Source organism: Spermophilus citellus (assembly GCF_964194105.1).
Source record: "Spermophilus citellus genome assembly, chromosome: 17".
In the NCBI taxonomy this organism is placed as follows: Eukaryota; Metazoa; Chordata; class Mammalia; order Rodentia; family Sciuridae; genus Spermophilus; species Spermophilus citellus.
The window spans coordinates 28488124-28560212 of record NC_138199.1 but is presented as its reverse complement, the minus strand read 5'-3'; the positions used below and the strand labels follow the sequence as shown (position 1 = coordinate 28560212).

At 37.7% G+C, this 72089-nt stretch overlaps 1 protein-coding gene across 2 annotated transcripts; it reads right to left on the bottom strand.

Moving 5' to 3' along the window:
• Positions 1-24840: 24840 nt before the first annotated feature.
• On the bottom strand, positions 24841-64430 carry YWHAE (tyrosine 3-monooxygenase/tryptophan 5-monooxygenase activation protein epsilon). 2 transcript variants are annotated; one of them, XM_081270275.1, is made up of 7 exons: positions 64237-64430; positions 39302-39501; positions 36282-36388; positions 35276-35482; positions 31022-31158; positions 27891-27937; positions 24841-25869 (listed from the first exon to the last, which is right to left on the bottom strand). In XM_081270275.1, exons 1-6 carry the CDS (start codon positions 64298-64300, stop codon positions 27930-27932), a joined length of 723 nt encoding a protein of 240 aa, XP_081126401.1. In that variant the 5' UTR covers positions 64301-64430; the 3' UTR covers positions 24841-25869; positions 27891-27929. The 2 variants fall into 2 exon arrangements, with proteins under 2 accessions (XP_081126401.1, XP_081126400.1); XM_081270274.1 differs by lacking the exon at positions 64237-64430 and adding an exon at positions 64004-64138.
• Positions 64431-72089: the final 7659 nt, after the last annotated feature.

The window sequence follows — 72089 nt, the reverse complement described above, 5'->3', positions numbered from 1 at the left end:
TACCAAAACCAAAAAATAAACATTGAAAATAAACAGGGAAATTACCTCAATAATTCACAGAATGAATAAATTCCCTTATGGTCCATCTAAAGGCTAGAAATTTATGCAGCAATTTTCATTTTTAATGATGAATAATGGCTGGTTATCTGGGAAAAGTGTGATGATGTGAAGGGAACAAAGGATTAAATTTGAGTGTAGAGTGCAATCTTTTTACTTTTTCAATGTATGTTATTGTGGTAAAATATACATTAAATTTACCATTTTAATCTCCCCCACTACCCTTACTAGGGATGGGTCCCAGGGGCACTTTACCACTGACCTACATCTCCTGGCAATTCTGCCAAATTTTTATTAAAGCAGGGTCTCCCTGAAGCTGGCCTTGAACTTGGGTTCAAGTTTGCTAAGTAACTGGGATTACAGAGAACCACTATACCTGACTCCTGTTGTTTTTATGCTAAAAATGTTCTTAATTTTGATGAAGACAAATGTTAGGTATCTATTTTTTTATTGCCTGTGCTTTGGATATCATATCCAAGAAGCCACTGTCAAATCAAATATCATAAAGGTCTTCCCATTTTCTTCTCAGAGGTTTGAGGGTTTTAGCACTTATGTTTTTGATCCATTTTGAGTTCAATTTTCTATATGGTATATGGTGAGGATCTAACTTCTTTCTTTACCAGGGGATATCCAGTTTTCCCAGTATTATTTGTTGAAAATTTTTCTTCCCCAATATTTGATGTTGGCACACTTTTCAAAAAATCAATTGACCATAGATGTAAGGATTTATTTTTGGGCTTTCTATTCTAGCCCAGTGGTCTATATGATAGTCCTTATATTAGTATGGCTATTTTGATTACTGCAGATTGCTTTTCTTTTTTTTTTTTTTTTTTGTACCAAGGATTGAACCCAGAGGTGCTTAACAGCTGAGCCATACTCCAGCCCTCTTTATTTTTTGAGACAGGATCTCACTAAGTTGCTTAGGGCCTCACTAAGTTGCTGAGGCTGGCTTTCAACTCTCAATCCTCCTGCCCCAGCCTCCCAAATCACTGGGATTACAGGCGTGCACCACTGAGCCTGGTTACTGCAGCTCTTTAGTAAGTTTCAAAGACACTTGAAAATTAGTTCTCAATTATTTTCTTCTTTTTCAGAATTGTTTGGATTATTTGAATTACCTTAAAATTCCCTATGAATTTTAGGATGGACTTTGCTATTTCTGGGGGGGGGGAACACCCTTGGGGGGCTGGGGATGTGGCTCAAGTGGTAGCGTGCTCACCTGGCAAGCATGAGGCCCTGGGTTCAATTCTCAGCACCACATAAAAATAAAGATATTGTGTCCACCTAAAACTAAAAAATAAAAATATTTCAAAAAAACACCCTTGGAATATTTAGATAGTACACTGAATCGGTAGATCACTTTGGGTGACAAAATTGTCTTCCAATCCATGAACACAACTTCCATTTATGTTTTTGTCAACTTCTTTCAGCAATGTCTTCAGGTTTTCAGTGTGCAAGTCTTTCACTTCCTTGGTTAAATTTATTCCTAAGGACTTTATTCTTTTTGAGCTATTATAAAGATAATTTTTTGTAATGTTTGTTGCTAGAGTATAGAAACGCAACCGACTTGTGCTGACTTTGTGTATTGTTGAACTGGTAACTCTTAGGGTTTTTCAACATAAATATGTCACCTATCAACAAAGATAATTTTACTTCTTGCTTTATAATTTGGATGCCTCTTCTTTTTTTCTTGAATCATTGCTCTGGGTAGATTTTTTAGTTTTATGTTGCATAGAAGTGATGAAAGTCATCTTTGTCTTGTTTCTGATATTAGAGAAATATTTTCAGTCTTTCACTATTGAATAGTGCTTTTCATATATGTGTGTTTGGAAGGTATATACAGAGAGATATATCCGTTAGTATCTTTTATTATGTCTTTTATTATATTTAGATAGTTCCTTTCTATTCCTAATTTATTGAATTTTTTTTAATTTTAGGGTATTGAATTTTTTCAACTATTTTGTCTGCACTAATTGAAGTGATCACGTGGTTTCCCCTTCATTCTGTTAATGAGGTATATGTGGCATCAGTCTTCATCTGGTGAACCATCCTTGTATCACAGGAATAAATCCCACTTGATTGTGATATATAATCCTGTGTGTGTGTGGGGGGGGGGGGTGCTGGGGATTGAACCCTGGGCCTCGGGCATGTGAGGCAAGCATTCTACCAACTGAGCTATATCCCCAAACCTATATAATCCTTTTTCTAAAATATTTTTTTCTATTTTTAGTTGTAGATGAATGAACACAGTACCTTTATTTTATTTTTATGTGGTGCTGAGGATCAAATCCAGTGTCTCACACATGCCAGGCAAGCGCTCTACCACTGAGCCACAACCCCAGCCCCTATAATCCTTTTAACATGCTTTTGAGTTGGGCTTTTTAGTATTTGATATTCATAAGGGATACCGGTTTGTAGTTTCCTTGTAGCATCTTAGGATTTTTGCTTTTTGTTTTTGCAGCAATGGGATCAAATCCAGGGCAAGCGCCCTACCACTGAGCTACACCCCCAGCCCTCCATAGTATCTTTGGCATCAGGGAAATGTTGGTGCAATAGATTGAATTAGGAATTATTGTCTCTTTTTTTAAAATTTTTTTTAGTTATAGATGGACACAATACCTTTATTTTTATGCAGTGCTGAGGATCGAACCCAGTGCTTCATGTGTCAGGCAAGTGCTATGCACTAAGCCCCAGCCCCAGCCAAAGTATTATCTCTTCTTCAATTTTCTGGAACAGGTCTGAGAAAAACTAGTGCCAATTCGTGTCAATTCTTCTTGACAGTTTTGAGAGAAGTCAGACACAGTGGCCTTAAATCTGAGGTATTCAGAAGGCTGAGACAAGAGGATGGCTAATTTGAGGCCAGCCTGGGCAATTTAGCAAGACCATATGTCAAAATAATAAGGGCTGGGTTTGTAGCTCAGTTAGCACATGTGAGGCACTGGGTTTGATCCTCAGCACCACATAAAAATAAAATAAAGATGTTTGTGTCCATCCACTATAAAAAATAGTGGTTTGTAGCTCTGTTGGTAGAGCACATGACTAGCACATGTAAGGCACTGGGTTTGATCCTCAGCACCACATAAAAATAAAATAAAGGTGTTTGTGTCCATCCACTATAAAAAATATTTTAAAAAATAAATAAATAAAATAAAACAATAAAAAGAAAAAAGAAAAAGGACTAGGGATGTGGTTCAGTAATAGAGTATCCCTGTACTAATTCCCAGTACTAAAAAACAAACAAACAAAAAAGCCATCAAATCTATATCAAACTATTAGAATTAATAAATAATTTTAACAAGGTCACAGAATATATAATAATCAATATTCCTAGAAGTAGCAGCATTTTGAAAATTGAAACTGTTTAAGAGAAATGAAAAGAATCAAATACTTAAAAATGAAATCCAGGGCCCATGCCACCACGGCCTGGCGTTCTGGAGGCAAAGCCACCCCATGCCCATGCTGAGAGCCACCATGCTGGGCACCAAAGTGTGGCTCCACAGTCCAACACGAGGAAACATACAGGCTTGAGCTGCCACTGCCACAAAACTGGGATATCACCGCTTCTATCAAGGGACAACAATAAAGACATGATAAGACCTCACCCAAGGTCCCTGTGGGCCTGGCTGCACCAAAGGTTTCTCTACTAGGGATGCTAACAGGTAACCTGTTGCTGAGGGAACAGGGAGTCTTGCATGGGGTTGCCTATCTCGTTTCTTCTACTAATAGCCAACGTCTTATGATGACCTTCTCACTTGTAATATAATCTAAAACCTCTATATTCTCACAACCTACCTAAGTTCCCCCTTCCACCATCAGAAACTGTAAACCATTATGTAACCCGTTGACTATAAGGTAGAAGGTAACGGAACTCATCATTTCTGTTTATAGTGACAAAACTGTAAATGTAAAAATAGAAGCTAACTGATCTATGGCTGCACATTGGGTACATTGAGTGCTGTAATACTGATCTCTCCCTTAAAAGTGAGGTATTGGTAACCTATAGGGATACTATAAGACAATAGGGCAGAAGCTTTAATACCTCAAATCTACATGCAAGAGAGGAAGACTCATAGACATCATGAGAAAACAAGGGAGGAAAGTGCCCCAGACACTACAACAATAGAATCCATAGATAGTGAAGTAGGTGAAATGTCAGAGAAGGAGTTCAGAATATACATAACTAAAATGATTTGAGAATTAAAGAACGACCTAAGTGAGGAGATACAGGCAAAAACAGATCACTCTAACAAAGAGATAAGAGAGCAAATTCAGGTTGCAAGAGATTACTTCAAGGGCTGGGGATGTGGCTCAAGCGGTAGCACGCTCGCCTGGCATGCGTGCGGCCCTCAGCACCACATACAAACAAAGATGTTGTGTCCCCGAAAACTAAAAAATAAATGTTAAAAAATTCTCATTCATCTCTCTCTCTCTCTCTCTCTCTAAAAAAAAAAAAAAAGATTACTTCAAGAAAGAGATAGAGGTACTGAAAAAGAACAGAACACAAATCTTTGAAATAAAAGAAACAATAAGCCAATTAAAAAATTCAATAGATATTATCACCAACAGACTAGACCACTTGGAAGACAGAACCTCAGACAATGAAAACAAAATATACAATCTTGAAAATAAAGTTGACCTCACAATGAAGATATAAGAAACCACGAACGGAACATCCAAGAATTATGGGATACCATCAAAAGACCAAATTTAAGATTTATTGGGATAGAGGATGGTTCAGAGATTCAAACCAAAGGAAGTACAATCTCTTCAATGAAATAATATCAGAAAATTTCCCAAGCATGAAGAATGAATTGGAAAATCAAATACAAGAGGCACATAGGACACAAAAATGTACAAAATTACAACAGATCTTCACCAAGACACATTATAATGAAAATGCCTATTATATAGAATAAGGATAGAATTTTAAAGGCTGCAAGAGAGAAAAATCAGATTACCTAAAAGGGAAGACCAATTCGGATCTCACCAGATTTTTCAACCCAGACTCTCAAAGCTAGGAGATCCTGGAACAACAAATACCAAACTCTTAAGAGATAATGGATGTCGGGCTGGGGATGTGGCTCAAGTGGTAGCACGCTCGCCTGGCATGCGTGCAGCCCGGGTTCGATCCTCAGCACCACATACCAACAAAGATGTTGTGTCCGCCGAGAACTAAAAAATAAAAAAATATTAAAAAAAAAAAAGAGAGAGATAATGGATGTCAACCAAGAATCTTATATCCAGCAAAATGAAGCTTCAAATTTGATGATGAAATAAAAAACCTTCCATGATAAACAAAAGCTAAAGAATTTATAGCAAGAAAGCCTGCACTACAGAACATTCTTGGCAAAATATTCCACGAGAGGGAAAAATAAAAAAACAACAATGAAAATCTGCAAAGGGAATAATTGCAATAATAGAAAAGCCAACCAAAGGAGAAACCAAGTAAAGCTAAATACCAAAAATGAACAAAACTGACCAGTAATACAAATCATATCTCAATAATAATCCTAAATGTTAATGGCTTAAACTCACCAATCAAAAGACATAGGCTGGTAGATTGGATTAAAAAAAGACCCAACTATATGCTGCCTTCAAGAGACTCATAGGAAAAAGACACCCACAGACTGAAGGTGAAAGGTTGGGATAAAATATAACATTCACATGGCTTATGTAAACAAGCAGGGGTTTCCATCCTCATATCAAATAAAATAAAGTTCCAGCCAAGGTCAATCAAAAGGGATAAAGATGGACATTTCACACTGCTTAATGGAATCATATATCAACAAGACATAACAGTTATAGATATATATGCCCCAAACAAGGGAGCATCTACATTCATCAATCAAAGTTTTCTCAAGTTCAAGAGTCAAATAGATCACAACACAATAATTTAGGGTGACTTTAACACACCTCTTTCATCAATAGATTGATCTACCAAACAAAAAGTAAATAAAGAAACTATAGAACTCAATAATACAATCAATAACTTAGACTTAACTGACATATATAGAGTATATTATCCATCAATGAGCAAATACACTTTCTTCTCAGCAGCACATGAATCCTTCTCTAAAACAGACCATATGTTATGCCACAAAGTAACTCTTAGTAAATACAGAAAAGTAGAGATACTACCCTGCATTCTCAGACCACAATGGAATGAAATTAGAAATCAGTGATAAAGTGAAAAATAAAAGCTATTCCAATAAAAATCAATATCATCCTGATTCCAAAACCAGACAAAGACACACCTGGACCCTAAATAATATGTTATTGAATGAACAATGGGTTGCAAAAGATATTGAGGAGATTAAAAAATTCTTAGAAGTAAATAAGAACACCAATACAACATATCAAAATCTCTGGGACTTTATGAAGGCAGTGCTAAGAGGAAAAAAGTCCATTACTGTTAAGAGCCACAACCGAAGGGGCCAGCTGGCAGCTGGAAGTTTGCTGGCAGCTGGAAGTTTGCTGGGGCCCCCAGAACCCAGCAACCCCATCAGGGTAGTGCCCAGGACACATTGTTCATCAGATCCCTCATCAGACAAACCAGAGGGAGCACAGGGTTGGACATCTGCACTTCTGCCAGAGCAGTACTAACTCCAGAGATGGGAGTTCAAATCATTCCCACAGGGGTAAAAGGACCTCTTCCCAAAGGAACAGTAGGCTTATTATTGGGACACAGCTCTTCTACTCTAAAAGGACATATGATAAGTCCTGGGGTAATTGATCCTGATTATGAAGGTGAAATAAAAATTATAGCCAGTTCTCCAAAGGGTATATCAGTAATTTCACCAGGAGATAGAATAAATAGCACAGTTACTAATAATACTCAGCCTACATGATAAATTTTTCAGTCGTACTATAGAAAGAGGTTCCAAGGGATTGGGCTCCACAGGTGTAGATTGGGCTATGCTTTCTTTAAATTTAGATTCTCGCCCCATGCTAAAACTAAATATTCAAGGACATGAATTTAATGGGCTACTGGATACAGGTGCAGACCTTAGCATCATCTCTCATCAAGAATAGCCAAAACATTGGCCATTACAACAAGCCACTCAAACGCTTCGAGGCCTAGGAGTGGCGACTAATCCCCATAGAAGTGCAATGGTATTAGATTGGAAGGATCCTGAAGGAGGTGAGGGAACTATACAGCCATATGTATTGGATCATCTTCCCGTAAATTTATGGGGATGAGATGTCCTAGATCAATTAGGTTTGACATTAACAAATAACATCAATCAAAATGCACCCACTATTATGTCTAGACAAGGTTTTAGGAAAGGAAAAAGATTAGAAAAACAAGAACAAGGTATAGCAGCACCAATACAAATAGATCAAGGAACAGACAGACATGGGTTGGATTTTCAGAAAGGGCCACTGAGACAATAAAAATTACTTGGAAATCAGAAAGACCAGTATGGGTTACTCAGTGGCCCCTGACTAAAGAAAAGATACAAGCAGCCCATGACCTGGTCAAACAACAATTAGTGGAAGGACATATAAAACCTTCTGTATTTCCCCATAATCCTCCCATTTTTGTCATTAAAAAGAAATCTGGTAAATGGAGATTACTGCAAGATTTAAGAGCCATTAATAATGAGATGGTGGGCTGGGGATGTGGCTCAAGTGGTAGCGCGCTCGCCTGGCATGCGTGCGGCCCGGGTTCGATCCTCAGCACCACATACCAACAAAGATGTTGTGTCCGGCGAGAAGTAAAAAATAAATATTAAAAATTCTCTCACTCTCTCTCCTCTCTCACTCTCTCTTTAAAAAAAATAAAAAATAATAATAATAAAGATGCTGTGTCCTCCGAAAACTAAACAATAAATACTAAAAAATTCTCTCTCTCTCTTTAAAAAAAAAAATGAGATGGTTATTATGGGACCTGCTCAATCGGGGATTCCTCAATTGTCTGCTTTGCAAAAAACCTGGTATGTTTTAGTTATAGATATTAAAGATTGTTTTTTTTTTTTTCAATTCCAATTCATCCTGAGGATAGTCCACGTTTTGCATTTACTATCCCTGCACTGAATCATGAAGGTCCTGATCAGAGATATGAATGGAAAGTACTCCCTCAAGGGATGGCTAACAGCCCAACTATGTGTCAAATTTATGTTAACAAAGTAATCCAGCCACTTAGAAATCAAAATCCTGAACTACAAATATTTCACTATATGGATGATGTATTATTAGCACACAAAGATAAAAAACACATTGCTAGAATGTTATGCCACACTTACAAACTTATTAAAAAATTATAATCTAGAGATAGCAATAGATAAAGTACAATTAAATTTTCCAATTAATTATTTAGGAGTTCTATTATCTTCAACCATGGTCCATCCACCAAAAATTCAAATACGAGTAGATCAACTCAAATCACTTAACGACTTTCAAAAGTTATTAGGAGACATAAATTGGATAAGGCCTTATCTAGGTATACCAACAGGAGAGTTGGGACCTTTATTTGATATCCTAAAAGGTCCATCAGATCTAAATTCACCCCGAATGTTAATGCCTGAAGCAAGAAAGGCATTAAAAATCATTGAAACATATATGGAAAATATGCATTTGGATAGAATTAATATAAGTTTGCCTTTATTATTTATTGTACTACCAACAAAAAATATTCCTACAGGAGTATTTTGGCAAGAAGGTCCATTATTATGGATACATTTATCTTATTCTCCTAACACTATTCTTACTAGGTATCCTGAGGCTATAGGACAATTAATACTCAAAGGAATAAAAGCAGCAAAGGGAGTGTTTGGAATTTCTCCCAATAAAATTATTACTCCATATACTATGAATCAAATTGATGAGTTAGCTAATGAGTTAAATACTTGGGCAATAATCATGTGCAAATCTAATGTTTCATTTGATAACCACTTACCATCTAATCCTTTATTGTCTTTTTGGTCATTGCATCCTGTAATTTTTCCAAAAATGACAAGAAAAACACCTATTATGAATATATTCACTGATGGGTCAAATAATGGTACAGCAGCAATAGTTACACCTGATCAAACTTTTACATTTTTAGTACCCAAACAATCAGCTCAAAAGGTAGAGCTTAATGCAGTATTACAAGCTTTTGTGATGTTTAAAGATTCTGTATTTAATTTATTTTCCGATAGTCAGTATATAGTTAATGCTATAGTATCCCTTGAAGATGCTGATAGGATTTCCCCTTCCTCTACTGTTTTCTCCTTGCTTTCCACTATACAAAGTCTAATCTGGGACACAAAAGATCCATTCTTTATAGGACATATCAGGGCACATACAGGATTGCCTGGAGCCCTTAGTTTGGGCAATGATTTAGCAGATAAAACTACACATGACATACATATTTTCTCTACACTAGAAGAAGCTACAAATTTTCATAAAAAGTTCCATGTCAATGCTAATACTTTACAAAAGCGTTTTAAAATAACTAAGGAACAAGCTAGACAAATAATAAAACAATGTCAAAATTGTGTGACCTTTTTACCATAAGTTAATCTTGGAGTCAATCCTAGAGGATTGATACCTAACCATATTTGGCAGATGGACGTCACACATTTGCCAGAATTTGGAAAATTAAAATATTTGCACGTTACAGTTGATACTTCTTCTGGATTTTTGATGGGCTCCCTTCATGCCGGAGAAAAAACTAAAGATGTTATAGCTCATTGCTTACAAAATTTTGCCACTGTGGGCGTTCCAAAACAGTTAAAAGCAGATAATGCCCCTGGTTATACTTCTTTTAAACAATTTTGCTCAACATTTGGCATTACTCATATAACAGGAATCCCATTCAATCCACAGGGACAAGGCATAGTTGAAAGAGCTCATCAAACTATTAAAATGTACTTATTAAAGCAAAAAGAAGGAATTGGGAAGGGGTATATATTCCCCAAAGATAAACTTAAAATAACCCTTTTTACTCTAAACTTTTTAAATTTCGATTCATCAGGGCTTAGTGCTGCAGAAAGGCATGTGTGTCCAAAAAATGCACATAAGCCCAAGGTACTTTGGAAGGATATTCTAACAGGACAATGGAAAGGTCCTGACCCAGTAATTGTCTGGAGTCGGGGGTCTGTTTGTGTGTTTCCACAGGGAGAACAGCAGCCGATTTGGATTCCAGAAAGATTAACTAAAGCGATTTTTACAGACCAAAAAGAAGATGATTTGGCTCAAATCCATAACAACTGATATCCAAAACTCCTGTTTGGCTATTCTTACATCTGGCTGAACCAGGATGCTTTTTTCAATATCTATTTTATTTTATTTATTTTTTTTTAAAGAGTGAGAGAGGAGAGAGAGAGAGAATTTTTTAATATTCATTTTTTAGTTCTCTCTTTTTTTTTTAAAGAAAGAGTGAGAGAGGGGAGAGAGAGAGAGAGAGAGAGAGAGAGAGAGAGAGAATTTTTAATATTTATTTTTTAGTTCTCGGCGGACACAACATCTTTGTTGGTATGTGGTGCTGAGGATCGAACCCGGGCCACACGCATGCCAGGCGAGCGCGCTACCGCTTGAGCCACATCCCCAGCCCTTCAATATCTATTTTATTATCGCCCTTTGCCATATCATGAAGTTCTATTTTGTTTTTTGACCTAGGTTAATGTTTTGCTGATCAGTTCTATTTTTTTGACTATAGAGTTTTTAAACATTGCAATGGAGATTTCACCTGTAAAAAGTTATAAGGCCTTTACTATTATGTTATGTGTTGTATGTATTATGTGTGCACACTTGTGTTTTGTGTTATATGTTTGAATGTACTATGTCCATATATCATATATGATGAGCGCTCATGAAAAAATGGATCCAAATTTTTTTTCACGTGATTTAAATGGTTTAATTTAAATTGGGTAAACAGCTGTTGAGGATTGTTTTAGTATATGAACAAAAAGGAGGTTAACAGATCTGTTTACTTTCACCTTTCCTTTTCATTATATTTAATAATTCTGTTGACGATAAGGTACATTGTTAAGAAAATTGTTTTCTAAAAAAAAAAAACAAAAAGAAAATTGTTTTCTTTTAGTACCTTCTGGAATGTTATATAATCTTTTCTTTAGCCATTATTGCCAGAATTCCTATCTTCATCCCAGTGCCGGTGAAGACAAAAATAAAACCAATCTACAGCTTCTGCAATAGCCATCACTGAACTTGCAAAACTTGCCTGGACTATGTATCACTTGTATGCATTGTGAACTCACTTGTATGCATTGTGAACTATCTGTTGGTGCAGCGACTTGTGGTAGTGTTGGGGTATTTTTACTGATGATGTCATCAGTGGTACAATTTTTCCAAAAGGAGCCGTCAATTGGCTTGGTGTATCTTCCTCCCTTCTGCTTGTCATGGTCGTTCAGCTAAAATTTGGGGGCCAACAAAGGTGAGGCAAAGAACCTCACCCCCCCCCCTGGCTGATACAAAGACCTATCCACAGGTGTGGCTGTATACTGGACCGGTAGTCAGTGATGGGTAAGATCCAATTGCAATGGTACCAGCCTAAGACAGGAGGCTGACGCCTTGAGGTCAGCTCATCCGATAATGGGTAGACCATATGTACTATTAGACAACCTAAGGCAGTGCCGGTCCCTAAGCCACATGCTTGTTGTTTAAACAGAGAGGGGGAGATGTTGAGAGCCACATCTGAAGGGGCCCCAGATAACTTCCAGCTGCCAGCAAACTTCCAGCTGCCAGCTGATGATTGGCTCACAGCGGCCCCAGCAACTTCTAGCTGCCAACTGATTGGCTCCTCTGCGGTGATGCTCATTGGGCTGTTTCCCTGCCCTTTCAGACCACGGAGCTGCTCATTGGGGGACTTTTTTGGCTCCGCCCACACGACCCAGCCAATCGGCCTCAAGAGCAGGAGGAGTGGGGGAGGTGGAGAGGCTTGTGGGAAGCTGGTGGTGGCAGTTGGGCTCTGAAGGTTTTCCTGAAGAGCTGTTTTGTTTGGCGTGTGTGGTTCTAAAAATAAAGTTCGTTTCTTTTAACAAGTGGCTCCTGAATTGTGCCCAGCCAGACTGCAGCACATTACATGGAGTTCATTCCTTCAAAGAAGAAAAAGTCAATAAATAAATAACCTAACATTACATCTCAAAGCCCTAGAAAGAGAAGAACTAATCAAACCCAAAAGCAGTAGGAGACAGGAAATAATTAAAATTAGAGCTGAAATCAATAAAATTGAAACAAGAGAAACAAATTGAAAAAATTGACAAAACAAAAAGTTGGTTCTTTGAAAAAATAAATAAAATTAATAAACCATTAGCCATGCTAACAAAGGAGAGAGAAAACTCAAATTACTAACATCTGTGATGAAAAAGGAAATATTATGACAGACACTATAGAAATACAGAAGATAATTAGGAATTATTTTGAAACTTTGTACACCAATAAAATAGAAAATATCAAAGACATCAACAAATTTCTAGAGGCATAAGATATGCCTAAACTAAATTAGGATGATATACACAATTTTTAAAAATTTTTTAATATTTATTTTCCAGTTTTCGGCAGACACAACATATTTGTTTGTATGTGGTGCTGAGGATCGAACCCGGGCTGCATGCATGCCAGGCAAGTGCGCTACCGCTTGAGCCACATCCCCAGCCCTGATATACACAATTTAAACAATCAATTTCAAGCAAGGAAATACAGGATGCCATTAGAAGTCTACCAACCAAAAAAGGCCCAGGACTCGATGGATACACAACTGAGTTCTACAGGATCTTTAAAGGAGAATAACACCAACACTTCTCAAACTATTTCATGGAATAAAAAAAGAGAGGGGCTGGGGCTGTAGCTCAGTGGTAGAGCACTTGCCTTGCATGTGTGAGGCACTGGGTTCAATTCTCAGCACTACACAAAAATAAATAAAGATATTGTATCCATCTACAACTAAAATTTTTTTTACATTTCTAAAAAAAAAAGAAGAAATAGAAAAAGAGGGAACACTTCAAAACACATTCTATGAAGCCAATATCACCCTGATTCCAAAACCAGACAAAGACACATCAAAGAAAAAGAAACTTCAGACCAATATCTCTAATGAATATAGATGCAAAAATTCTCAATAAAATTCTGGCAAATTGAATACAAAAACATATCAAAAAGATAGTGTATCACAAACAAGTAGGATTCATCTCAGGAATGCAAGGTTGGTTCAACATCCAGAAATCAATAAATGTAATTCATCATATTAATAGACTCAAAGATAAAAATCATGATCATCTCAATAGATGCTAAGAAAGCATTTGATAAAATACAGGATCCCTTCATGTTCAAAACACTTAAAAAAACTAGGGATAACAGGAACATATCTCAACATCATAAAGGCTATCTATGTTAAGCCTCAGGCCAACATCATTCTAAATGGAGAAAAATTGAAAGAATTCCCTCTAAAAACTGGAACAAGTCAGGGATGCCCTCTATTACCACATCTATTTAACATAGTTCTTGAAACTCTAGACAGAGCAATCAGACAGAAGAAAGAAATTAAAGGGATACAGATAGGAAAAGAAGAACTCAAATTATCACTATTTGCAGATGATATGATTCTATACCTAGAAGACCCAAAAAATTCCACAAGAAATCTCCTAGAATAAATAAATTCAGCAAAGCAACTGGATATAAAATCAACACCCATAAATCAAAGGCATTTGTGAACATCAGTGACAAATCCACTGAAAGTGAAAACTAGGAAAACCACCCCATTTACAATAGCCTAAAAAAATAAATAAAATAGTTGGAAATAAATTTAATGAAAGAGGTGAAAGACCTCTACAATAAAACTACAACATGTTAAAGAAAGAAATTAAAGAAGACCTTAGAATATGGAAAGATCTACCTTGTTCTTGGATAAGCAGAAATAATATTGTCACTATGACAATATTACCAAAAACACTATACAGATTCAATGCAATCCCAATCAAAATTCCAATGGCATTTCTCATAGACACAGAAAAAGCAATCATGAAATTCATCTGGAAAAATAAGAGAAGCAGAATAGCCAAAGCAATCCTTAGCAAGAAGAATGAAGCTGGTAGCATTACTAGTCCAGACCTAAAACTATTCTACAGAGCAATAGTAACTAAAACAGCATGGTATTGGCAACAAAATAGACCTGTTGACAATGGTACAGAATAGAGGACACAGAGTCTAACCCACATAACTTCAGTTATCATATATTAGATATAGGTGCCAAAAACATACATTGGAGAAAAGATAGCCTCTTCAACAAATGGTGCTGAGAAAACTGAAATCCACATGTAACAAAATGAGATTAAACCTCTATCTCTCACCATGCACAAAAACTCAACTCAAAGTGGATCAGGGACCTAGGAATTAAACCAGAGACCTTGCACCTAGTGGAAGAAAAGGTAGGCCCCAATCTCTATCATGTCCAATTAGTTCCCAACTTTCTTAATAAAACTCCTGTAGCCCAAGAATTAAAACCAAGAATCAATAAATGGGATGGATTCAAACTAAAAAACTTCTTCTTAGCAAAAGAAACAATCAGTGAGGTGAATAGAGAGCCTACAGAATGGGAGCAAATCTTCATCACAAGCACATCAGATAGAGCATTAACCTCTAGGATATATAAAGCACTCAAAAACCTTAACACCAAAAAAACGACCTAATCAATAAACAACCTAATCAATATATAACCTAATCAATAAATGGGACAAGGAACTGAACAGACACTTCTTGGAAAAGGATATACAATCAACAAACATATGAAAAAAATGTTCAACACCTCTAGCAATTAGGGAATTGTAAATCAAAACTAGTGCTAAGATTTCATCTCACTCTTAGAATGGCAGCTATCAAGAACACAAACAATAAGTGTTGGCGAGGACGCAGGGAAAAGGCACACACATTCATACACTGTTGGTGGGACTGCAAATTGATGCAGCCAAATTGGAAAACTTGGAGTGGAACCACCATTTGACCCAGCTATCCCATGCCTGGGCTTATTCTCAAAGGGCTTAAAAACAGCATACTACAGGGGCTGGGGATTTGTCTCAAGTGGTAGCATGCTCGCCTTGCATACGTGAGGCACTGGATTCGATCCTCAGTACCACATTAAAAAGTAATAAGTGAAATAAAGGCATGCTATCTATCTACAACTAAAAAATAAATATTAAAAAAAACTTTAAAAAAAAACAGCATACTACAGAGACACAGCCATATCAGTGTTTGTAGCAGCACAATTCACAATAGCTAAATTATGAAACCAACCTAGATGCCCTTCAGTAGATGAATGGATAGGGAAACTTTTTGATATATATACACAATGGAACATTACTCAGCATTAAAAGAGAATAAAATCATGGCATTTACACATAAATGGATGAAATTGGAGAATATAATGCTAAGTGAAGCAAGCCAATCAATCCCCAAAAACCAAAGGCTGAATGTTTTCTTTTCTTTCTTTTTTTTTTTTAAGAAAAAGAGCTTTATTAGGAAGATCAAAATGATTGTGTGTTAACTTGAACAGCTAGGATGCACAAGGAAAGATCTGGAAATCTGATGTCCTCCATCAAAGACTTGGATGGATGCCTTTAACTTCAGGTTGAAGTTAGGCAGACATGACTTGCTTTCTCTCAAATAACTTCTGGGATCCAGACAAGATGCTAGACCTTTGAACCAGTAAGTAGATATTGGTAACAGCACCTGCTAATGCTGGAGTATTTTCAGCAGTATATGGAAATGAGTTGCTCCCCTTCCAACTCTTTTTCAGTAGCCTGGCCCTGGGCAGATCAATGACTATCTACAAATCAGCTTTAAGGCAGAATCAGGGGGCTCTTGTAACCAATACCACGATGGTAAAGCCACCCATAAAATGGGAAAATATGTCGTTATCAGGAAAACCTGCATTCACTCTTGGGGATAATCAAATTCCTCAGGATAGGTCATGAGATGCGTAGACAAAAATGGGACTGGTTAAGTGCCCCTAGTTTCGATCTCTACGTGGAGGATCGCTGTAATTGCAGGAATGATCTCCGTGCATTCTCCAAACACCACACATCTTTGAGCTGAAGCACATTCCAACCAGAGGGCTGTCTTCGATTGTTGTGTGGCAAATGTGCGCCTTGACCCGGAGCCTGGAAGGAAAAATGAGACCTGAGTGTTTTCTTTGATACAAGGATGCAATAGTCGGGGAGCATGGGAGGAATGGAGGAACTTTAGATAGGGCAAAGGGGATGGAGGGAAAGGAGGGGGTAAGGGGGTAGGAATGATGGTGGAATGAGTGAGACATCATTACCCTAAGTACATGTATAAAGACATGAATGGTGTGAAAATACTTTGTGTCCAACCAGGGTCTTGAAAAATTGTGCTCTATATGTATAATCTGAAATGAATTGCATCCTGCCATCATGTATAACAAATCAGAATAAAAGTAATGAAATCCAATAAGAGATACCAGATTTATATATAATTACAAAACAGTCCCTTCTCCCCTCTGATATGACTCCCCCCACCCCCCGAGAGTGTCTCCTTTTTCCTTTTTCTTATCCATTCTAATACATTCATGCTTGCTTAAAAAAAAAAAAACTATCTACAAAACACATGTCCGGCATGGTGGCACACACCTGTAATCCCAGTGATGCAGGAGTCTGAGGTAGAAGGATCTCAAATTCAAGACTAATCTCAGTATGTGGTTTAGTAGTCGAGTGCCCCTGAGTTAAATCCCTGGTACCAAAAAAAAAAAAAAAAGACTAACCTCAGTAACTTAGCAAGACCCTCAGCAACTTGGTGAGACCCTGTCTCAAAATAAAAAGGACTGGAAATGCAGTGGTAAAGACCCAGTTATCCCTAGGACCTCCCCGCCCCCCGCGAAAAAAAAAGAAACCAAAACCAAGCTGGGCATGGTGTACACCTATAATCCCAGCCACTCAGGAGGCTGAGGCAGGAGGATCACAAGTACAAGCCCAGCCTCAGCAATTTAGTGAGATGCTGTCTTAAAGGTTAAAGGCTGGACACAGTGGCACACACCTGTAATAGCATCGGCTTGGGAGGTTGAGATAGGAGGATCAAAGGTTTAAAGCTGCCCTCAGCAATGGCAGGGCGCTAAGCAACTCTCTGAGACCCTGTTTTTAAATAAAATACAAAATAGGGCTGGGATGTGGCTCAGTGGTCGAGTGGCTAAGTTCAATCCCCGGTACCCCCCAGCCCCCGCCAAAATTAAAAGTTAGAAAGGGCTGGAGATGTAGCTTAGTGATTAAGCACCCCTGGGGTTCAATCCTTGGCACACACACACAAAAAAAAATCTGAAAAATAAATAGTAAAGATCTAAATAAATGGAGGAAATACTACATTCATGTCCAAAGATTAGAGGACATAATTGCATCAACATGTTAATTTTCCCCAAATTTATTTATAGAATCAAGAAAATTCTAATCAAAATTTCAGGTTTTCATTGTTGGTGTTGTAATACTGAAAATGACAAACTGATTCTTTATATATATATATAAACACAGAGTCATAAATAACCAATACAATCTCAAAGAACAAGTCTAGAAGATACATCAAAATATACTGCATTTTTAAAAAATAATTTCCTTTTTTTTCTTATTTTTTATGTGATGCTGAGGATCGAACCCCGTGCCTCATGCACGTGAGGCAAGTGCTCAACCACTGAGCCACAGCCCCCCACTCCAATAATTCATTCTTTTAAATCTACACTGTAGCATTGGCTCTATGATGAATAGACTCATGGAACAATAAGTGGTGCGAGGTCATTTGATATTCTGTTTTTGTTTTTCCTTTTGGTGCTGGGGGTCAAACCCAGGGCTTACACATGCTAGGCGAGTTTCTATAACTGAGCTGTATCCCACTCCAAAAAGTTGGTTGTAACATCTCCCTCATATTGTGCATAATAGATTCTCAATAGATTCTCCATGTTTCTAGATCTAGATATGATAGGTAAAACAACTTCTAGAAAATAATGTAAAGGATTTGTTATCGTGGAGAAGACAAATCTTGTAAATAGTATATGTAAAAGTATCTTAAAGGAAAATGCAGATAAGCTAGACTATATTAAAATAAAGAACTTTATCAAAAGACATCATTGGGTCTGGAGTTTATACCTCAGTGTTAGGGAGCTTACTTATCTGGCATGCACAAAGCCCTGGATTCAATCCCAAGATAATCCACACACACAAAACCACTTCAAAAACCTAACACATGAAAAAGCAGGGCACAGAATATGAAAAGATAGCAATAACAGACCAAAAACATACTCTATTCCTAAAACACTGCCTTTAATAACAAAATGGTTGAGCAACTAATAAAAAATAAAAATTAAAAAAAAGAAAATGGTAATCCAACAGAAAAAAACAGGCAAAACTGGGCATTGAACAAAAATGTTCACTATATAAAAAGTGCTCAACTTCACTAGTTATCAGGGAAATAACAAACTAAATCCTGAATTAACTTACATACCTACCAACGTGACTCTAACTAAAAAGTGACCACAGTGAATGCTAGTGAGGATATGGAACAATTGTAATTCTCATCACTGTAGAACTGTATGATAGTTTAACCACTCTGGAAAAAATGTTTTGTAATCAATCACCTACTGAAGTTGAATCTGAGTCTTCAGTGACCTAGTAATTCTACTCATACATATGTATACAACATAAATGTATGCATGTATCTATGAAAAGATATGTTCAAGAATGTTCACATTAGGAGCTGGAGTTGTGGCTCAAGTGGTAGAGTGCTCGTTTAGCACCTGTGAGGTACTGGGTTCGATCCTCAGCACCACATAAAAATAAGATAGATATTGCATCCTCCTAAAACTAAAAAATAAATATTAAAAAAAAAGAATGTTCACATTATTTGTTACTTAAAACTTGAAAACAGGGAAAGGGATGTAGCTCACTGGTAGAATATTTGCCGAGCATGCATGAGGTTCTGGGTTGAATCACCAGTACCACCAAAAAGGAAAAAACCCACAAAACCCAAAAAACTTGAAAATAATCCAATGTCCATCTACAGAATAATGGAACACTAATGCAGTAGAATATCACATAACTATGAAAGCATACTATTGACAATAGCATGGATTAATCACACAAACATGTTGAGAAAGACAAAAAGCTGGGCTGTATGTAGCTTAGTAGCAGAGCACTTGCCCAGTATTCAAGGGCATTCTTGATCCCCAAAAGGGATCCACTGGAAAAGAAATGAAAGCAGTCCAAGAAAACTCTGATTACAAAGTTCAGAAACAGGGAAAACTAATTAGTGCTGATAAAATACTAGTTACCATTTCTGGATGAAAAATTAAAGTGTTTTCAAGAATGCTGGTCCTGGGGCTATTCTATTTTTTAATGTGCTTGAGTGGTGGCTAAATATTGTGTTCCCTTTCAGAAAACTCATTGCTATATTATTTGTATTTTTTCTGTATGTTAACACCTGAATCAAAGTTAAAATACCAACAGTAAACCAGGCGCGTGCCTGTAATCCCAAAGACTCAAGGAGTTGAGGTAGGAAGATTGAGAGTTCAAAGCCAGGCTCAGCAATTAGCAAGGCCTTAAGCAACTCAGCAAGACCTTGTCTCTAATAAAATATTTTTTAAAAAGGGGTGGGAATGTGGCTCAGTGGTTAAGCACCCCTGGGTTCAATCCCTGGTACCAAAAACAAAACAAAATAGAACAAACAGTATACACATAAAAAGTTTTCTTTGAGTGCAGTGGCTCATGCCTGTAATCCCAGCGGATCGGGAGGAGGCTGAGGCAGGCGGATTCCAAGTTCAAACCCAGCGTCAGCAATGGCGAGGCACTAAACTCAGTGAGACTCTGTCTCTAAATAAAATACAAAAAAGGTATGGGGATATAGCTCTGTGGTTGAATGACCCTGAGTACCCCTCCCCCTCCCCCGCCAAAAAAAAAAAAGTTTCTCTAAATCCTCACATCAGGATAAAATTTTTCTCTGTTTTGGCTTATAGTTCCTTAATGGTAGCCTGATATTTTATAATTTGTTTGGCTCCTTAAATAATCTCAAAATTAAATTCTAAGGGACTATGGTATTTATTGTAGCCTGTGATCATGGCTACAGATGTGCCATTAATGGGAAAGATAATGTAGTCTCAAAACCAGCCTTATCCCAAACTTAATAGCGTCCAAATTTTTTTAACTGGGGATTGAACCCAGGGGTACTTAAAAACTAAACTATATTCCCAGCACCTCCCCACACTTTTATATATATATAAATTATATATAAAGATCAGAAACAAGTAATATGGGACAGAGGAAGAAAATTCCTGGACATGATTCATATTGCCTTGTTGTAAAATGACACACTCCTAACTTCAGTTGTGAGAAACAAATGCCAAAAAGCAAGGAATTTTTAGCTGGGCTCTGTCTCTAAATAAAATACTAAATGGGCTAGGGGTGTGGCTCAGCGGTTTAGTGCCACTGGGTTCAATCCCTGGTACACACACACACACACACACACACACACACACACACAAAATAAATAAAATAAAAAACACACACAAAAATAAACAAGGAATCTTTATTAAAAAAAAAATGCTCCTTTTTACATATAGCAGGCCTATACCTGCACCTAGCAATGAGCTCATGTGCCAACCTAGGAACACTTTAGTAAAATGTATTACATTTTAGTCACAAAAAAACGACCCCAAATGAGTTTGACCTTGAAGACACTGTAAGAAAACTGACAGAGCAATGAGATTACTTGACAACCTGTCATCACTAGTTATTTCTATGGACTGTGGCTCTATTGGGTCAAACGAAATTATTTGAAATTGGAAGAACTGCTCCAGGTGGTATTAAAAAAAAAATTTAAAAACACCACCAAAATCATGTGTTTTAAAATTTCCAAGTTAAAGCAGGCATGGTGGCATGTGCGTTTTGGGAAGGCTGAGGCAGGAGGATCCCAAGTTTGAAGTCAGCCTCAGCAAAAAGCGAGGTCCTGGGCTGGGGTTGTGGCTCAGTGGTAGAGCACTTGCCTAGTATGTGTAAGGCACTGGGTTCAATTCTCAGCACCACATATAAATAAGTAAATGAAATAAAGGTCCATCAACAACTAATAAAAATATACATTTTTTTTAAAAGTGAGGTGCTAAGCAACTCAGCAAGACCCTATCTCTAAATAAAATATAAAAGGGCTGGGGATGTGGCTCAATGGTTAAGTGCCCTGGGTTCAATTCCTGGTACCAATAAATATAAATTTTAAAAATAAATAAAAACAGCTAAGAATGTAGCACAGTAGAAACGTGCCCCTGGGTTCAACTTCTAGTACAAGAACAACAACAAAAAAATTCCCACAATAAGCTAGACTAAAAGTTGGCTAAAAACAATCTTAAATTAATAAAAAATTCTTTTTTTTTTTTTTTTTTTTTTTTTAGGAGCCACCTTGAGTCCTAAATAGGACTGGGGTTGTAGCTCGCTGGTACAGTGCTTCCCTAGCATGTGTGAAGCAATGAGTTCGATCCTCAGCACCACATAAAAATAAAGAAGGTATTGTATCCATTTGCAACTTAAAGAAATTTTTTTAAAGAGTCCTAAATAAATTTGTTTTATTTCCCCATTTCTGATGTATAGGCCACTTCATACACACATTACAATGTTTCAGAAATGTTAAGATATTTTGATCACTCTATTTTTTTTTAACTTTAATATTTACTTTTTAGTTATCGGCAGACACAACATCTTTCTTTGTATGTGGTGCTGAGGATCGAACCTGGGCACTACCACTTGAGCCACATCCCCAGCCCCTTAATGATCACTCTAGATTAAAATGTTTCAACAAAACAGAATTTTGATAAAGAAAAGCTCAGGAGAGGCATGGTGGTACACACCCATAATCCCAGCATTTTAGGAGGCTGAGGCAGGAGGATCACAAGTTCAAAGCCAGCATCCCCAACTTAGCAAGGAACAGAGACACTGTCTCTAAATAAAACAAATGGCTCAATGGTTGAACACAGGCTCTTTAGTCATTAGTCATACAAAAACTGAATCGTTATCTCCATTGCTTTGGGCAAGTTTTTTCTTATTCAGCTTTCCTATTTGCAAACCAGAGGCAACTTTTTTTTTTTTTTTGGGGGGGGGTTGCAGATGGTCACAATACCTTTATTTTTATGTGGTGCTGAGGACTGAACCCAGTGCCTCACACATGCTAAGTAAGCACTCTACCATTTAGCCACAACTGCAGCCCCTCATCTGATTATTTCTGTGCTATGTGCCAGATTCCTACCTGGTACACAGCTGACATTCAATGTCAAAGTATTAGGTGTATCAATTACAAGCCTAGTAAACTCAATGAAATCTTAGAAAAGATCGGATTTAATTTCCTGATTCGGGTTAGAACTGGGGATCACTTTTCTAAAGGTGCTTGCATAGAATCCCTTTAACAACAGTTATTAGTTTTCAAAACAAAAGGGGTCTTCTTCATCCCAACTCTTCAGTATGCTGGTCTACTATCCTAGAATCAGAAACAGCTAACTTAAGAACTTTAATCTTCAGCAACACACACACACACACACACACACACACACACACACACACACACACACAAATTACAAACAATCCCAGAGGCTCAGGAGGCTAAGGTAGGAGGATCTCCAGTTCAAAGCCAGCCTAGGCAACTTAGCAAGGCACTACGCAACTCAGTGAAACTGTCTCAATAAAATATTAAAAAGGGGGCTGGGGATGTGGCTCAAGTGGTAGCGCGCTTGACTGGCATGCGTGCGGCCCGGGTTCAATCCTCAGCACCACATACAAAGATGTTGTGCCCACCGAAAACTAAAAAATAAAGATTTAAAAATTCTCTCTTAAAAAAAAAAATTATATATATATAAAGCAGTTGGGGATGTGGTTCAGTGGTTCAGCACCCCTGGGTTCAATCACAGTACCAAAAAACAAACCCCCTCAAAGTTCTTTCTCATCTTCCTATAAGCAACAAAATATAATCCTAGAAATCTGCTTTCCAAGCCACACATTTCACAACACAAGCAAGGGTATCACTCATTTATTAGTACACCTAATATTTTAGAAAATTTCGGGGTTAAAACTTCATTTTAAGACAAAATACCACAGGACCTGTAATTAACACAAACTAGTTGCATTCAAGTTATGATTGTAAGAAGTTTTTACTTAAATGATCCTGAAAGATGACTAAATCAAGCACTGAAACTTCAAGGGAAACTCCCAAACTTTCCAGCCCACAATTCTAGGCCATGGAAGGGACTAGGCACTTTCTGCAGTCTTCCCTGGTTGCCTACCTTACAAATTTTGATAGGGATCTAAACACCTGCTGGGTATGGTAGATCACACCTGTGGTCCCAGCTACTCAAAAGGCCTGAGTTTTGAGTTCTAAACCACCCTGGATAACAGTGAGACCCTACACAAAAATAAATAAAACAAAAAAACCTGTACCTACCTCCTCTTCCATGCATTATTACCTTTATTGGTTTCTTTCTCAACTAAAATTGCCACCTCTGAAAAAATGCTAGAGGATTCCTCAGTTTTCTGACTACATAAAGGCTACACAGCCAACTAAATTAATCCTTTCACAAAGCAAACTCACTTGACAAGCCAACCTGACAAGATATGAGTACATAAGAGACTCTTCTGTTAAAAACAAAAATTAAAATCACTAATTCTGTTTACTTGGTCCCTTTATGTCCATGAATCAGGCATTAGTTTCAGTGTGGAGACAGTCTACAAAACCTGCATGCTATGAATGGTTTAAGAACTTGCAACAGAATTTTATGAATTCCTATTTTGGCCTTCAATGCAACGGTATCTGGCCATCTTGTGTTGGAAACAGAACAAATCAAATTGAAAACCTCCCAGGCTGCTCTAAATGGGTAGTAGAGAATGATTTGTATACAAATGTCTCCAACCATTTGATGAGAAAAGCAATTCATAAAATGATATTTTCTAACTGCTGGCAGATGATTAAGATAAAAACTACTAGAATGTTACCCATCTTTTTAATATCCTAAAACTTAGCTACTAAGAATTGAGGCCTGGAGTATACTTATGTCAATGTGTCATTTTAGGAAAAAAAGTCAAATGTGGTTAAGAATACATGTACCAAATAAAAAATGTTTTCTAGGACACAGGAAAGCTAGAAATGCATCTTACAGATGCAAATACTTAAGCAGAAACTATTCCAAGGGTATTTACTGCAGTACCTTTCATAATAGCAAGGTTGGAAATAACTTGTCCAAAAGTAAACTTTAAAAATACAGTTCAGGTGTACATCAATGTTAAAATGAAGAGATCTAACTGCCCAATGTAAAATGACCAATATAATGTAAACACTGATGCATAAACTACCTCTGTAAGAAACTACTTACGAGTCTTTCTGGTAAGGGATAACAGAGAAAATGAATTTTTTCTTCACCTGCCACTGACCTTTTCAGGGAGGAGTATATGTCATCCCAACGAGAACTATTTTGGCACATTCAACCTTGTTTGGTTGTACACAACCCAACCTTCCGTCATAGAAAATGATCGATAATTACACCTTGTGTTAAATACTCATGTTGTACTTTAATGATCAACATACTGGGTTGCTAACTGGTTTGGAAGACAGGACATGTAATCAATTGACTTAAAAAGATTATTTAGTGTTCTTCACAACCAGATTACAGGCAGTATTTCTTTTTCCAAAATATACATCTTTGGGTGACAGATAAATAATTTATGGAAGAAAAAAGGAGAAATTTTTTCACATTCAGGCAAATGTAATACTGTCAATGTGTTTGAACTAGAGATTTTATTTTAGAAGTATAAAGGATGGAGGCGCAGTATATTTGGCATTTTTAATTTAGGTTTGTTTTATTTAAGTTTAATGTTAATTCCATGCTGTGTTTCAGTAAGAACAATACAGATTCTGTATCTGTGGCTCCAGTCAGATATCCAGTAGTACAAATTAGCTTCAAGTTACACATACTGAACAAAAGAGGTTGAGCGAGCGAAGGAGGGTAGGGGAGGCAGGGGAAAAGGGAAGGAGAAGAAACAAAGAATTGAACACGCATGCAGGCTTCTCCATACCACCTTCAATGCTAACCTGCTTCAGAGGGAGAGTAAAAAGTAGGCAAGAATGAGCAGCCACGGATTGTTGAACTGTTACCAGCACCACGCTTTTCAGCAACATTTCAGCACAATTTGAAACACTTTTTACAGCAAAACCATAACAACAAACCTCCCCCAAAACAACCTTTTAACCACCTCAAGCTAACACCCAATTAAGTTTAAACATTGGTATAAAATTCAAACAATTAGAAAAAGGAAAAAAAAAATGATACCACATATGCCTCTAAAGTGTGATCAATCAATCTCTCAGATGCATCACCTAGAAGTTTAATGGCTTTCAAATATAATTTCCATTTCTAATGGTGATCTTGCCACTTCTGGCACGGAGACAATACAGTAATGCTGAAAAAGCCTCTATGCAGTCCTGTTAGTGTCTTAAAGAACCTAAAAGCTGGGACCAGTAAATCCACAGAAATTCACTCTTGCCTTTAAGAACTTTTGGAAACGGTTTAAAAAAAAAGGAAAAAAAAAAAAAAAACAAAAACAAAAAAGAAAAAAAATCAAAACAAAACAAAAACAAAACAAAACAAAAAATATGGGGGGGGGGGGGGAACCAGGGCAGGAACCTAAATTCTGAGACCAAATGTAAAAGTCAGATTTGGTGGTTCTCAGTGACAATGGGGAACTTCCAAGGGGTGGGACAGGGAGGAGTGGGGTGGTCAGAGATGGTTTCTCTTGTTGGCTTTTATGTCTCACTGATTTTCATCTTCCACATCCTGCAGCGCTTCTTTATTCTGCTCTTCACCTGTAAAGAAGAAAGACAATATTTCATGAAGCTATAATATTCATAAAGTTGTTGTTCCAAGTCAAAAGAGACATATTTGATACCATCGGTATTGAACACAGACAGGCAAAGGACTTCTATCATCCTTCATACCTGAGTAATGTCTAAATTAAGAAGGGCTGCTAATCACGGTCCTGAAATGGTCAATAGTCATAAAAAAGAAATTGATGCACAAATCAATGATTTTATGTTTAAAAGAAGCTCTTAAAAGTACACAGCCAAAGTAATCATAGTCTTAAAATAATTTTCAAGCTTTTATGTATATCTTGGGTCAAAATACTCTTTCTCAATAACCTCACCCCTTTTAAACCAAGAGTATTTTGCTTTTTTTTGGGGGGGGGGGGGTGCAAAATCTAATTTACCCAGAAATTCATATCAGAAATGTCTCAAAAACTGAACTGAGTAATAAAATGCTCCAAAGGAGTTCTATGGTGTTTGGTGGGGGATATTCTGTTGTTGTAAATGAACACTTAACAATTTTTCTCTTGGCCAGATACATCAATCTATCATCAGATTCCTCACATCAGAGTGAAACAGCATGCTCAAAGTAAACCAGACCATTGAGGTTATTAAAGAAGGGCATTTGGACCAGTTTTCTCATGCTATTCTCTTCTTTTTGAACATGACAATTAGCCTGAGGAGTTCAACTGCACCATGACATGCAACACAAAGCCAGTCTTACTCACTAGAGGAACATCTTCCTATTAATAAGCATTAAACAAATCAGGCATAATAAAGAAACATGCAGAGGCTTTTGCTTAATAATAATAATAATAAAAGGAACAAACAGGTAAAATTACATTCTTTTGTACTTTAAACAAATCACTTATAACTTCTACAGAGTTACTAGTTTCAATCAAACTAAATTTTCAAAAAAATCAATTAACCAGAGGTCAGGAGGCAGAGCTCAGAGGCAGAACATGTGCTTTTAACACATGCAAGGCCGAGTTTGAACCCCAGTATCACATAAAAATAAATTTAAACACACACACACACACACACACACACACACACACACACTCTAAACATCTGAGGGTGGGGTCAGGTTGGGAGTAGTTAGGATTGAACCCAGGACCCTGCACAAGCTAGGCAAGTATTTTATTAAATTACAACTTTAGTCCTTTTTATTTTATTTATTTTGGGACAGGATCTCACTAAATTGCCCCAGCTGGCTTTGAACTTTGTGATCCATACACCTCAGCTTCCCAAGTAGCTGGGATGTGTGCCACCACAGAGTTAATATTTTTTAAATCAATCAATAATCATAAAATGTTCAGATCACAACCTACTCATTCATAATGCTCATTATTTAATTAGAATGGACAAATTAATACTGAATGTCTATAAATATGAAGTATTTATACTGAGAACATCTCAATCTTTTTAAAGACCTCTGTGATAAGCAATAAGTGCTATTATAGTATTATGAGTTAAGTAATGGTAGTTTTCAAATCTCCTGTGATAAAAACATCTGGCTTGATAAAGTGGCTCTCAAGATACCTCAAGAACATCAAAACTTTTTGACTTGTAATACAGAAAAAAATATGCAAAGAAAAAAAAAAGAACTCAAAAGACACCCAGCTGTTCCCCCAAAGATTCATTCTACAAATTGTTCCTGTGTTCAAAATTCAGGAAACATCATGGGAGCATTCACATTCACTCTCATTTCTAACAGAAATATATTGCCAATATAAGTTAACCCTAGGACACACTCTTAATTACTCATAAGCAATCATTAGATTTGCCAAAAGTTCCAAATAACTTTGGCAGAAAAGTCCTACACATATATAAATCACATCATCATGTAAGTCACACCCAACCAGACATAGGCAGGGGTAGCAGGCCGATGACATCTTAGAAAGTTTAGCACCTTGAAATGTAGAACAGGCAGTTTGTAAGCAACAAGATGATAAATATGCAGGCATGATTAGTGAAGAACCCAAACTGAAAGCAAAATTCACTGTGCCATGATAATGACTTACAAAGTAGAGTTTTTAGGAAAGGAAGAGTTGGATTTTCCTTTAGGAATCTATATTGCAAGGAGAGAGGGAGGGAGACAATCATATGAAAGCAACATTACAAGAAAAATAAACCAAGAGAGCAGGACAAAGGAAAACATCAATGATACAAGAGGAGTCAGATTTTGAACTTCCACTTTGTATATACTGCCCTCTAAGAAATAATCTGTCTAATCCTTCCTTGTACTTCTAAGAAAATAATATCCTTTTATAAAGTACACAGAAAAGTGATAGGTATTTCTGTGCCTATTCCTTCTAGATTTTGGAGGAACAGATAGCACACACATATTCTTTTGTATGAAACAGTCCTCTTAGAGAAAAGGACTGAAATCACCCTGAGAGGAAAGGGCAGTGATCCCTTTAAAGAACTATGTTCCAAAACACTGGGACAGACATTAACATACACTGTAGTAACAAGACATAAAAGCATGTAAGTAAACTGCATACATTTCTTCCTTTAGAAACGCTCAATTCAAATCCTTCATGACACTACTTTGCACAGCCAGAAATAAAGGAGAAAACCACCTAAATAATACTTATAAACTAAATGCAAGTAACATTCTGGAAAATCACAAATTTCATGATAGTAATTCTATATTTAGCATGGAATCTATTACAAATCACCTAAGAGAACATACAGTACTATACTTTTTTTAAAGCAAAAGTGGTAAAAAATTTCCTAATGCCCTTAATAATTTAAGCTTACTACAATATTAACAATCTTTTTTTTCATTGTTAATATTATCATGCTCCTTAACTATAAGCATTTTTAAACAAAAAATGTAATAACTAATAAAAATACTGTTTTTACTAAATTTGATCAACTGTTCAAATTATAGACTGAATAAGGAACTGAAACAACTGAATTTCTCCAGATTAAAAATAACTTTCACTCTCTGATTTCTGATCATCATATGAGCTCCTTCCCCTCTGCCATACTCTTCTGCCATGATGTTCAGCCTCACCTTGAGCCCAGTCTGCTTTCTATGGTGAGACGTCTGAAACCATAAGCCCCCAAATAAAACTCTCCCTCCTCTATAGTTGTTCTGGTTTTGTCTCAGAGGAAAAAAAGCTAACTAAAACAGAAGTTGGTACCAGCAGTGGGGATTACTGTTGACAAACCTGACCACGTGGGTTTACAACTTCTGGAACTTTTTGGAATTGGAGAAATTTTGAAATGTGTAGCGGTGCAAGTTGGCCAATTCCAGTGGGAGCTCAGAAGACCAGAATGCCAACAGGACTATGGACAGTGAAAACAAGGCTCGAGGGGGTTTAGAGGAAGAAGGGGAGAACACTAAAACTAACTTTCAGGATTAAAGAAAAACCTATGCTAAAATGTCACAAGAAATCTTTGTACAAAGAATCTTTCCTATCATGAAAATAGTTTAAAGAAGATATTCCAATTTTAAGATGGTCCACTTCATAAAACCATACTCAATAACCCAAATATGACAGTTAACATTCTGTATAAAAATAGAATGATGACATATAGTCTACTTTGACTAATTAACTCTTAATTATCTGTGAGAATGAGCTATAGGTATATTAGAGAATATAAATTTAATTTATATTTAATTGGAAAATCTAGCAACTTAGATACTGTAAGGTCTGGCATCAAGTGTCTTTAAAAAGGCATTTCAACCCAGGTCACCTCTGTTACTTTCAGCCTTAAAAACATGTCCCGAGATTGGAGGAGTAGAGTTTACTTAAAGGAAAGCAGCAATTGTTCCTGCTTACCAAACTCTCCACATGCTTTCCTTTTCATTTTGCTTTCCCTTTTATTCCCTCAAAGAGGCACAGAAATACTAATTCACCGAGCTGTGGGCAACTGGCCATTCTTTCTAACAGTTATTGTCAAAAAACCATAGAATTTTAAGCTAGATGGAACCTGAAGTCATTGTAGTTTAGATATGGGAAACTAGTTTTGTGTTCCAAAGAACTAATAGTGGTTTTCTGAAGTTTTGTTTGGAAAAGCACCCTTGGCTTCCTCTGAATTTGTTCTAGTCAGTTACATTTCAAATCTTATTAATTCAGACCTAGTCAAACACATGAAAACTTCATAAACACAGGAGCTTTAGAATTTAGAAGCTAAATTACCTCATTCTCATATTAGTACCATAACCTAAGTCAGAAATTTAATTCAATCTTTGCAGAGTAAACAAACTGACAACATATATATATATATATATACCCCAATACATAGACATCACAGCATGTGTGTTTGGCCAACAGACGATATAGCCATCCTCAAGCAACATAACATATACTTCAATTTGGATGCTTTAGAAACTGTAGCTAAAACTGTCAACACACTTTATGTTCTAACCCTTTACCACCATCACCAGCAACCATACAACTATCTCATAATGGTCATATCACACTGTCCTCTCTCCAGTCCACCTTCAATAGGGGGAGAGGGTTGTAACACAGTGGTAGAGCATGAGTTTCAATTGCCAGCAAAATAAACATTACAAATTTGGATCTCCACATTTAAAATAAAGATTTGTACACATTCCCTCAATCACAATTAAATTTTATAAAACACTCTTAGTTACTGTGTGGAACTGAAAACCTTTCCAAGTAAAACTCCATCAAACCCCTTAAATAAATACCCAAGAACAAAACATTTCATTTCTCTACAGACTTCAGGAGGAAAATAAGTCCCTTTTTAGATGAAAGATTTCCAAACAAAGGTACATCAAAAATAGCTAACAATACCATCTAGTTTGAAATACAATTAACTTCTACCTCCCCAAACTGAATCTGAGAAGATGAAATTGTCTGCTCTCCCATCCCTCTTTCCCTCAGCCTTCAAAGAACTGTGAAAGAGGTAAACTAAGTTTAACAAAACATTTTTAATTAGAGACAAAACTTTAAAATCTTTAAATATTAACATAAGATCCCCCTATTCTAAATGTCTTTTATCTCTATGCTTTTCTTTGGTACCATTTCCTATGAAGGCAGTAATTGATATTTGGTAGCAGACAGGCTCTGAATTTATGTTATATTTTAATGTTAAAAAAACAAAGAAATTTTAAAAATGAGTAAAATGATCCAGCAACTCAGATACAATTAACTACAGAAAGTTTACTTACCATCACCCTGCATGTCTGAAGTCCATAGTGTCAGGTTATCACGTAACAATTGCATGATAAGTGTAGAGTCCTTATAGCTTTCTTCACTCAGTGTATCCAGTTCTGCAATTGCATCATCAAAAGCTGCTTTTGCCAACCTAAAATTAAATACATGTATTACAAAAATTAACAGTGCAAAAATAATGAGATATCAATCTTACCCTTCCAGTTGAATAATGGTAACAATGATTTTTTAAAAAGAATTATTTGGGGGGCTAGGGTTGTGGCCCAGCAGTAGAGCTCTCGCCTAGCATGCTCGAGGTGATGGGTTTGATCCTCAGCACCACCTAAATAAAGAGGTGGAGTTCTGACAAATACTATAACACGAATGGATGTTGAAAACATTATTTTAAAAAAGAAGAATTAATTTGGAATAAATATACTTTGAGCACTACTTTTTACTATGCGTTCTGCAAGCATCTTACCACTGGCTACAATATACAGACCTAATTCTATATAGGCTAACAACATGTACAAATTCCAAGAGAAACCACCATCAAAATATATGCAAAATAATAAAAGCATTTTTGCAAGTTCTAGTTAATGGTTCAATTACTTAAGTTTTATAGCAACAGAAAGTCTCAAGACAATACCCAGGAACTTTGTAGTAAAACTGTACACTAGCATAAAGGGAACTTTAGGCTTAATGTTTTCCTATAAATCTCACACACACACCACACACACAAATTACTTCTAAAAGTTAAATTTAATTGCTCTCTCCATTCCTTATTCTTTAAATCACTTCCATTGAAAAGAGGAAAAAAAAAGGATTTTTACTGCTATAATATTTATTATGAAAACTTTTATAAAATAAATAAATAGGAAGCTGAGGGTGGAAGCATATGCCTGTAATTCTACTAACTCCAGAGGGTGACGCAGCAGATCACAAAGTTCAAGGCCAGCCTCAGCAACTTAGGGGAACTGTTCTCAAAAAATAAAAAGGACTGAGGAGTGTAGCTTAGTGGTAGAGTACCACTGGATTCAATCACCAATATCACACAAAAAAGTGAGGAAGCCAGGCAGGATGACACATGCCTATAATTCCAGTGACTGGAGAGACTGGGGCAGTAAGATCACAAGTTTTAGACCAGCCTCAGTAATTTATTGAGGCCTTAAGCAATTTAATGAGACCCTGTCTCATTAGGACTGAGGAGTAAGCTCAGTGGTACAATGCCCCAGGTTCAAGAACAAAAAAGTTGGAGAGATTGTGGTAGAATAACTACCATGTATGAGGTTGTGTGTGTTCTCCAGCAGCACCACCAATAATAAAATTTCCTATGACATATAATCAAAAAGACTTTACAATTTGTAATATAACAAAACTAGGGGCTGGGGATGTGGCTCAAGCGGTAGCGCGCTCGCCTGGCATGCGTGCGGCCCGGGTTCGATCCTCAGCACCACATACCAACAAAGATGTTGTGTCCGCCAAGAACTAAAAAAACAAAAACAAAACAACAACAACAACAACAACAACAAAAAAACTATTCTTGGGCTGTGGATGTGACTCAAGCGGTAGCGCGCTCGCCTGGCATGCGTGCGGCCCGGGTTCGATCCTCAGCACCACATACAAATAAAGATGTGTCCGCCGAAAACGAAAAAAAAAATAAATAAATATTAAAAAAAATTCTCTCAAAAAAATAAATAAAACCTTTAAAAAAAACTATTCTTAAAATGCATGCAAAGAAGCTAACAAAAATAAGCTATAAACAATAGAACTGAGCCCAGAAGAAAACTGTCATATACATAACTGTCAGTTAACTTCATAAATTAGGGTACCAAAATCATTCAACAACAAAACGCAACTTCAACAAAATGTTATTAAGAAAACTAGATATTCACATGCATGACAATGAACTCTTGCATTATTACAAAAAAATTTAAATTAACTAAAAAAAAAAAGGGATCAAAGGGCTGGGGATGTACAAGAGTACCTTGCCTGGCACACATTAAGGCCCTGAGTAGGACCACCAGCAGTAGCACAAGTATGTATACACAAACACACACACACACACACACACACCCCAAAGACCTAGAAACTTACAATCTAAAACTATGAAATACTGGAAGAGAAAAAACCAAAACAGGATAAAAACATTCATGGCACTGGATCTGAACATGGCTTTTTTTTTTTTTTTTTTGGTGGGCAGGGGTGCGGAGAGTACTGGGAATTAAATACCAGGGCACTTAACCACAGCCACAGAAGTTTTCATTTTGAGAAAAGGTCTTGCTAAGGTACTGAGGATTGGCTTAGAACTTTTGCATTCCTCCTGGCTCAGCCTCAATAGTCACTGGGATTACATGCGCCACCATACTTGGTGGATTTTTTTTTTTTTTAAAGAGCTGTGGATTGAACCCAGGGCCTTGTGAGGCAAGGCAAGCACTTTACCAACTGAGCTGTATCACCAGCCCTGGATTTTATTTTCTTACATGACAAAGCATGGGAAATTTTTCAAAAATTGATAAATTTGATTTCATCAGATTAAAAACATTTAAACGTCAAAAAGTAGTATCAAGCTGGGCACAGTGGTACAAAAGTATAATTCTACCTACATAAGAGACTAAAGCAGAGAGATTCTTTTTTTAGTTATAGATGGACACAATATTTTATTTATTTTTATGTGGTGCTTAGGATCAAACCTAGTGCCTCACATATGCAAGGCAAGTGTTGTACCACTCAACTACAACCCCAGCCCAAAGCAGAGGGATTCTTAAGTTGAAGCCAGCATGGACACCTTAGGGAGACCCTGTCTCAACAAATAAAAAATTTTAAAAAGCCAGGGTATAGTTCAACAATAGATAGAGCACCTTAGGTCCAAAATTCATAGTACCAAAACAATAAAAGTAAAAAAAAAAACAGCAGGTGTTAGTAAAAACATGGAGAAAATAGAACTCTCAAATTTTGCTGATGGGAATGAAAAATGATTCACTTTCTGTAGAAGAGGTTGGACTCCTCAAAAAGTTGAAGCAGAATTACCATGCCCATCAATTCTACTTCTAGGGAGGATTAAAAATAGGGATTCAAACAGATACTTGTTATGCTGATGATGACAGCATTATTTAAAAAGACAAAAACCAAAAAACAAAACACAACTAGTCATCAAAAGATAAACTAAATGTGTTATAAATGGAACATTCAGCCTCAAAAAGGACTTCAGGGGTACCCTTCAAACCCCTGAAGTCCTTTGTAGCTCAGTGGTAAAGCACCTGCCCAGCATGCCCAAAGCCCTGGCTTCAAAAAAAACAGAGGACTTTAGTAGAGATACATGCTATAATGTGAATAAATCTTGAAAATATGCTTATAAAATAAGCCATACAGAAAAGAACAAATATTATGATACCGAGTATTGGAGGTACCTAGAACAGGCAAATTCAGAAGCAGAAAATAAAATAGATAGGTGTGTAGTCTACATCTATAATCCCTGCCCCTCAGAAGGCTGAAACAGGAGGATAACCAAGTTCAAGGCAAGCCTGGGCAATTGGAACTGGGTTAGAGGAGAAACTGGAGCAGAGTGCTGATGAAAAGTCTTGAAACAGAAAGTCAGTTACACAACACTGTGGCTATACTTAATGTCACTGAACTGTACACTTAAAAATGGTTAAAATCATAAAAACTCATGTGATGTGTACTTAACCACAATTTTTGAAATCTGTATCTATAATAATCAAAAACACTAAAATTTATATCTACAATATCAAAAACTAGGAACAACCTAAAGTAAAAACAAGAGAATAGCTTACATTAATGACACTGAAAACTGTTTTCATTAAGACTAAAAATACTAGTAATATATTCAACTAATAAGAGAATAATAATTCCTTCCTAGAGGTGCTGGGAATCAAACTCCAGGCCTTATGTCTGCTAGACAAGTGCCCTACATCCCCAATCCCAGAAAATAACTAATTAAAAGCATGCCCATAAAGACTAAAAGGTGACATACAAAAATTAATTTTATAATGGTAATTCCTCATTCCTTTCCCACACACATTATGCTAAAATCTTTTGAATCTACAATTCAGATCTACAGATCTGAAACAATCAACACAATGATTATTAACTGCTATGTGTCTGTTACCCCAACAGTTTCAGCAAGAACCAAAAGAATTCATGTGACTAAGACTACAAAGATGGTTCCAATGAACAAAATAAGTATCTATCTCTTCCTCCAGAACCTTTTCACTTCACATTGAGAGCTTCTGTTCTCCTCCATGACTTACCTGCAGGCACGGTCAGGGGAATTAAGAATTTCATAGTAGAATACAGAAAAATTGAGAGCAAGACCTAAACGAATGGGGTGCGTTGGTGGAAGTTCTGTCATTGCAATATCACTAGCAGCTTTATAAGCCACTAGGCTGTTCTCTGCAGCCTCCTTCCTGTCATTTCCTGTGGCAAACTCAGCCAGATACCTGTGGTAGTCCCCTTTCCTACAACAAAACAAAACCAAAATTAGGAATGCATTTGAAATTGAAAAACTTTAAAATTTTTATAATATATAAAATAAAATATATAGCCCAATTAAAAAAAAAAAAGCATTTAAAAACCCGGAATGAGGAACTAGAGATCTGTCTCCTTGATCATGAAATAAATGCTTCCTTTTTCCCTCCATGTGGTACTGGGTTTGCACTAAGACCTTGAGCATGTGCTCTACTATTGACATCCCCAGCCCTCAAAAAAATGTTTCTATATAATGGTTAAAACTGCACTGTGGGCTGGGCGTGGTGGACCCTACATATAATCCCAGCTACTCAGGAGGCTGAAGCAGAAGGATAGCAGATTTGGAGCCAGTCTAAGCAATTTACTAAGACTCCGTCTTAAAATAAAGGGCTGGGGATATAGCTCAGTGCTAGAGCACTTGACTTGCATGTGAGACACCCCCCCACACACACATTTGATTCCAGGGGTGTGGGGGTGTGTGGATGGATGGATAGATAGTGAAGTGTAAGCTATAGATGGGAGAAGAATCCCAAAGCAAAAGAAGGTAAATAAAGCAAAAGCCAATATATTTTTTATAATAGACTGATCATCTTAAAATCAATTCTCTAATAGCAGTGAAATCTGCAAATGAATATCAAGCTATTTAAGTTTTAAGAATCACTCCTCCCATATAACCTTCTAACATTAAATAATTTATTAAAACAAAAGCTGAAAACCTATGTAGAAAAAATGTCATGATTCTAAGGCCAACTTTTAATCTTACATTTTCCCTTCTAGTATGGAACCTACATTTTATAATAGAAAACCTTGGACTCGCCAGTGTTAGCTGCTGGAATGAGGTGTTTGTCCAGTACATCCAGAATGTCACAACAGATTAGCTTTAGCTCGGTCTCAACCTGGAAGGGTGGGGGGGAAAAATCAGATTAAGTCTAGAAATTCTATAAAGTATTACACATTTGACCACCTACCTCTGGCTTTAAGAAAGGAAAATCTAGGCCGGGCATGGTGGCATATGCCTGTAATCCCAGCGCCTCAGGAGACTGAGGCAGGAGGATCACAAGTTCAAAGCCAGCCTCAGCAAAAGCAAGATGCTAAGCAACTCAGTTGAGACCCTGTCTCTACATAAAATACAAAAAAATAGGGCTGGGGATGTGGTCAATGGTTGAGTGTCCCTGAGTTCAATGCCCAGTACAAAAAAAAAAAAAAAAAAGGAAGGAAAGTCTAGTATAAAATAGAACACACCCCTCTCTTAAACCTCCTCCTTTCTTGACCCAAAATTACAGAAAGACTGTCTCCAGATTATTAACTGTAACTTTTCCTCTCTGAATGCTATTCCTTAAGGGTGTACTTACACACCCCACACCTCTCAGTTCAGCAACAGAATTGCCAGTAATAATTTAACACCAGTTGCTTTTAAATGCTGGGCATTTAGTGAACTACCAACTGTTACCTCCATTTACAGAGGAAAAAGAGAAGTTAAGATTCCTTACTTATCCTAAAGTCCAACAACAAAAACTCAAGTGGGCTGCAATTTGCCTTGTCCATCAAAACCTGGATTTAATTCCCCTAATATATGAACCCAGACAGGGTACAAAGTAAAAAAAAAAAAAAAAAAAAAAAAAATCGACAGTTTATCTTCAATACTCACATTCCTAACTATATTCCAAGAACCAATCACTTTAGTGGAAGTGATTCACAAACAGTTATGGCACCAAAAATCTGCAGGCCAAAGTAAATACTGCCACTCATTTCTTATCAATTTATAATGCCAAAAATACACAGTACCCCCCAACTATACATGATCATCTTGTCATCAATTTCCTATTAATTCTCAGTAATACTGTTAAACCTTCCTAGTTTGATCTCCTTTGCATTAATAAAGAATTCTCCCTCTTTCTCTTCTCCTAGTCTTGACCTTAACCTAAGTAAAACTAGCTGTCTTCTGAATAAAGTACCTGCCTGATAATTTTCAAGTAGAGAATGCCCTAGGAGTATGAAGATTTCTAAGTTCTCTTAAATCCTCGCCTATTGGATATGACTGCTTTTATTACTCCAAAGCAAATCTCCAGGCCCTTTCCCACATTCATGAAATATATATAGCCTACTTCTCCAATAACTGATACTGCACCAAGGTATTATCTTCCATGTTCCATTCAGCACAGCCCTTTTTTTTTCCCTGCTTGTGGTAATGGGGATTGAATCCAGGGATGCTCTACCACTGAGCTACAGCCTCAGCCCTTTTTGAGATACTATCTAAGTGACTGAGGTTGGCCTTGCATTCCTCCTACTTCAACCTCTAGGAATAACTGGAATTAAAGGCATGCACCACCAAGCCCAGAATAAACAATTCATTGATCTCTATCTATGACCTTAACCTCAACTGTGTTGCTGTATCCTAAATTCTAATATTCCAACTCTTAGCCTATAACTTCTTCTTTTGCTTTTTTTTAACTCATTATTCCTATTTAGAGAGTGGGCAAACCTCCAGTCTACTGATTTCATATTCTCAAGTTATCAGTTATTGTGCTCAATTCATGCTTCCCTTCACTCATTAGACAAAATCCCACAACTAGCTCATAGCATTTTTCTTCATCATCTTTTCTCATTTCCTCAGCCCTCTGGTTCAAACTTGTCTACTGCCAACCCATATTATTTGTTTCACCATATTTGAGGGTGGGGGTGTAATGCCAACCCTAACTCACTACATTCTATGTTACCTCAATCTGTTATTTAACACTTAGAACCTGTTTTTGCCATCTATACATTGAGATAATATCTACCTTTTCAGGGTTATTTATTTATTTTGTTGACACTGAACCTAGGAACCTAAAGCATACTAGGCAAATTTCTACCACTGATACATCCCAAGCCCCACCTTTATATGCATGTATAAACGAACATGATCTAAAATAACCTCATGAAACAATTCTTAATCCAAAACCCTCTGATAATTTCTGTTTAAAAAACAATAACTAGGGGCTGGGGTTGTGGCTCAGTGGTAGAGCACTCGCCTTGCAGATGCTAGGTCCTGGGTTCAATTCTCAGCACCTTAAAAAAATAAAGGTATTATGTCCAATTACCACTAAAAAATAAATATTTTTTAAAAATGACTAGAATAAGACTCCATATGGAGAGTGACAGTATGTTTCAAATTGTGTGGCACACAAGAGACATACAAAATTGCCCCTAAATGTTGTCAATGATGTTTTAATACTTATTATAATAAAAGCAACAATTAAATTTGTTCTCTAGTTGTGCTCTGATCAAAACTATACACAGCCAGACCAGGGCACATGCTTGTAGTCCTGAAATACTCTGTAGCTGTAATTTCTAATTCAGGTGAATAAAAAGATGAATATTCAATGTGTGCTACAGGATGACCTAAAATATTCAATGTCTAAGGCCAAATTACTTACAGCCATAAGCCTGAGACTTACGCCACTTAAAAAAAAAAAAAAAAAACAAAAAAAAACAAAAAAAAACAAGCCTCCTTTCTCTTGGAGAATTTTTTTTTTAAACTATAAACACAAACATAAAAGGCAAAAGTCAGGACACATTTATTTAATCCCACACACTTACCAGAGGGCCTGGGTCCTCCTGATCATGGACTGGAACCTCTAAAACTATGAGCCAAAATAACCTTTTTATAATTTAATTACCTAAAATATTTTCTTACAGTAAAAGAAGCTGACTAATTCAAGTAAGACTTTCAATAGAAGAATGTAACAAAATTCTACAAATTAACCCAACGTCAACTTCTACATGTAAGAAATAACAATCATTTTCCTTGAAAAATGCAACCATCTCACCATTTGCCGATATTCCCGAATCATTTTTAGTTTATCTTCTCCTCCCTTGTTTTCTTCTTTCTGTTCAATGCTGCTGATTATTCTCCAAGAAGCTCTTCTAGCTCCAATCACATTTTTATATGCAACAGATAGGAGGTTTCTTTCTTCAACTGTCAGCTCCACATCCATCCCTGCTACTTTCTTCATTGATTCCACCATTTCTAAATGGGAGAAAAAAAAATCAGTCCATACAAACTTAAAAATCTTTGTTAACATCTCTTTCACAGTGCCCACTCCCTTCGCCAAGTTAACAGAAAGCAAGAGCAAAAATATTTAACAAAAATAGGGGCTATGTGTATAGATCAACAGAAGAGCACATGGACCCTGTGGATCAATCATGGATCAATCAACAGCACCTACTTGATGTTAACAAAAAAGAAATTTTAACAAAAATAACCTCATAATCATAAAAACTAATGGGACAGCAGGACCAGGAAAAAGCCACCTATAATCTTATCTACTGAGATTGACTGAAGTCATATATATGCATGTATAAACGAAGTCAATCTCAGTCAAGCTCAAAGTAAGCCTTGGCAACTTAGCAAGATCCTGTCTCCATAAATAAATAAATTAATAATGATGATGATAAAATAATAATATACTGGGGATGTAGCTTAGTGGCAGAACACACCTGGGTTCAATTCTTAGTGCTGTGGAAATAATAAAAAATTAGAAGAGGGCTGGGGATGTGGCTCAAGCAGTAGTGCGCTCGCCTGGCATGCGCAGGGCAGTGGGTTTGATCCTCAGCACCACATAAAAATAAAGATGTTGGGTCCACCAAAAACTAAAAAATAAAGAATATTAAAAAATTCTCTCTCTAAAAAAAAAAATAGAAGAGCCAACAAGAGAATATAGAGCATAAGTTATATGGAATCAGGAAAACTTCATGCAATGTCTAGTATGATTTATATTATGATTTGGAGGCATCTCAGATTAAATAAGAATACTCACCTATCCATTCTCCAGTCAAAGTAATCAGGCTGGCAGTTTGAGAAAAAGATTAAAAATTTACAGGCTCTAGCCAAGCATAGTGGCACACATCTGAAATCCCAACAACAGAAGGATCACCAAAGTTCGAGGTCCCAAGCAAATTAGCAAGACTCTGTCTCAAAAATAAACGGGGTAGGGTTGTGGCTCAGAGGTAGAACACTTGCCTAGCATGCGTGAGGCATTGGGTTTGATCCTCAGCACCATATAAATATAAGATAAAGGTATTGTGTCCACCTTTAAATAAAAAAAATAAATATTAAAAAATATATAAAATAAATAAAGAGATCTGGGGATGTAGCTTGTAGGTAAAGTGCCTCTGAGCTCAATTCCCAGTACCCCATTAAAAAAAAAAAAGTTTACATGTTCTAAAACATGTTGCCTTACAAGTAACTACAAATTGAACTGTATTTCAAAAAAACCTACCAAAATCTCAAGAGGAAGGGGGGATTCATTCAAACAACAAAAGTATACTGAGCACATGAGTCACAAGTACAAACCTGTGATTGGGGTGGGGGTAGGGGATTTAAGTCAGGAGTACTTTACCACTGAACTATAATCCAATTCTTTTTTTCTTCCTTTTCTTTTAAGACATGGTCTCACTAAGTCACGTAGAGCCTCACTAAATTGCTGAGGCTGGCCTCAAATTTGCAATCCTCCTTCCTCAGCCTCCTGAGTCACTGTGTCATGGTACCCTGCAAACTTTTGATGTTTCTAACCCTCCTTTTAGAAAAGCATAATCTACCTAAGAATTCATTCACTGGTAAATCGCTAATGGTTACTATCTGTTACCACTAGGTGGCAAGCAAAGAAAAGGGCCCAAATAATCTTTGGAATATCCCAATACATAAAAAATACTACGAGAAAACAAAGAACCAAAAACAGCTCAATAATACCAAACAAATGTATTAACAACAAAAATGATGCTTTTAGAAAAGACTTAATGCCATCATTATCAAGTGGCTCTCCATGTTTACAGATTCAGAATTTTTGGTGATGAGACATAAAAATCTGGTTTTTTTTTAAACAAGCATATATTAATTCCTTAAGCATAAGCATACATTAACAAATAGGTAAAATGACAGCACCTTCACTGTTTAACAGTATGGTAAAAATAAGGAAGTCTTCCAAATGTGCAACCCCAGGAAAATGCCTCAAAAACCATCCCTTCAGCCGGGCACAGTGGTGTATAAATTGTACTCCCAGTTGCTGGGGAGACTGAGACAGGAGGATTTTTTAGTTCAAAGCAGACTCTGAAACTCAGCAACTCAGTGACACTGTCTCTAAATAAAATTTAAAAAGGGCTGGGGATGTGGCTCAGTAGTTAAGTGGTCCTGGTTGAATCCCTGGTACACCCCCCCAAAAAAATCGAAAATAGAAGTATTAAGATGCAATAAAGCGGGGCTGGGGATGTGGCTCAAGCAGTAGCGCGCTCGCCTGGCGTGCATGCGGCCCGGGTTCTATCCTCAGCACCACATACAAAGATGTTGTGTCCACCGAAAACTAAAAAAATAAATTATTAAAAAAAAAAAAGATGCAATAAAGCTCTTTAGAATACAGTTCAGCGGTTTGTTTGTTTTTTTAATAACCATTATGTGACCAAGCAATCACAGTTCTAGGTATTATCCACAAGAAATGAAAACATTATCTTCATAAAGACTTTTTGCATTATGTCAATAGCAACCTGATTCTCCTAACCAAAAAAAAAATGTGAAAATAATTCAATGTGCATCAAGAAGTGAAATGAATAAACTGTGGTACACACCTATATTACAGATTATTTAAAACTGAAAGATAATTAAGGTAAATATCAAAAACACTTTTAAGTGAAAAAAGACATTGTATGATTCCATTTGTATCAAATTACTTAGTTAATTTATATTTGGTACTGGTAATTTAATCCAGGAGTGCTTCACCACTGAGCTACAACCCCAGTCCTTTTAATTTTTTGAGACAGGGCCTCACTAAGCTGCTGAAGTTAGAACTTGCAATCCTGCCTCAGCCACCCAAATTGTTGGGGATTACAGGTGTGTGCCCAGCACAAAGACTAAATTTGGAGGCAATGGAGTTCAGTTCAGTTCCATTCTAGCTTATATTCAAAAACCAACAAATTAAACATACCTGAGAAAACCAGTAATTCAATTTTCCAAATTGGTACAAAGTATTAATAAAATAAAGTAACCCAGATATACCAGAAATTATCATTATTCTTTTTTATTGCAAGGTTATGCGTTATGTATGAAAAAAACTAAACACAACTATCTAATGTTATAAAGTTTTACCAGTGATTTCTGGATACTATTCCAAATGATTAAATCTAAATCTATTTTTCATTTTGCTGTGCATTACAAAATTTCAACATTTTTTGGGGGGTGGTGTTAAGGACAGAACTCAGGGCCTTGTACAAACTGAGCAAGCCATAAAGCACTAAGCTACAGCCCTATACCCAACAATGAACATTTAGTATTTTATAATACAAGGGGAAATGTATTTAAAACGGTGATAAATCTACTATTCTAGATTCAACTATATAATTACCTTCATTAGTGACAAAACAATGCAAAGAGTACTATGTGGTAAAACTATAGAAGCAGTAATTATCCCTTCATTAAATAACAGCTTTACTGAGATAAAACTTACATACTATAACCATTTACACATTTAGAGCGTACAATTCAATGGTTTTTAGTATATTCATGTAATTCTACAACCATTACCTCACTTTTAAAAGAAAAACCCCAGAACATCATTTACCCCCAAATCCAACTACTGGGGTGAGGAGAAAAATCAATCTATTTAGTTTCTATAAATCTGTATAACCTAGAACTGTGCATGTGGTACTTGGTGACTGGATTCTCTCACATTGCATATTTTCAAGGTTCATCCACACTGTATTAATACTTTACTTACCTATGTAAATATACCACATTTTATTTATCCATTCACCAGATAATGGGACATATTTCCACTTTGCTATTATGGATAATGCTGCAATGAACACTCATGTAAAACTTTTTGTGTTGTCTTGAGTACATAACTAAGAGTATAATTAACTCTTTGTGGAAGAATACACCAAATTGTTTTCTACAGGGGCTGTGCAATGTAGGAGGATTCTAAACTCCACATCCTCATCTACACTTGTACCCCACCCCCTTTTTAAAGTGATCATATTGTGTTTGAAATGGTATCTCACTGGTGTTTTGGGGGGAGGGGATTTGAACCAGGGCCTCAACCATTCTAGGTTGAGACCTCTACTACTGAGCTGTACCCCAATTGTTTTTTTGATTTGCACTTCCTTGATGGCAATAATGTGTTAAGCATTTTCATGTGCTTATTAGCCATTTGTGAACCTTCTTTTGGACAATGATAATTTAGACATTTTGCCTATTAGTTAATCTGTGTTACAGTTGCAGTGGCACACACACACCTATAACCCCAGTGAGAAGCTGAGGCAGCCTCAGCAAATTTAGTCATTTGGTTTTTGGTTTTGGTACTGGAGACTAAGAGGAGCACTTTACCACTGAGTTACATCCCCAACGCTTGTTTTATTTTTTATAAATAGTCTCAATAAATCGCCAAGACTTCACCTTGAACTTGGCATTTTCCTGCCTCAGCCTCTTGAGGCGGGATCACAGGCATATACCATCATACCCACCAAGTGTTTAGATCCTAACAAACTTTTCTTAGCCCTCCCATGTTTGGGAATTTAACCATTACTTTAGGTAGTGTACTAACAGCATTAGCATGAATAAGCAGCTTCTTAATACCCCCTAAATTCCTACAACACAGTACTGGGGCACTCTCAAGATTAGAGTCATTCTTATCCTTTTAACACCAGCAAAAGAAATAATATGAACCACAATATACCCCAAAATCTTATAGGAAAGCTCTGATTTATCCCAAACTCTAGAACCATGTCATTAAAACCTGCATTAGAGCAGGGCACAGTGACTAAGGAAGCCGAGGCAGAAGGATCACAAGTTTGAGGACAGCATCAGCAACTTTTAGCAACTTGTGAGAGACCTCAGTGGTAAAGCTGACATAGGGTGAATGAGAGAGAGAAAGAAAGAAAGAAAACCTGAGTTAGAGTCAGGCAATAGCACACACCTGTAATCTCAGTTGTGAGGGAGGCTAAGACAGAGAATCACAAATTGGAGGCCAGCCTCAGCAACTTATTATTATTATTATTTTATAAAAAAGGGCTGAAGATGTAGCTCAGAGGTAAAACATCCCTGGATTCAATCCCCAACACCATAAGACAAACAACAAAAAAACCTTCATTAGTACAAAATTAACACCACCTATTATATTCACATAAAATTATTCAGCACAACCAGCACATCATGAAATCTTTGCTGCAAATATTTTGTCAATGTGACAAACATTTCTGGTGTTGAGGAAAATTGTTTTAAGTATCTGCAGCAGGTTTGATCATAACTTGTAGACCAGAGAACTCCAACTCAAGCAAGTTTGGTATATGAAGTCTGGGAACAATGAAAATACCTGCTGTATAAATTCTGAATCATCTCAAGTTAAAGAGCATATTAAATCAAACACAATAAGTCTTTTTTTTCATGGCTAACTTTCCTTCCTCCCTCTGGGACAATAATTTAGTTAGGTATCTACAACATGGAGCCAGTTTATGTTACTGACAGAAGAGTCAAATGTTTCTCCACCTTGACCTTCATTAACTTTGATCCTTGATTTTGTACATTCATTCAATAACTCATTCACAAATGAAACACACCATGCTTCCTAGGTATCGCACCAAATGCTCTGATTGTATTAATGCATTCAACAGACTTTTGGAACAAATAACAGTACTCTCCTTTTATATGAAGAAACTAAAAACTATGGTTTTTAAACTTGTTCAAGATCACATCAGTGGAATAAAACTAGACAGTCTAACCCAACTACTGTCTTCATTTAATCACATTTGGATTTGAATTCACGTGTATGGGTATTCCATTATTTGTTCCAATAAGAACAGATGTGAGTGGCTAGGAGTAAAGCTCAGTGGTAAAGCATGTGTTTAGCATGCATAGGACCCTGAGTTCAATTCCCAATACTAAAAATAAGAAAAATGAAACATTAACTAACTGGTTTTTATATCTACCAGAGGCACAAACATTTAATATAATAAAATGTGTTTTGGGGGCTGAGAATGTAGCTAAGTGGTAAAGCAGTTGCCTAGAACATGCAAGACACTGGGATCAATTCCCAGTACTTCGGAAAAAAAAAAAAGTTTATTCCTGTTTATAACACATTTTTTTTTTCTACCTAGAAATTAACCCTATAGACCCTTATCTCCAAAAAGCTTACTCTCATGCCGCTAATTTATTATGCTACATCAACATCCCAATAAAACATGATTTTCCCAGATTGTCCCTGCCAGCTAGTAAAAGTAAAAGAAAGTCTCTGGTGAGTTTTTAATCACTTAAAGAAAGTTAAAAAAAAAAAAAAAAAAACTAAAAACAGTAGCACACACCTATAATGCCAGCTACTTGAGAAGCTGAGGAAGGAGGATCACAATTCTCCAACAACCTGGGCAACTTAGCAAGACTCAAAACTTAAGGGCTTGGAGTGTAGCTCAGTAGTAGAGCACTTACCTATCATGGAGGAGGCCCTGGGTTCAATTCCCAGTATCACAAAAACAAATAAATTAAAAAATGGGGCATCAAACTGACAAGTTATCAAAAAGCTCAATTCTACAGTTTCTAATGAGATTTAGGTCAGGATGGAAGCAAACAGTTCAGAATCAGTGATGGGGAAAAAACAGCACCCTTTGTACTGGTTTACAGAATTAATTACCTCATACCAAAGCCTACAGAGTCATAACCCATCTTCTCCCAATGTGGGAAAAAAAATGTGTCCAGTATTAGAACTACAAATCCTAATTTTAAATAAAGAAAACTGAAGCGAAGGGTAATCCGCTTTAAGTCACAAAACAGCAAAACCAAAATCCAAACCTAGACAATGTAACTTAAGCACCTGGAACCTAATCACCACTCTGACTTTCTGAACCAAGTATTTGCTATGGTTTGAATAAGAGAGGTTCCCCGACACATGTAATTCCAGAGGCGTAGGTAGCTGAGACAGGAGGATCCTGAGATCAAAGCCAGCCTCAGCAATGGTGAGGTACTAATAAGCAACTCAGTGAGGCCCTATCTCTAAATAAAATACAAAATAGGGCTGGGGATGTGGCTCAGTGGCCAAGTGTCCCTGAGTTCAATCCCAAGTACAAAAAAAAAAAAAAAAAAAAAAAAAAAGAAAGAAAAAAGAAAAGAAAATTTGTCACTCAAGGTTCTAAAGAGCTGTTTGGTTTTTAAGTTAACGGCCAATAACCCCTTGCAGAGGAAACTACTCATCCCAGCCCTCTGGATCAAATTTAAAAGTCTTACTATGTGAAGCCCTCTTGCACTCTCTCATCTAGGTTCACACTTCTATATTGAGGATTATTACTATTTGTCTTCTGATCAAATATTACCTTTCTACAAAGGGATAAACTATATCTTCATCCCTACATTCCCAGAAGAACATAATATCTAATTACAGAAAAGGCACACAAGGGGTTGGGGTTGTGGCTCAGAGGTAGAGCACTTGCCTTCCATGTGTGAGGCACTTGGTTCGATCCTCAGCACCACATAAAAAAATAAAGATATTATGTCCACCTATAACAAAAAAATAAATATTAAAAAAGAAAGACACAAATATTTGATGAAAGAATTAAGAGGCTAGATGAGGGCTGGGGATGTGGCTCAAGCGGTAGCGCGCTCGCCTGGCATGCGTGCGGCCCGGGTTCGATCCTCAGCACCACATACAAAGATGTTGTGTCCGCCGAGAACTAAAAAATAAATATTAAAAATTCTCTCTCTCTCTCTCTCCTCTCTCTTAAAAAAAAAAGAGGCTAGATGAATGTGTTAGAAATAGAACATATTTTAAGCCAGATGCAGAGATGAACACCTGTTATCCCAGCTATTTGGGAAACTGAGGCAGGAGGATTGCAAATTGAAGGCCAACCCGGGCAACTTAACGAAAACCTGTCTAAAAAAAAAAAAAAAAAAAAAAAAAAAGCTGGGACACAACACAGCTTACTGGCAAAACACCCATGTATTCAATCTCCAGTGCCCCCACACACAAAAAAATTAAAACACATGCATATTTATTTATTAAACTGACCTATATGTCCTAAAGTAAAACCTTTGTAAGGATCTCTCTACACAAAAACAGAATTCTAATACTTTCTGGGCAATTTCAACAAACCCTACTTCTACAGTCCATTATTATTTTATGGGAAATTTAGTTGTATCTGTCCCTAAAATCTCTAAGACCCCAAAACTCATTTGGAGGGTTGAGGTCTATTCATCAACTATGTGTTACAGTAAAATTTAATATATGTGTCCTATGTTACCAGTTTAGCAAAAGTGCCTAGAATCATAATATTTCCAATTAACATGGGGTTATCACATTTACAAAGACATTATACAAAACATCTACTATTACATAAATCTTATCTTAAATCCTATACATGGAGTAACTAAAAGAAAACCAAGATTTCCCAGAAGAAGAAATTAAGGCATTCTGAGATATTCTGAGAACTAATATGTATATATCTAGAAGCTTGCTGATTTTTCTAATATTGTATCAAAAAAAGTAAGACTGTGTAGAGTTACAACTTGTCTTCACACAGAAGAGTGGCTACAGTAAAAAGGGAGAGAGAGACATGAATAAGCCCATCAACAATATAGAAAAGACACAAAATGAGCTGGGCATGCTAGTGCAGCAATTTGGGAGGCTGAAGCAGGAGGATTTCAAGTTTGAGGTCATACTTAGCAACTTAGCGAGGCTGTGCCTCAAAATAAAAAAGAAGGGCTACAGATGTGACTCATTTGGTAAGTATTCCTGGGTTCAATCCCCAGTACCCAAAAATAAAAGAGTTTCCTTAACTATTATGTCAAATGGAAAGAACTCGGGGCTGGGGATGTGGCTCAAGCGGTAGCGCGCTCGCCTCGCATGCGTGCGGCCCAGGTTCGATCCTCAGCACCACATACCAACAAAGATGTGTGTCCGCCGAGAACTAAAAAATAAATATTAAAAATTCTCTCCCCCCCCCACTCTCTCTTTTAAAAAAAAAGGAAAGAACTCAAAATTACTTTAGGGATGGTGCATAACTCTGGGGGCCCGAAATATAGCTCAATTGGTAGAGCATTTGCCTCCCATGCACAAGGCCCTGGGTTCAATACCCAGCACGGACCCCACCCCGCAAAAAAAATGGGAAGAGCTAGGGAAAACAGCAGAAAACCACTGGGCATAGTGAGGCACTCCTGTAATCCCAGCAACTAGGAAGGCTGAGGCAGGAGAATTACCAAGTTAGAGGTCAGTTCAAAGCTTTTAGCAATTTAACAAGACCCTGTCTCAAAAATCAAAAGGACTGGGGATATAGCTCAGTGATAAAGGGTCCCTGGGTTAAATCTCCAGTACCAAATTAAAAAAAAAAATTAAATCTCTGTAAATTGTAAAACTGTAAAATTCACCACTTCACAAAAATCACCTCAGAGCCACCTATAAACCCAGCAGTTTGGGAAGTGAAAGCAGGAGATCACAAGTTCAAGGTCAGCCTCAGTAACTTAGCAAGGTCCTAGGCAATTTTTTTTAATATTTAATTTTTTAATTATAGTTGGACACAATACATTCTATTTTGTTTATTTATTTTTATGTAATTCTGAGGATCAAACCCAGGACCCCGCACTAGCGCTCTACCGCTGAGCCACAACCCCAGCCCCAGTCCTAAGCAATTTAACAGGACCCTTCCTCTAAATAAAATATAAAAAGGGCCGGTGATGTTGCTCAGTGGCTATGAGTCCCTGGATTCAATCCAGGTACAAAATAAATAAATAAATAAAAACCATCTGGGTAAAAACCTAACCACATCAGTTTACCGCTATCTGAAATTGTAACTTTTAAATCTAGCCTGGGGTTGTGGCTCAGTGGTAGAGCACTCGCCTGGCACATGTGAGGCACTGGGTTCAATCCTCAGCACCACATAAAAATAAAGATATTATGTCCATATACAACCTAAAAAAAAAAAAACCCTACTATTTTACATGCACATGATAATGGAAGGAGTGTATCCCAAAGAAAAAAATAATTTAAAAGTAACTCAATGAAACAGAAGCTCTACAAAGAGTTAAGTAAATCCATTGTTGAAATAGAAATGTCAGCATTAAGACCTTCACTTTTAATAAAGTCTGTCGTGTATAATTAGAAGAAATTAAAGTCATTGTCATTCCCTCAGAGTTTCCTTTATATCATGATGGTTACTACTTTTTAGACGCTTCACAAAATAAGCCTCAAAATATTATAAACATACATGAATGAACTGCACACGTGGTGTGACTGTACACAGTGTACAACCAGAGAAATGAAAAGTTGTGCTTCATTTGTGTACAATTAATCAAAATGCATTCTGCTATCAGATATAACTAATTAGAACCCCAAAACTTGTATATATAAACAGAAAAAAAATTCCACAAGAGAAAGCTATTCTTCAAGTAGAAAAGAACAAGAGGAAGGAGATAAAATAAAAGCATTTTTCAAGTTGCTGCATAATGAAGAAAAAAGGATTTGGTCCTTTGATGGAAATGAGAGATAAAGTGGGAGTAGAAGGAATATCAGTAGTCTACATTTTAGGAATTCTTCAGGCTTAAGCTTATCAGAGAAAACCTGTTAACACTGAGAGCTTAAGATCACTGGATGGAGAGGAAACACTTTTTACACTGTAGAAAAAATGTTTCAGAGAAAAAAGGCACAACAGATAAGGAAATCTGATCTATCATGGGGGCAGGGGAGATCCCAAATGACAGAAAAACCAAATCGGTGCTAAAAACAACATGGGGAGGAATGCCTATATTGAAGACCAAGGGAATATTAAAACACCAAAGATGAAAGAGCTCAGATGGACAGAGAACTCCATGAACTCGAGAACCAATACCTTCCTTAAAGTCACAAGTTTCAAAGTAAGTGGTTTAGAAAGGGATACAAAGGATCTCCACCAGAGAACTAGGCTGCACCAAGGGAGTTTATGATTCACTCAGAAGCAAGCCATGAAATACAAACGTCCTTTATATAGCATGCACATATTTAACGTACCAGCCAAAGAATTGTATTCATTCTTAAGAGAAACTGGCACATAATTTTAGAACAGCTTTGCCTCCCCTAAGATTCTATAAGGCAAAGAAGCCTGGATATATTATACTTGGAATCTCAAAACTGAGAGCATAAGAGACAGTAAACATGTTTTTAACATTTCTAAACTGATAATTCAGGTTGGGGATATGTCCCACTGATAAAGCATTTGCTCAGCCTCACATGTGCTAGGCAAGTGCTCTACCACTTTTTATGTGCAAGACCCTAGGTTCAATTCCTACAGGGGTGGGGGGTTGCGGGTGGGGGTGGACTCAAAGTTCTGATTTGCAAATAAGAATTCTATATTTCCCCCAATAGGGGAACTAAATTTCAGACCACTGAATTCTGTACACAACTAAGGCTTATTTCTTCCTCAACATGTCTAAAGGTCCATCATTTTGTAGCTATAGTTGTACCACCTGCTACTTGAAGACACCCTGGTCAAAAAACCAAAAGAACACAGAATAACCAGGAGACTTTCAACCACTTTTCCATACACTTCCTGCTCATATTTTACTAGCCAAACACTCACATGATCCTGTCAATTAAGTAAAAGAGGCTGGGAATTGGGGACACTACAATGTTGCCATGTGCCCCCCTCAAAAGCCAATTAAACCATACTTTAAAAGTTTGTGAGTTGGGCGTGGTGGTAGGTGTTTGCAATCCCAGCTACTCAGGAGGCTGAGGCACGCAAATCTCAAATGTAGGACAGTCTGAGCAATTTATGAGACCCTGTTTCAAAAAAACAAAATAAAAAGAGGGCTTGGGCACATATCTCAGTGGTAGAGCATTTGCTTAGCATGCACAAAAGCCTGGGTTCAATTGCCAGTACCACCAAAAAATACATAAAAAGGTAAAAAAGCTGGCAAATCAGACATCATTTAAAAGGAAAAAGACAGACATGAACTATGATTATTTAATACAAGCCAAATTTTGTATACAATTATTATTATTATTTTTTTTTGAGAGAGAGAGAGGAGAGAGAGAGAGGGAGGGAGGGAGGGAGGGAGGGAGGGAGGGAGAGGGAGGGAGGGAGGGAGGGAGGAAGAGAGAATTTTTAAAATATTTATTCTTTAGTTATCGGCGGACACAACATCTTTGTATGTGGTGCTGAGGATCGAACCCGGGCCGCACGCATGCCAGGCGAGCACGCTACCGCTTGAGCCAAATCCCCAGCCCCTACAATTATTTTTAATTAAAGCAACAACTTGGAGACTGGGGCTCAGTGGTAGAGCACTTGCCTAGCACATGTGAGGCACTAGCCTTAATCCTCAACACCACATAAAAATAGATAAAAGTGTTGTGTCCATCTACAACTAAAAATATTATATATAAAAAAAGCAACAACTTGAAACACCCCAAGTTAAATCATTTATATTGTAAGGGAGGAATATAATTTTGCTAGGGAAAAAAATTTCCAAGATACTAATTCTAAGTAATTTAAAAAGTAGTCAAAAGAAAATGTAATGTTTGACAACAGCAAACTTTGAATGGATACTTCTGACCTCATGAAGTCAGGCTATTTATGCAGAAAGCTGACAGGAGGGTCCAGGTGATATGTTGCTTTTAATCTCATTAAGTTCATACATCCTCCAAGGAATGAATGCAATTATCAGGCAAAACTTTGACACTTAGTATAGTTAATTAACAGATAATTAAATGGCAATTAATAGTCTTCTTTATGGAGTTTTAAAACAACACAACTAGTTTTGTTGTTTTTTTGTGGTACTGAAGATTATTATCCAAATACTTTGATAATGAAGAGACTATTCTGCTGTTAATAATATTTAGACGGGAGAGTACCACACAACTATTGTAACACCTTGACAAATACTCTATTGGAGGTATCAGTTCTGCACCATAAATCATATTTTTAAAAATCCAATTTGGACAATATTAAGTGCAAGTATTATCAGTTAACTATTAAAGATATTCAGTATGACCCCTAAGGAATAATTGATTGTTAACAGCTGCACGCTAATGAGTCCATCAGATTAATAGACTAGTTACAAAACATTCTCAGAGGATAAAACAGACATATTGATTTTCTAAACATTAAATACTTGCCAAACTTGACAAGTTTTATTAGAATTCAGCTTCTTAAAACTTGTTGAAGCTCAAGCTGAGCTCAAAGTTTTTCATGTCATCACTTTAAAAAGTTGACTATGCACTCATGTAAATTCCTTCAAAATCACTGGAAAATTCTACAGGATGCAAGGATACAGCATTTTACATTACTCAAAATGTAATTCAAAAAACTGTACATCATTCGTGGGTTCTACTCAATTAAACTAGTAAAATATGATACATATCCTACAGTATGTTAAGACTATGAAGAAAGGGGATGCTGAAAACAAAATAATGGAAGGTATGGGAAGCTCCTCTGAAGATACCTAGACAATCTACTAACATTTTCATTATTTCTGTACTTATCACACACTACTTGTACTATTATTTATTAGGTAGACCAAATAACACACATTTGGGGAAACAGCACAGGAAAATACCATCATAGCCTAGGAAATACACAACCAGAAAGATGCAAATTATATTTTCATTCTCACTTAACATGTTGCTTTGTTGTTTTTTGTGGTACTGAAGATTAAAATCACAGGCACTCTTAACACTAAACTACCTCCCCCAGCCCATTTTATTTTTGAAACTGGGTACCCCGAAGACTCCCAGGCTGGCCTCAAACTTGCCATCCTTTTGCCTAAGCCTCCAGAGTCACTGGGATTATAGGCATGTGCAACCACGCCTGCCTAGCATTAAGACTTCTGAAGTTTAGAAAACCTGAATGGGAACTGAGGACGCAGCTCAAGTGGTATAGTACTAGCCTAGAGGAAAAAAACAAAAAAGTAATTTAACACTTTAAATCACGTTTTCCTTAGTGAAATAAATCTATTTGTTAAAGTTTCCAGACTTGATACAAGGACCTCTAAAATAGCTGCCAATCAAATAGTCTCCTATCTCTTTATAAGTCATACAAAAGTAAAACATCTCAACAGTACCACTAATGCACCAAAATTCTTTCAGCTCTTAAAACAGTGGAAAGAAAATTGGGAAACACTGTGTAGTTGTAACAGAAAAGGATAACAGGTAAAAGTATCATGAGAAATGTTGGCACCATTTAAAAAATGAAAGATCAAGGTCACAAAAGCAAGCAGAGGGGCATACCCCAAGGTGACATTTCCCAGTTCACGGCCTAATCATCTCTCACACACATACACATGTGTAAGCAAGCAGCAGTATGATGATAATGGTGACCAATTATTAGTCTAGGTAAGAAAAGAAAGACAGTAAACCAGGTGAGGTAGTGCATATCCTAATCCCTACAACCCTGGAAGCTGAGCAAGCATTGCAAGATCAGCCTCAGCAACTTAGTGAAGATGTAAGCAATTTACAGAGACCCTGTTTCAAAATAAAAAATAAAAAGGACTGGGGATATAGCTCAATGGCAAAGCTACCCTGCGTTCAACCCCTAGAGAAAGGAAAGAATAGAGAGGAGGGAGAGGGGAGAAAGAAGAGGGAGGAGGGAAGAGGGAGAGGGGAGAGAGAAGAGGGAGGAGGGAGGAGGGAGAGGGGAGAGGGGAGAAAACAATATTAACTAATTTAGAGGAAAGCCCTGTGCTCATTCCCCCACATCCCTGAAAATTCATTTATAAAGTAGAGGGTCAGGGTTGGGGCTGTAGTTCAGTGACAAAGCACTTGCCTAGCATGTGTGAGGCACTGGGTTAGATTCTCAGCACTGTAAATAAATAAATAAAGGATCATGCTGCTGCACTGCTAAGTTCCAAATCTTATCCAGTCTTTTATAAAACTTTAATCCTGTATATTTCAGAGTTAACAGTGATATTTTCTTTAGCTCATCAATTTTCTATTTTCTACTTTTTTTGGGCTCCTAGGTGATTTGACCTTGAACTCCTGGATTCAAGTGATCCTCCCACCTCAGTCTCCCAAACAGCTGGGATTACAGGTTTGCACCATTAGCTCAAATGCTAAAAACTTTCAACACACAATATTCTACTAGCCAGTGATGGTGGCACATGCCTGTAACCTCAACAACTGGGGAGAATGAGGCAAGAGGATCCCAAGTTCGAAGTCAGCCTCAGCAATTTAGGAAGCAATTTATCGAGATCCTGCCTCAAAAAATAAAATAGCTCAGTGGTTGAGAGCCCCTGGGTTGAATCCCCAGTACAAAGAAAAGGAAGGGGGAAAAATATCCTACAATATTTTTCTTTATGGGAAAGTCTGGTGCTGGGTATTGAATCACACTAGCTAGGAAAGCACTACTACCAATGAGCTACCCCAGCCAGCCCAACATGGATTTCTGGTTTTGTACTGTGTATTTAACCCAGGAGTGCTCAGCCACAAAATTTTTTTTTTTTAATTTTGAGACAGAGTCTCAATAATTTGTTTAAGGCCTTACTAAGTAACTAAGGCTGCTCTTGAATTTGCAACCCTCCTGCCTCAGCCTCCCTAGTGGCTAGGATTACAGGCATGCACCACTACCATACCCAGCTCTGCTGCTGCCACCTCCACCCACCCATACCATTTTTTAGGAGAGGGTCCCAATAAATTGCCTAAACTGGCCTGGAACTTGTAATCTTCCTGCCCAATCTCCTTAGTAGCTGGAAATACAATTGTGCACCACCATGCCCAGTACAGCTCAATAATCTTAATACCAATAATACATTCCCTAAAAAGAGGACAATGTAAATTGTTTAGCCTTAAAAGACCTTCCTCCCCTGACCTTCCACAATCTTCTACCAAGATCCTACAATTTGGGGTGGGGGAATCCCTCTTACTCCACTGAAACAGATATATCCTCTCAGAATTTAAGGGAATTCTCCCTGCAGGAAGCTAGTTGGCCGCAGCAGAACCAAAAAGCTGAGGCTCCAACAGAAGTTAGAGATAAAAAGTAGAGACTAAGAAAATAAATGACCCAAAAAATTAAAGTATGGAGAAAACGAGAGCAAAGTCAACTCTTTTTTATCATTTTTATTGAATTACATCATCAAAAGGTAGGTTATCAGAGTTGGGCATGGTGGCACAATCCCAGCAATTTGGGAAGCAGAAGCAGAAGATCTCAAGAATAAAGGTCAGCCTCAGCAACTTAAGAACCTGTCTTGAAATTTTTTTTAAGGGGAAGGGGATCTGGGGATGTAGTTCAGTGGTAAAGCACCCATGGGTTCATTCCCCAGTACCACCTCTGCCTCAAAAAAGAGAAAAAAAAAAAAAAAAAAAGATTATCTTCTAATATGATCCTAGTAGTTCAGTACCAAAATCAATTGTTTGACTTTTCACAATGGATAAAAATGTTTCATGGGCTGGGGATGTGGTAGCGCGCTCGCCCGGCGTGTGTGCAGCCCAGGTTCGATCCTCAGCACCACATACCAACAAAGATGTTGTGTCTGCCGAGAACTAAAAAATAAATATTAAAAAAATTCTCTCTCTCTCTCCTCTCTCACTCTCTCTTTTTTAAAAAAAATGTTTCATAAGGGGTTGTAGCTCAGTGGTAGAGAGTTTGTCTCATTTGAGTGTGGCACTGGGTTCGATCCTCAGCACCACATAAAAATAATACAACTAAAGATATATATTAAAAAAAATACAAGTATTATGTTTTGCAATTTCAGTATTTTCTAACAACCCTGTTAATAGACAATGCAGACATTAATCTCCATTCTACAGATGAGGAACCTAATAATTCCAAGATTTTTGCATTTTACCATATCTGCCAAAATATGAAAGGCATAACTCCTTATTCATAATATAATGTCTCCTCCAAATATTGTATGCAAATGAAGAATTAAACATACTTCATATTGCTTTATATAAAATCCTGACTTAATTATAAATCAAGACTTTCTATGACAGATTTGCAGGTTCTTTCCATTTAAATATTTTTGTAGTTGTAGATGGACACAACATCTTTATTTTATTTATTTTTATGTGGGCTGAGGATCAAACCCAGTGCCTTAAACTTGCTAGGCAAGCACACTACCCACTGAGCCAAAATCCCAGCAAGATTTGCTGTTTCTGAAGATCACTTGAAAATGCTCTGTTGAAGATCACTTGAAAAGCAATAAATTCAAGATTAAATTTCAAAAACCATAAACCAGGGACTGGGAAATAAAGCCTGGTGGTAGAGTGCTTGCTTAGGATGTGGAGAGAGGCCTTGGATTCAAACCCCAGCACTGCAAAAAAGGAAAAAGATAAACCAGGTATGTTTTCTGAACTGTTCTGTATAGGATTCATTGTTCTATACAGAACAGTCTCAAAATAAAAAGGGCTGGGAATGTGACTCAGTGGTTATGCGACCCTAGGTTCAATTCCCAGTACCCAAAAATAAAAACAAGGGGCTGGGGATATAGCTCAGTTGGTAGAGTGCTTGCCTCGCATGCACAAAACCCTAGGTTCAATCCCCAGCACCAAAAGGAAAAAAAAAATGTGGAGAAAAAGTTCTGATCTTAGCATGTTTGCTAACATCTGGATCTATTACATTCTAAACACAAAACTACCTCAAGGTAGACATAAAGAAACCACCAATTTGACTTTGACACCATCAGACTAACTGGTTGTATGCCAGCCAGTAAGTTCTATTTTCAGCCACCACCATATCTTTGACTTTTTCCATTCCCCTTCTATTGGGTAAAGGGACAAAGAAAATCTTCCACTTTTCCTTGTGTTATGCTTAATGCTAATCTTATTTGAAAAAGAAAAGAAAAAAACTTCTGGGGATGAAGAGCTAATATGTTAAAGAGATGAACAAAGTTTAGGAAATCTGTCTGATTATGAGAAAACTAGAGTAAGAAAACAAATGGCAATAAGTAGGATGACTTAGGGCAAGTTTGTGGCCCAGGATGATCCCAGTTTTCATGCCAGCTTTTCCAGAACAATTATGAATTAGTATCCCCTCTTTTCAACGTGATCTTATTTGGAAGGTAAATTAATTAATTGTTGCATTATTAGTTGGTACTATTTAGTATATTTAGATGAGCTTCTGAAACTGTTCCTAGGGGTGTGATTAAACACGGACATTTGGTTGATGAGGTCAAACCACAATATTATATTGACAAGTATTTAATTGTATCCAAGTGCTAAATACTCATTTCAAAAACATTAATTTTTTTGGAGGGTAGGGGGAGTTTACTAGGGATTTAACACAGGGGTGTTTTAAGAATAATGACTTTAGGGCTGGGATTATGGCTCAGTGGTAGAGCGCTTGCCTAGCATGTATGTGTGAGGCACTGGGTTCGATTCTCAGCACCACATACCAATAATTTTTTTAAAAAAATTCATCAACGAGTAAAAATGTTAAAAAAAGAATAATGATTTGACAGGCACACACCAGACTTGACTTGGGAGGCTGAAGCAGAAGGACCTCAAGTTTGAGGTCAACCTAAGCAACTTAGTAAGACCCTGTCTTAAAAATGTAAAAAAAAAAAAAAAAAAAAAAAGCAAAGAACTGAAGACAGAGCTTAGTTGTACAAGAGCCACTGAGTTCATTTCCTACTAACCCCTTCCACCAAAAACACCATTTGTTGCTATTCCTCACTGTTCCTTAATGGACTGTTTTACAGAGCTACACAACTTGCAACAATATTTATGAATCATACATATGCCAATGGTATCCCATCCTCAAAGTTCCGGCATCTTTTAAAAGCATTTGCTAATATAAAACAAAAACTCATGCCATCAGCCATATTCTAATATAAACACCACGATAAACTATGGTTTTTAAGAAAGGTAGGGGTTATGGAACCTGCATATGAACACACACATTCTCTTCAGAATAGATTTTTTTTCTTTTTTTTTGGGGGGGGGGGTGTGCTGGGGACTGAACCCAGGGCTATGTGTACATGAGGAAAGCACTCAACCAACTGAGCTATATCCCCAGCCCCTCTGGGATAGAATTTTAAGTTCTCAAAGACAGCACACTTTCTTTAGAAAAGTGTGACGATATTTTACCTATAATTACAGTGGATACTAGACAAGTCATAAACATTAAGACGCTACTTGAGGTAATCACTAAATGAACATAACCCATTTTGCTCCCAAAAGGCTTACTTGGTTACTAACAGAACTTTTATCAGTGGGTAAAGAGAAAGAGTGCTGGTCTGAAGGTCAGCAGACAAATTCTGACTTTACCATTTAATAGTTGCCAACAGAAAAATCTTTGATATGGTTTCAAATTCAATTTCCTGAACCATAAAAGGAAAGTAACAACTCTACCTTAGTTCAATATTGTTACATGAATTAAGTAAAAACTTTCGTGAAAATGGTCTGTGAGTTATGATGCTCTATATAAATGTGATATTTATGCAGGCACAGTGGCACCTGTCAGTAATCTGAGTGACTCAGGAAGATCTCAAGTTTGAGGACAGCCTCAGCAACATGGCAAGACCTAGTCTCAAAAAATAAGTAAAGGAGGCTGGGGTTGTGGCTCAGTGGTAGAGAGCTTGCCTCGCATGCATAAAGAACTGGGTTCAATTCTCAATACCACATAGAGATAAATGAATAAAATAAAGGTCTATCAACAACTAAAAAAAAAATTTAAAAAGAAATAAAGCCAGTGGAGAATGGGATAGACAGCAGAATACATCAGTCACTAGAAAGGCAATTTGTAAATCAATGGAAATGTAACTGATGTGACACAGCAATCTGTATACGGGGTAAAAATGGGAGTTCATAACCCACTTGAATCAATCTGTGAAATATGGTATATTAAGAACTTTGTAATGTTTTGAACAACCAACAATAAAATAATTAAAAAAAAAAAAAAAGAAAGAAAGGCGGGATTGTGGCTCAGTGGTAGAGCGTCTGCCTACCACGTGCAAGTCACTGGATTCCATTTTCAGCACTGCATAAAATAAGCTAAAAAATATTTTAATAATTTTTTTTGGTACTGAGGATTGAACTCAACCACTGAGCCACAACCCCAGTCCATTTTTATATTTTATCTAGAGACAGGGTCTCACTGAGTTGCTTACCACCTCGCCATTGCTGTGACTGGCTTTGAACATTTGCTCCTCCCAAGCCTCCCAAGCACAGGCATGTGCCACTGTGCCTAGCTAATAAAAAATTTATAAGGGCTGGGGATATGATTCAGTGGTAAAGCATACCTGGGTTAAACCCCTAGTACAAAAATAAAATAGTATTTAATAAATACAACATAAAAGTTTTAAAATTTAGCCGTTATCTTATGCCTGTCAGTTTGTGTATACACATGTACTTCATTTTCTTCCCTGCAAAGTTAGTATTATAATCTTTTCCGAATTCATACTTCAGATCACCTTCTGAAAGTATTAAAGCAAATTTATAAAATTAGATACATTAATTTACTGGGCTGAAATTTCACTTATCAGAATCAGCTTAAAGACAAGAAACTTTAAAATTATTTTGTAGGGCTGGAGATGGATGTAGCTCAATGGCAGAGTGCTTGCCTGAAGTGCGCAAGGCCCTGGGTTCAATCCCTACAACTGCTTAAATAAACAGTAATGCTATTCCTTTGACCAAGTTATAAAACAATTATGAAAAGTCCATTTATATGGATTTTCAATGTTTGCTTGCACTTAACTGATTCCAAAATTTGCTCAGCTTAAATACTTGTCATAAATGTTCTTCCTGTACCAGGGTTCAAATTCAGACCATTTTATAGGAAGGTTAAGAGTAATTACAGTATTTAAAATGTACTCATCCACCTTGAATTACAATGTTTAATGATTTCATTATAATCCAAAATTGTGTAAACCAGAATAAAAATGAAGTATGCATGATGCTGTACAAAGATCTAAAGTACAGGGGCTGGGGTTGTGGCTCAGTTGTAGAGAGCTCACCTAGCATGCCTAAGGCACTAGGTTCAATCCTCAGCACCATATAAAAATTAAAAATAAATAAATAAAGGCATTCTGACCATCTACAACTACAAAAAAATATATATATATCTAAAGTACACAGAAGAGCAACCCTTCTACATAATCTAAAAACACCTATAGAAGGGATTCTTAAAATTGTGTTATCAATTATTATGCAGTTAAGCAGGAGGAAAAATAAAATTTATTCAATATAGCTCACTAACTGAAATAGCAATAAAAAATTATTACTGGCCTATATTTAAGAATTGGTAGTCTAAATGGTTTTAAACACTATTTTTCCCCTAACAAGACATTTATTAAGGAGTTCATTCAAAACGTGCCCCCATTTTGCACCCACCAACAGAATAAGCTGTTAAGGCTTTGGGGTTCTCTTTCTTTTTTTTAGTTGTAGGTGGACACAATACCTTCATTTTATTTTATTTGTATGTGATGCTGAGGATCAAAACCAGGGCCTCACATATGCTTAGGCAAACGCTCTACTGCTGAGCCACAACCCTACAACCCAATCCCTGAGGTTTTGAGCCACAATCCCACAACCCAAGCCCTGAGGCTTTAGGGTTCTTACAACTCAAAAATTTCTCAGAAATTCTGGTGTTGATATATTCAGTGAGCCAAAAATGACTATCAAAACCTCCACCAAGCTGTGCACACTAGCATACAACTGAAATCCCTGCAGCTCAGGAGGCTGAGGCAGGAAGAGCTGGAGTTCAAAGCTAGCCTCAGCAAAAGTGAGGAGCTAAGCAACTCAGTAAGACCCTGTCTCTAAATAAAGTACCAAATAGGGCTGGGGATGTGGTTCAGTGGCCAAGTGCCCCCCAAGTTCAATCCTAGTACCCCTATTTCAAAAAAACCCCAACACCCATAGAGCCAATCTTGACAAGTGAAGATAGGTTAGGAAAGGACAAGAACAGCAACTGCCATACAAGCCCCAAAATAGTGTATGTGAATATCTTTACTCCCCTTTCCCCTGCCAAAAATGAAGGAAGTATTCATTTTCCCCCTCTATTGTCCTTACTTTCCTATAATAGTATGTTTCATATATAGGAAGGCAAGGCAAGATTGGTTTCTGGAGATAAGAGACTTGCTTAATGTGGCTACAAATGATTCAAAAAACTATTTCTTAAGACTACTGACTTATAAGGAAGGGGATGTTAGATTTAATCAAAGCCCTAGCCCCAAACTTCAGTATCATTTATATGCAATCCTAAAATCATTTCATTCCTGAATACAGCTTAGCTTTTTCTGGAGTACCATTAGTTAATCTATTAATTTCAATTCTCCATAAAATTTCAATTCTCCAGGTTAGAATTAAATGAGAATGAAGTTTAAGCACTAGGTTCTACAAGATGCAAAATAATAAAAGATAAGCCTAGGGCAGTAACAAAGGGAAGGGGCTAATGGAAAATCAACATTTATAACCAAGTACACAAAATCCAAATTATTACAATGCACTCTCACTCCCCACACCTGGTAAGTTCTGTAGTAGCTAGTTATTAGTATCCCTTCAAACAAAATAAATTATTGCAGTCAATAAAGTAGTGGACAGGGGCCAATTTCCAGTGACTGTCTTCCTCTACTACCTTTCCACTGAATCCCTTCCTTACGCCCTAAGTCACGGGAGTACCTTGTAAACCCTATATATCCTATTTTCTCTTCCCTGTTTAAACCCTGATAGGAACAAAACAAATATTTGGCTTTATCTTAAAAGAAGAATCCTATGAAGAGCTTTGGTCAAAAATACTCAGCACTCAAATCACAAAAATGATGATCATTAAATCTGTCATTTATTTAGAAGCTACTATCATGGGCTTCCAAATCAGTTTTTTAAAGGAGTTAAAAGAAAATAAAAATAAATAGTGGAGGGAAAAAAAAAGAAACTTCTCCTACCTGCTTTTCGGTTACTATATCAAGTTTATTCACAGCCTAAATCCCCCAAAATCAGAAAGCGTGCAAATATAACTTCAAGTTTCCTCCCAAGGGCAGGAGATTATCAAGGGAACCTATGTGCAGCATGGGGCGGGGGGTAGTGGGACTTCCATACAAGCACACCTACACTTGTTTGATTTTTAAACACTTTGAAATAAAGACAAAGCTGACCTTGAGCTGTACTTCCCCATCTTATTCCCCTCCTCCTGCCAACAGGGACTTGTTCAATATAAACAGCAATTTAAAAATCCACAACACAAAATTTCAATCAGCTAACTTTCCTAAATTTGAGTTTTGGAGACCTTTTCTCCTTTTCAAATTCCAGAACGCTAATTTCTGATGATATACACCTGGACTGACCCTAAAGTTATTCACATGACCAAATTGGCATTCAAAGAAGAGGCACTACATAATATTTTGAAAAGTGTAGTGGCTTAAATATTAAGAAAACCCTAAGAATAAACGGTCCATCCCACCTCTCCTCACAAAAGCATTAAAACCCGTAGCCACATTTTTTTTTTTACCTTTTTAGTGCTTGTTTAACACAGGTGGGGATAACTCAAGTATCTAGATCCCAAACGTGGTGGGAGGTGGGATTAAACAATAAAACTGCTATAACTGAGTAGACAGAATAAAGTTCTAAAAAAGGACTAAAAAAAAAAAAAATCAAATGAATAGGGGGGTGGGTGTGTTAGCTCAGTGGTAGAGAATGCTGGGTTTGATTCCCAGCACCAACCCTCTCAAAACCAAATGAACAAAGAAATTTGTGGGTAAAATCATGTACTTAAAATGAAAACAAGAAAATAGTAGGATCTCCTACATTCATAATCCCAAACCCCAAACCTCAGCTGACTGCCTGGAATACGTTAAGATCCCAACACGAAATAGGAACACGCATTCCAAGCCTGGGAAGTCAACCAAAATCCAATTACCGAACATTATTTGAAATAACGTTATTTCTCCACAGGTCTTTCCATGTGTCATAATGGTACGTACAGTTAAGTCAACATTTTTACAAATGGGTAGACGGAGGCACGGGCGTTACAAAGGCTAGAACTAAGAAGTCATGGTCCCCTAGGCTCCTGTTCTATCCATCAGAACCTAGTGCTCATCAAGCCTGAAAAATACTACAGAAACTTCGGCCTCTGCCATTTAGTCCGAGGGATGGGTGCACGAGTGGGGTTTTTCAGGACATCCCCCAAAAGCCAAGGCTGAAAAGCCCAAAACCCCGCACTGCAAGGTGTGCCGGCCTAAGGCAAGAAATCGGATCGCACCATCTCGGCTTGCCTCCACCCAAGGATGATCTGCTGTGATTCCCACTCTCCCATAAGACTACCCACCACAGTAAGCCCAAAGAAGCCCTCCGCTCGGAAGGATTCTCCTTTGTGAGACTCCACAGCCGCCGCCCCACACTGGGCCTCCGGGGAAAAGCCACCGCCCCCACCCGCCATATTTCCCTGAAAGGCGCCCGCGCTACAGCTCCCAGTCTCCGCTCTCCCCCATGTGGCCGGTGTTTCTTCCCCCTTCATCCCACCCAATTGTTCATCATATCTCAAGGCTGTCCTAGAAGCTCCCTTGGGGATTGCTCGCCCGGAGACAGCACCCGCCATCTCCTCCCCCTCCCCCGCCCGGGGACTCGCCCTCCCCCCCAGCCGCCATTTTACAACCAACACCTCCACCCTATCACCTCGGCGTCCCGCCTCAAGAGTGTCTGCAGCTGAGGACAGAGACGGGGTCAAGTCCCTGGGCGGTGGGGCCTCCCATAGCTCCAGGAGCGCACAGGCCATTTCCTACTTCCCGAATCCACGTCCCCAGGCCAAGCTCGGAGACGATGCCGCCATTTTGTCTCCTGTTCCCGGCCTCTGTGGGCGGCGGCAGAGGGTCCGAGAATTCCAGTTCCCCGTTGCCCCCCCAACTCACCGTCGTATCGCTCAGCCTGCTCGGCCAGCTTCGCCTGATACACCAGATCCTCCCGATCATCCATAGCGGCAGCGGCTCCGGAAGGGTCTGCGCGACGGATGGAAGCGGATAGCGTCTCCGACTCTCTCAGCCTCTCGCTCCGCGTCCGGGCAGCAAAAATGGCGGCGCCTCAATCCGGGACTTCCGCCTGCGCACGCGGACAACTGCTCAGCTCTATGGCAACCGCTCCCTGGCAACTGGCGCGGGGGGCGGGTCCTGGAGCTCCGCGCCAGAAGAGGCTGGAACCAGTGAAAAGTTCCTCCTCCGTGAGCTCAGCGGGCTTTCCAGCACCAAGGCGGGAACTGCAACTTCGGTAAGGGAGAACCCTCCCGAGGGAGCGAGGGAAGTTGGAGACAAGGTTGGCCTAGGCTGCGCCTGAAGAGAAGGAGCGAAAGAGCCTTGACCACGATAGAGGGCCGAGGCCTGGCCTGGGGGAAGAGAAAGCGAGAGGCTATAATGGTTTTTGGTAATGGCAGGCCTTTCTCACTGAAATCAACTTATTCTGCTCTATCTTGCCCCTTTCTCAGGCAAGCCTAATTCCTGGGACATTTTGAACTTATTTAAACCTGGGGTAAAAAAAAAAAAAAAAATGGGCCTCTGGATGAGGGTATAGCTAAGTGATAGAGCACTTGCCCAGTAGGCATGAGGCGCTAAGTTGGATGCCCAGCACTTTAGGAATCGCCACGGATAGTAGCAGGTAATTTCTTAGAAAGTGCCTGGTCTAGGATAAACGGGGCAAAAGAGTTGGACCAAGATCAAGTTCAAATTCGGGAAGCAGGAACAACTCTGAAAAGGAATTGCTTCACAGGTTAATGACCTTGTCTGTTTTGTTTCCCAATGGATTCCTAGCACCTTGTACTCTATAAAAACCTGTTGCCAAACTTGGGGGTGGGGATGACGGCAGGTACAGATGTGGAATTAAAAATTGGAAGCAAATTATGAAAAGCATTGGATGGCCAGGAGTGGGGTCCACTTATCTAATCTTAGTGAAGGGAGGCTGAGGCAGAAGGATTACAAATTCAAGGCCAACCTGGGTAATTTAGCGAGAAACTGTTTCAAATTTTTAAAAATATAAGGTGGGGGGGAGAAGGCATTGGATGACAAGATGAAAGTTTGCCTTGTATTGTGTGAGCACATGGTAGTTATTTTGTTTTGGTGCTAGGGACTGAACCCAAGTCATGGATCAAGCTTGCTTTGCCAGTGAGCTACACCCCCAGATTAGGGAGCTATTTATTCTGATGATGTTGCATGAAGGATGACATTATCATGGTTGTACTTTAGAACTAATAAGTGCCAAGTTTGCTGGTGCTCACCTGTAATCCCAGAGACTCAGGAGGCAGAGGCAAGAGGTTCCAAAGTTCAAGGCCAGCCTCAGCAATTTAGCAAGACCCTGTCTCAAAAAGTGTTTGGGATGTAGCTCCATAGTTTAGTAGTTAAGTGCCCCTTGGTTTAATCCCAGGTACCAAAAAAAAAAGACTAAGGGTCTGGGGATATAGCTCATTTGGTAGAGTGCTTGCCTTGCATGCACAAGGCCCTAATTCAATCCCCAACACTGCCAATAAATAAATAAATAACGAATAAGTATTGTATTGTCTAGCAATGATTAAAGAGGCGGGTAAATTATGGTAGCAGAGTGAATAGAAAGAAAAGGACAAATAGGAATGGCACTACAGAGAAAAGTCCACAACCATTTGTTTGCAGCTCAACAGATTTGGAGCTCTTTGGGGGAGAATTAAAAAAAAAGAAATGATTTCCTATCTTCCCCCTCTAAGTCATTAACAGAATAACAGGAATGCTAGGAAGAGATGCTGATATAATGCAAAGACATGAGTCTCATTTAGCACATGTCAGTTTTGAGGTCCCCAAGGATCACCTAGGTAAAAATAACTAGCATGTAATTGGAAAGAGAGATTAGCATTCCAAACAAGGGAGACTAGCCTGGTGCAATGAGGCGCACTTGGTGTCCCAATTGCTTGGGAGGCTTAAGTAGAATTTCTTGAGCCCAGGAATTCCAGCCTAGCCTGGGCAACATAATGATACCTTGTCATTACATCTTTATAAAAAGAGGCTGCCATGGAAGTGGCTAGAAAGTATGTGGAGATTAAAAAAAAAAAAAAAAAAAAGACCAATGAGCCGCGCATGCAATGGCGCACTCCTGTAATCCCAGTGTTTCTGGCAGCTGAGGCAGGAGGATTGCAAGTTCAAAGGCAGCCTCAGCAGTTTATTGAGGCTCTAAGCAACTTGGCAAAACTCTATCTCTACATATAAAATGGTCTAGGGATGTGGCACAGGGGTAAAGTGCCCCTGGGTTCAATCCTCAGTACCAAAAAAAAAAAAAAAAAAAAGCAAAACATCAGGATATACCTATTTTAAGAGACAGGTAAATGCTCTTAAAAACTAGCAGTTGAATTCTTTTTTTTTTTTTTTAATGAAATTTTACAGTAGTTTCTTTTTTTTTCTTTTTTTCTTTTTTGAGAGAGTGAGAGAGGAGAGAGAGAGAGAGAGAGAGAATTTTTAATATTTATTTTTTAGTTCTTAGCGGACACAACATCTTTGTTGGTATGTGGTGCTGAGGATCGAACCCGGGCCGCACGAATGCCAGGCGAGCGCGCTACCGCTTGAGCCACATCCCCAGCCCCTAGCAGTTGAATTCTTGATGTTTATTCCAAAGAACAAGAAAGTTGAAAACACAAGTTTCTACTCAGAGATGTGTTAGAACAGATTGACTTCATGGATTGAGTTTGACATGACTGAAGCCATCATGAGCTGTAACTGTGTAACTGCCATGATCTCCCTTGTGAGACCCTGGTCAGTTTTCCCTGTGTAGTTTTCCAGCAACCATAAATAAAGCATTAGAGTGATAGGTGGAGCTTTATTACTGGATCTTGGTAACAGGTATGTTCCTGACAATAATATTAAGATAAATTTGGGGCTGGAGTTGTGGCTCAGTGGTAGAGCACTTGCCTGGCATGTGTGAGGCACTGGGTTCAATTCTCAGCACCACATATAAATAAATATATAACTAAAATATATGTATACATATACAATTTTTTTGAGAGAGAGAGAGGAGAGAAAGAGAATTTTAATATTTATTTTTTAGTTCTCGGCGGACACAACATCTTTGTTGGTATGTGGTGCTGAGGATCCAACCCGGGCCGCACACATGCCAGGCGAGCGCACTACCGCTTGAGCCACATCCCCAGCCCTATACATATAAAATTTTTTTAAAAAGATAAATTGGGTACATTCCAGCATAGATGAAATAACTTTCCTCCTGCCTAATATACCCTGTGGAAAGCAGTGATTTGAATCATGGTCTTTCTGGCTCCCTTGTGACTGCATTTGCACTGGGAACTTCCTATGGGAAGGTGTAGGTCAAGATGGCCCAGTTGCTATGGTGATGCCAGCCAGAAGAAACTCTCTGCAAAGGCGCGGTTATTTCAGTCGGGACCTTGAGCTCAAGTACCAACTCCCAGGGATAGAGAATTCTGAGCTTAACAAGATAACTCTAATGTCTTACTAGTCCTGCATCCTTCAGATTGCCTGTTTTGCTAAAACTTTCCCACAAATAACTTTTTGATGAACCTCTATAATAAATATGCTGAGCTTAAAAAAATGAATAAATAAATAAATAAGAGGAAGGTAAAAACAGAAAAGCCAGACAAGAAGACTGACTGGCTCCCTATTCCATTCTTACCATAATTTATCAAATTTCAGCGGTAAAAGACTAAGAGTCAAGGAGGCACACTGGCACATGCCTATAATTCCAGCTACTTGGGAGGCTAAAGCAGGAGGATCTCAAATTTGAGGTCATCCTCTGCAATTTAGCAAGACCCTATCAAAAAAATTTTGGTGGGGGGAGGTACTGAGGATTGAACCCAGGGGTACTCAACCACTGAGCCACATCCCCAGCCCTTTTTTATATATTTTATTTACAGACAGGGTCTTGCTGAGTTGCTAAGTGCCTTGCTAAATTGCTGAGGCTGGCTTTGAACTCAAAATCCTCCTGCCTCAGCCTCCCTAGCTACTGGAATTACAGGTGTATGCCACTGCACCTGGCCCTATATCGAAAATTTTAAAAAATGAAAAAGACTTGAGATGTAGCCCAGTGGCAGAGCACTCCTGACTACTCTACAAAATAAATTTTTAAAATCCTCAGTACAAAAAAAAAAAAAAAAAAAGAAACCAAGAGTAAAAAGACTTGGGCACACACACACACATATTCATTCTCTCTCTCTCTCTCTCTCTCTCTCTCTCTCTCTCTCTCTCTCTCTCTCTCTCTCTCTCTCTCTCTCTCTCTCTCTCTCTCTCTCTCTCTCTCTTTTGTGTGTATGTAGTGCTAGGGATTGAACCCAAGGCCTTGTGCATGCTCTACAGAACTAATAGGAGATATATACGCACACACACACAGAGACACATACATATATAAATGTTTTATATATATATATATATATATATAGAGAGAGAGAGAGAGAGAGAGAGAGAGAATTGTATTGTGGAAATTGGCTCACGCAATTGTGGAGGATGAGAAATCCTGTGATACACATCTGCAAAGTGGAGACACAGGAAATTTAATAATATAACCTAAGGAGTCTGAATGCCTCAGAACCAGAAGTTCTCATGTTCAAGGACAGAACATGGACATCCCAGCTCAAATAGAATTTATCCTCCACTTTTTATTTCATCTGGCCCTTCAACAAATTGGATGATTCCCACCTATATTGGTGAAAGTAGATCTTTACTCAGTCTACTTATTCAAATTCTCATCCCTTCCAGAAACACCCTTACAGATACACCAGAAATAATATTTTATCAGCTATCTGGGCATCCCAACATCTAGTCAAGTTGATGGATGTAATTAACCATCACAGGGCTGGGGGTATACTTAGTGGTCGAGCACTTGCCTAGCATGAGCAAGGCCCTAGGTTTTATTACCAAATCAATACAAATAATATGCCAACAAATTTCATAGCAAATGAAATGAATAAATTCCTAAAAACAAATCATCAAAACTGACTTAAGAAACAAGTAGAGGGCTAGGGTTGTGGCTCAGTGGTACAGCACTTGCCTAGCATGTGTGAGGTACTGGGTTCGATTCTCAGCACCATATATCAATAAATAAAGGTCCATTGACAACTAAAAAAAATATAAAAAAAAAAAGAAGAATAAGAAACAGAGGCTGGGGATGTGGCTCAAGCAGTAGCATGCTCGCCTGGCATGCGTGCTGCCCAGGTTCGATCCTCGGCACCACATACAAAAACAAAGATGTGTCCGCCGAAAACTAAAAAGATAATATTAAAAAATTCTCTCTCGGGCTGGGGATGTGGCTCAAGCGGTAGCGCGCTCGCCTGGCGTGCGTGCGGCCCGGGTTCGATCCTCAGCACCACATACAAACAAAGATGTTGTGTCCGCCGAGAACTAAAAAATAAATATTAAAAAAATTAAAAATAAAATAAATAAATAAATAAACATTAAAAAATTCTCTCTCTCTCCTCTCTCACTCTCTAAAAAAAAATTCTCTCTCTCTTTAAAAAAAAAAAGAAACAAATAGAAAGTCTGAATAGACATAGCAAGAAGGTTGAATTAGTAATTCAAAACCTCCCAACAGCCCAACAATGAATATATTCAATGTCATTGACTGTACTCTTAAAAATAGGTAAATGGCAAAATCTTTTGTTATATGTATCTTACTATGGGGGCATTAAAAAAAAAGCAGGGGACACCTTCCACTTGGCACATATTGTGGCACAGGCCTGTAATCCCTGTATCTGGGATGTCTAAGGCAAGAGGATCAAGTTTGAGTCCAGCTTCAGCAATTTAGCAAGACCCTGTTTGAAAACAGAATGTAGCTCAGTGGCAGAGCACCCCTGTATTCCCCATTACTGCAAAACATTAATAAACAAAAAAAGGCTGGGTGTGCAGCTCAGCGATAGAGTGCTTGGCTAGCCTGCATGTGGCCCTGAATTTAATCCCAAGTATAACAAAAATAATAATACTATTTACAATAGAATCAGAAAGAATGAAATGTTTAGGAATAAATTTAACCAAGGAGGTAAAAGACTTGTACACTGAAAACTAAATGTTGCTGAAAGAAATTAAGTATCTGGAAATTGAAAGACATTCTGTGTTCATTGATCAGAAGATTTTTAAAATATCTTTATGAGTTTTTCCTGGACCTTTATTTTATTTACTTTTTTTATATGTGGTGCTGGAGAATCAAACCCAGTGCCTCGCACATACTAGACAAGTGTTCTACCACTGAGCCGAAACCCCAGCCCTACAAGATTTGATATTAAGATAACAATACTGTTCTTTTAACCTTAGCATCATCTTAGAAACCTCTGCACCATGAGAGTCAAGATGAGGAAAAAGTGAATGTGCAGACGTTAAATTCTTCAGCACAAAAGAAGAAAGACAAAGCAGATACTGAAGCTAACTTGTGCACCCATGGAGGCCAAAGGAGCAAAAATAGGGAATGCCAGAGTACTGGGAAACTGGTTTAAATTGTTGGACAGCATGCTACTGTCCAGATTGGTCTCTCAATGATCTAGAATTTCCATCACCATCAGATCACCAAGACCACCTCTAAGAGACCCCCACCTTGCTCATGACCAAAACAGTCCCTATTGATCCTTTGCCCTGAACCTGTGGCATTTTGAACTAGTTTGTTATTGGTTGTGTCCAAGTGTAATATGTGCATAGTAAATCATCTCTTCTACTATTTTAGCTGAAGAATTAAAAAAAAAAAAAAAAAGATGACAGTTACTACACAAAGTGATCTATAGCTGAGAGTGGTGGTATGCCTGTAATCCCAGTGGCTCACGAGGCTGAAGCAAGAGGATCACAAGTTCAAAACCAGCCTCAGCAACTTATCAAGGACCTAACTCAAAATTTTAAAAAGACCAGGGATATGACTAAGTGGTTAAGTGCCCCTGGGTTCAATCCAGTACCAAACATACATACTCACATAAAAAGTAAAAGAACTGGAATCTGTATAAGACAGGAATGAGCTGGGACACGCCTTTAATCCCAGCAGTTTGGGAGGCTGAGGCAGAAGGATGGAGAGTTCAAAGCCAGCCTCAGCAAAAAGCAAGGCGCTAAGCAACTCTGTGAGATCCTAAATAAGATAAAGTCTCTAAATAAAATAAAACCACTGTGGCTCAGTGATTAAGTTCAATCCCCAGTACCAAAAAAAAAAAAAGACAGGAATAAAATTTTCCTTACACAAATGAGAATTAAGTGAGAAGTGCCTTATACTCAATGAATATTAGGTATATTTACTAATGTTTCTTTGGTCCAACCTTGAGTGAGCATCAGAAATTAATATAAAATATATAAGTGTGAAAATAAAGGGAATGGTCAGACATTAAATTCTGCAGCAACATCAAGTAAGATTAAAGATCCAGGGGAAAGCTATTGGATCTAGCAATTAGGTCATTAGTGACCTTCAAGAGCAGTTTCGAGGGGCTGGGGATGTGGCTCAAGCGGTAGTGCGCTCGCCTGGCATGCGTGTGGCCCGGGTTCGATCCTCAGCACCACATACCAACAAAGATGTTGTGTCCGCCGAGAACTAAAAAAAATAATAATAAATATTTTTTTTTAAAAAGCAGTTTTGAAAGGATGTTGGGAGCCAGTCTGTATTTGACTAAAGTACAAAGGCATTGAGAAAGTGGAAGTCGCAAGTGCAGAGGTTTCATGAGAATAAGAATGGAGAGAGAGGGGGCGATAATTCATGACAAATGAGTAACTAATGGGGATGCACAAATAATAAATTTGGTTCTCCTTGTTCACAAAACTCGCCCTACTCTACAAAA

Excerpts from the sequence above, each read along its gene's own strand:
- YWHAE (XM_081270274.1), bottom strand. The coding sequence starts at position 64,103 with ATGGCCTGTGCGCTCCTGGAGCTATGGGAGGCCCCACCGCCCAGGGAC. Across the intron at positions 36,389-39,301 it reads TTCGGGAATATCGGCAAATG|GTTGAGACCGAGCTAAAGCT; the intron begins GTGAGATGGTTG and ends CCACCCTTCCAG. Across the intron at positions 31,159-35,275 it reads TCCCCTGACCGTGCCTGCAG|GTTGGCAAAAGCAGCTTTTG; the intron begins GTAAGTCATGGA and ends ATTTAATTTTAG.